The 60,948-nt window shown below is 39.1% G+C and overlaps 3 protein-coding genes and 3 pseudogenes across 3 annotated transcripts in view; 2 read left to right on the top strand and 4 right to left on the bottom strand.

Annotated features, from left to right (window-relative positions):
- Window positions 1–8,726: 8,726 nt before the first annotated feature.
- On the bottom strand, window positions 8,727–16,011 carry LOC140922667 (monoglyceride lipase-like). Its single transcript, XM_073372659.1, has 7 exons — window positions 14,826–16,011; window positions 13,826–13,932; window positions 13,347–13,483; window positions 12,520–12,621; window positions 10,504–10,596; window positions 9,350–9,565; window positions 8,727–8,882 (listed from the first exon to the last, which is right to left on the bottom strand). Exons 1-7 carry the CDS (start codon window positions 14,915–14,917, stop codon window positions 8,781–8,783), a joined length of 849 nt encoding a protein of 282 aa, XP_073228760.1. The 5' UTR covers window positions 14,918–16,011; the 3' UTR covers window positions 8,727–8,780.
- Window positions 16,012–16,157: 146 nt separating this feature from the next.
- On the bottom strand, window positions 16,158–20,173 carry LOC140922564 (26S proteasome non-ATPase regulatory subunit 6-like; annotated as a pseudogene).
- On the bottom strand, window positions 20,097–27,752 carry LOC140922669 (B-cell receptor-associated protein 31-like). Its single transcript, XM_073372660.1, has 7 exons — window positions 27,594–27,752; window positions 27,401–27,501; window positions 24,081–24,231; window positions 22,834–22,969; window positions 22,148–22,283; window positions 21,174–21,274; window positions 20,097–20,373 (listed from the first exon to the last, which is right to left on the bottom strand). Exons 1-7 carry the CDS (start codon window positions 27,683–27,685, stop codon window positions 20,320–20,322), a joined length of 771 nt encoding a protein of 256 aa, XP_073228761.1. The 5' UTR covers window positions 27,686–27,752; the 3' UTR covers window positions 20,097–20,319.
- Window positions 27,753–27,972: 220 nt separating this feature from the next.
- Window positions 27,973–35,918, top strand: LOC140922563 (uncharacterized; annotated as a pseudogene).
- A 15,217-nt stretch (window positions 35,919–51,135) lies between these two features.
- Window positions 51,136–56,237, bottom strand: LOC140922562 (monoglyceride lipase-like; annotated as a pseudogene).
- Window positions 56,238–59,135: 2,898 nt separating this feature from the next.
- LOC140922561 (uncharacterized) overlaps window positions 59,136–60,948 on the top strand; it is a 48,488-nt gene continuing 46,675 nt past the window's right edge. Inside the window, exon 1 of the mRNA XM_073372537.1 lies at window positions 59,136–59,518. Coding sequence (XP_073228638.1) covers window positions 59,136–59,518 — 383 coding nt within the window. The remainder of the gene's footprint in view (window positions 59,519–60,948) is intronic.

Genomic DNA, 60,948 nt, shown 5'->3' with positions numbered 1-60,948 from the left:
TAACCCAGACCTTAAACCACTGAATTGTGACCCGCGGTTCAGAATCACGATTCAGAATGCACAAAATACTTACAGTGCATACTTAAAATTTTTAAAATTATCTGATTAAAATCTGAATCACCCTACTGAAACCACGGCCACGCTTGTATGTAGGTAATTGGTCCGTCTCCGTCCCGTTAGGAGACTTGGGATTCTTAACCCTCGGACGTACACCCCCCACCCCCCCACCCCCCCGTTATGATGATGGTGATTATTATTGTCATCAATATTTCGATTATTACAATGTAATTTTCCTTTGCCAAACTACAATTTGCCGGTTAAGGCAGGTTACACGTCCAGAAAAGGGGCAATCATCTACACTACTATTCAGTCAGTTTCGCGGTAGTAACGAAATCCTTGTAAACAACTTTAAGTTCTTTCCCCACGAAAATTGTTTGACTTTTTCCTAAGTTAAAATTGATAAGTGTAGCCGTGGCTTATATAGAGCTCCACAGTATACAGTATGCCCTTTGATTTACAACATTTTTTTGATGTTATTAATTAGAGAAATTTAGAGTTTCGTTTACGGCAAACCGTGGATTTGTACCACGTGACTAAGTTTTCCCTTTACTTCTCGAGCTTTCTCGTTTGCTGTTAAATAAATCTACAAAAAATTGTTAGTTTTAAGTTAGTTTTATCCATAAGAATTGCTTTGAGCTGTTTTCATTTTATCTGTATATTTTCTATTTTGAGAAATTCTCAACTTGAATCTATAGACGTTTGCCATTTGCCGTTAGCGTGACTATAAATCTCTCTATTTAATATCTTCTGACAAAAAATGACTAAAATGAAAACACGCTTTTTTACCAAACGCCCCGTTGAGGACAGCTATTAAACAACGCACTTCTTTCTTTGGAGAAATCCAGATATATAAACGCTACTTCAGCAGTTGTGTTGCCATCAAACTTTCAGCGGATCCCTGTAAAGAAAGTAACAGTTGATACATTAATTAATCTTTCATTTGAAAACAAAATAAAGGTTAAAGCGTTAAATTTTAGGATGCTATGGATGATGATATGAAAAATAGGAAAATGAAAAACATTTAACATGTTAGACATATTTGTTCGTTTTGAAACTATGATTTTCTCTACATATAGTGCTAGTCCCGTAGAAAAACGAAGGAAACTTATTCCCTGTGTATATCTTTTATCCACACCTGACCTAAACTATTTAACAATTGAGAACATTAAGCAATGCCTAGTGTTCAATTGATGAAATGTGTTGGTAGCCCGTTAGGAATAGCATTTACTTGAGTGAATCCATAATAATTTAACACTTACCACCCAACCCATCCTTACTTTGTACATATTTCTTTTTATTATCAAGTCTGTCATTTTCCTTTTATCTCAATTTGACAAGAATGGTTCTAGCTTTTCTTCTTAAGCCTTTTGTTACTAGAACAGCAAGAAAAAAAATCTCCACTTACGACTTGCTCAATGACTCTTTTTCCAATTCAATCTTAACGTCATCGCCTATCAGAACAAAAGGAGCCCAGTACTTTGGAGCAGAATAATCGTGGGAGTCTCGAAGACATTTCATGGCCCTCTGAAGAGCAACACTTGCACTTTCTCCACTTCCAAGTTGTTGGTAGAAAGATTTCATAAACATCATTGTGGCTTCGTCATCAATTTCCCAGAGTGATGCCAACACAGAACGAGCACCAGCAAACAAGAAAGCACGTGCCATACCGACCACACCCTCAGATGAGACCTCTCCTTGACCACTGTGGCTGTAACTAAGCACAACAAGCCTCGCTCGCAGCTTAACAGCTTGTATGTCAGACATTTTCATAATACAGTCCTCCTTCGTAGGAGGCTTGGATCCCCATTGGGGGTCTGGAGCCAAAACAATTTCTCCAGTTTCCTTCCTTCCCTGGGCTGCAATGTGTACCAAAGCAACTGACCCGATTCTCTGAAGTACCGCTTCTTTGGTTGCATCTTCACCTGTTAAAGGTTGACTCTTTAGAATTTCTCCAATCATCTCCACTTCCATTCTTGCGTACCTCAGAGGATCATAAATGGGGTTCCCCCGTTTATCTGTAATTTTCTTCAAGCATGGATCTCCAACAAGTAGGGCTCCACTTTTACTGTGGTATTCAATTGGAGAATCTGTGATGACTTTCAGACTTGTCAGTGAGGGAACAGTCCGGATCCTTAAAGTTTCACTCAGGGCTGCCCAAGGAGCTTTAGACAGAGCGCCGTCAGGAACTACAATTAGTTCATCACCATCAAGCAAGTCTTCAATGGGACCAATAAGTACATCATATAATGGCTTTAAAAGGTCGGTGGTCCCCTGTATTGGCTCGGATGTTTGATCATCGTCTCGAGTAGTTGAAGTTTGGTCATCACTCATCTTATCCATTGACCGATTTTCGCACCTGATACCGACGCCAGCCCCAATGTATTCCAAAACAAAGTCTAAAAGGAAAGTAATGGAATCTTCGTGTTCAGGACCAATTTCTATCTTCGCTTGCCGAAAAATAGGGTTGCCCTCTTTTCCCAACACCCAGATATTGAGTGTTTTCAATTCCAGGGCAAGAAAAACCGTTAAAACAGTTGTCTTCGTTGAAATATTCCTGACTTCTTCTTCTTCAGATTCAATTGACCTGGGAGAAAGTGATGTAAGGCCATAAGTTACTTTTAAGGCATCAACCAAAGCCTGTGCTCGTCCTCCCTCAGCAGCGTATAAAGCCTCATCATTCCTCTGAAGCTCGACTAAAGTTTTCCATAAATAAGTATAGAAACATTGATGAGTCGTATGAAAACTTATTTTCATTCCGTCTTCGGAAATAAATCTGGCTCTTATTGTGTCATAGATTTTTAAACCGAGTCTTAACTGATCTAAACCTTCATTCAAAAAACCTGATTCTAAAAGACATCTACCCAGGTTGCAATGGGCACATCCTTCTCCTGCCCTGTCACCGATTTCCTCGGCAATGGTAAGGTGTTGCTTATGGCACTGTATTGATTCTTTGAAGTTCTTTAGAGCTGCATAAGCTGTTCCGAGAGAGCAATAGGCGTTTCCTTCTTTTTCCCTGTCACTGATTTCCTTGGCAATGCTCAGTTTCTTCTTGTGCTGCTCTATTGCTCGTGGGAAGTCGCAGAGGGATTGATCAATTTTGCCGAGAAGACCATAGGCATTTCCTTCTCCTGCCCTGTCACCTGTTTCCTTGGCAATGCTCAGGTGTTTCTTCTGGTTCTCAGCTGCTCTTGGGAATTCGCTGAGGGAATGATAAGCAACGCCGAGATTAAAATAGGCACTTCCTTCTAATACCCTGTCGCCGATTTTCTTGGCAATCCTCAGGCCTTGCTTGTGGTACTCTATTGCTCGTTGGAATTCGCTGAGGAAATGATAAACAACGCCGAGATTACAATAGGCACGTCCTTCTCCTTCCCTGTCGCCGATTTTCTTGGCAATCCTCAGGCCTTGCTTGTGGTACTCTATTGCTCGTTGGATTTCGCTGAGGGATTGATAAGCAACGCCGAGATTACGATAGGCACATCCTTCTCCTGCCCTGTCGCCGATTTCCTGGGCAATCCTCAGGTGTTTCTCGTGGTACTCTATTGCTTGTTGGAATTTGCTGAGGGATTGAAAAGCAACGCCGAGATTACGATAGGTACATCCTTCTCCTGCCCTGTCGCCGATTTCCTGGGCAATCCTCAGGTTTTTCTCGTGGTACTCTATTGCTTGTTGGAATTTGCTGAGGGATTGATAAGCAACACCGAGATTACCATAGGCACGTCCTTCTCCTTTCCTGTCGCCGATTTCCTGGGCAATCCTCAGGTTTTTCTCGTGGTACTCTATTGCTTGCTGGAATTTGCTGAGGGATTGATAAGCAACACCGAGATTACCATAGGCACGTCCTTCTCCTTTCCTGTCGCCGATTTCCTGGGCAATCCTCAGGTGTTTCTTGTGGTACTCTATTGCTTGTTGGAATTTGCTGAGGGAGTTATAAGCAACGCCGAGATTACGATAGGCACATCCTTCTCCTGCCCTGTCGCCGATTTCCTGGGCAATCCTCAGGTTTTTCTCGTGGTACTCTATTGCTTGTTGGAATTTGCTGAGGGATTGAAAAGCAACGCCGAGATTACGATAGGCACATCCTTCTCCTGCCCTGTCGCCGATTTCCTGGGCAATCCTCAGGTTTTTCTCGTGGTACTCTATTGCTTGTTGGAATTTGCTGAGGGATTGATAAGCAACACCGAGATTACCATAGGCACGTCCTTCTCCTTTCCTGTCGCCGATTTCCTGGGCAATCCTCAGGTGTTTCTCGTGGTACTCTATTGCTTGTTGGAATTTGCTGAGGGAGTTATAAGCAACGCCGAGATTACAATAGGCACTTCCTTCTTCTCTCCTGTCACTGATTTCCTTGGCAATCCTCAGGTGTTTCTCGTGGTACTCTATTGCTCGTTGGAATTCTCTCAGGGATCGATAAGCAACGCCGAGATTACCATAGGCAAGTCCTTCTCCTGCCCTGTCACCGATTTCCTTGGCAATGCTCAGGTGTTTCTTGTGGTACTCTATTGCTCGTTGGAAGTAACTGAGGGACTTATAAGTACGGCCGAGATTGCCATAGGCACATCCTTCTCCTGCCCTGTCACCAACTTCCTTGGTAATGCTCAGGTGTTGCTTCTGGTACTCTATTGCTTGATGGAAGTCACCGAGGGAGTAATAAGCTTCGCCTAGATTGTAGTAGGCATCTGCTTTCTCTGCCGTGTTTTTGTTGATTTGCGCTATTGCAAGACGCTTTTTTTGTTCAGCTATAATATCTTGTAGTATACTTTCTGCCATTTCGAAATTTAAGTATTCAAAGTGGACTGTTTCTTTGCAGTAAGGTTTCTTTAATGGAGCGTGGAGGAGGAGAAAAAACAAAAATAATTCTCATTAATACATTTGAAGTCTTAGAATATGTCCCCATTAGACAGATAAGACATGATAGAACTTTCAACTCCTTTCTCCCTAGATTTAATCTAACTGACGCATCTACGGAATTATTCTGTCTGTTATAACACAATATTTCAAGTAGAATCCGTTAAAACTTTTTTCTATAAATTAAGATGAAAATACTCAAAAAATCATCTTTGTGTACCCTACCTAATTATTCAGAAAACAAAGAAAGGTTACATTAAGTACAAGAACTAATCATTTTTGAAACCTGTAATACCAAATGAAAATGTAGTTTAATAAGAGGTTCTGCCTGAGAGAGTGTGTTAGGGTTTCACAGTAATTTTTAGGGAGTTATTATAACTCCAAAAATGGGTGAAAGTGGAGTAATAATTTTAGGTGCCTGATAACTCCTTTTTTGGGGTTATTTTAGCTCCTCAATATCTGGGGTCATTTTTACTCCTGAAAAAGAGTTCTTTAAACTCCTTTTTGTTCAAGGTTTTTATAGCAGAACATGTAGCTCAAAGAAATATTTCTATTGTTTGTGACTTTATTGTACAGTTTGAGAATACCCGTGCACGGATGGTAGGAGAAACCGCAAAAGGCCCAAAGTTAAGTCCAATTAACTTCTGTTCTCACTCTTGAAATTATAGAATTCTTACATGAGTACGCTTTTTGTCAAAAAAACATTAAAAGGACAACACTAAGGTTATACGGCTTTCCTACTGTGCAAGCGTGCATTGATGATTCTATTATAGTCACAACACTCTCCCCATCTAGTTTGCATAAATTGTTTCCGCCCAAATAGCCTGTTTACAGGTGTCCTCCCGTCAGAAAAAAAGATTTTCTAGGGGGTGGGTGTGGCTGTACACAGGTTAAGTCCAGAGAAATAGGGCTAGGTCTAATCCTCAAAAATGAGTCCACTGCCCGGCGACAATTACATTACATGCAAATTTCAGGGAGACCACAAACTAGAAAACCACAACAAATTTTAAATTGTTTGCGTTACAAAGAGCAGAAATACAAGCCATTAAATCAATAAAAAGTAATTTTCCTGAAATACTTTGTGGCATTATAATTTACAGAGTCCCAATCCACAACGAATAAATTTTAAAGGCAGCTGTTTGAGGAAAGATTTCTTGACTTACTAAATTCATGACCTCAATTTCCTATTGATCGATGCAAGACTTAGTTTCACAAATTTATGTACAAAGCAGGTCTGTCTTCGTTAGCTATTATAATAAAAATGAAAATTATTATAAATCTGTGACGTCTACAACATGAGAGATCCACATTTAACACAAATTATCCTGAATATCTGGCATTGCTTGTGTGAGGAGGGGTAGGGGTGGGGTTTTTTTGAGGGGCGGGTGGAAAGAAAGTGGAAGAGAGAAGCGGACAAGGGAGACAACGAAGGGAGAGAAACACAAATCGGTAAAAAACAATATTCTAGTCGAACGTTTTGCTTAACATGGAACAAACATACTTTGCTTCGCGGTCGCAAACCGGTCTAAACTTATTATTAATTATTTCTAAGTAAAAAAGAGAGGGAAAAAAACTACAGCAGGAAATCAAAATAAACCTTGCAGAAATATCTGCTTAGGAAAATTCCAAGTTAGAGGAGATTATTTCTTACCTGAACGGTTTGATATCTGTGAAGAAATTTTCGACGGAGTTTTGAAGTGTTCTCCAGTGGTTGGATTTAAATGCAGAGGTCTATCAAATATATAGGGTGGCCGATAGAAACAAAAAAACCACAAGACAACAACAACAACAACAAAAATAGGAGAGAACAAACCCAAAACAGAAACACATAAGACAAAACGGAAACCCAAAACAGAAAAACACTACCAGAAAACAGAAACACAAATCCCAATACGGAAATAAGCATCCCCAACCGGAAAGGCACACAAAAAAGTACAGAATTAAATCGCAAAACTGAAACAGAATCCAAAAATACTAATAAACCATAGCCACAAAAGACGAAAACAGAAACAAGCAAATAGTGTAAAGCTATACTTTCTCATGTTTCGTCGTCTTTTTTGTTTTGAACAGGCGTTTTACGTTTTTTTTAGGGAGAGCATGATCGCAGGCTATTATTATCTAGGAACATCAAACTGGAAATCAATCTCGTTCCCAGCCTATCTCTTCTCCCCATCGCCTTTCGCACCAGGTGACCGGTATTTTCGGTCTCCGGTCAATTTTAGCCCGCCGGAGTCAAAACCACGTGGGGTACGTTTCTCGAACGTCCTGGTACCTCTTCTAGTCCAAAGCAGACAACCTAACGTGAGACCTAACTACTAACATATGGCGTTAAAATACAGAGATTGACCCTCACTGAACGTCAGTTGCTCGAGATCATTAGAGAGGCGACGGTAGCGAAAACGTCATTTAAAAAGCTATTTGGCATACTTTTAAAATTTGTAACGGTTATCTTAACTGGCTAAATTGGTCAAATGCAGGCGATTTTTCGGTAGAAATGAATTTTTAGGGAGCACTGACATCAAAGTGCAAATAGAGAAAAAGAAATTTGTCTTCGGGTGCCTATGTTCTCTCATAACGTAGAGACGGCGAATAAATTTATAAAAACGTATAATGAACATGCAGAGTTATTATTTTGTTGATTGAACCTATATGAAGAAAACATGCGAATGAGGCCCTGTTTATATAGACAAAAATTTTCCAGGGGTCACCCTCCCAGCCCTAGTCAACTTAAGGAAGTGTTTGTATATGAAAAACGGTTGAGCCCTTTGCGCAAGCCTAGAGCTGAAAACAGCGCTCGCCATGGTCTGATTCTCTCGCCCTGACCGAGTTGACCCGGCTTAGTTAGAAAGGTGACCTTACCATCGAAAAAGCGCTCTAGCCCACTATTTGTCTCTAGTGTATTTAAACGCCAAGTTTCGGTAAGGAAATGTAGGAAATTTTGGCTCGCCCAGGGTAGCGACTCTTCTACTCGGGACGACTTTTCGTCATATAAGGGGCGACCTTGCAGTTCTTGGAAGACCTCACGGTATTGGCGGGGAGAAAAAAGAACAAACAAAGTTTGGAACCTAGCTCGAAAACAAAAGAACTGCGACCCATAGGGGTCTCTTCTGAACTGCTGCAAGGCTACCGGGGCCACGGGGCCTAATTGGCTATTTACGCGATGACATGTTTTTGCTACTAAAGGAATTCATTTCATTTTTTCTTTTATATTTAAATCTGGTAATCCCACTGAGGTTTAAATAACAAAGGCCCTAACTTGCACAAGAAAGCAAAACCCTGAAGGAATCTGGTATAGTAAAATGACGTCATCGTGCAAACGGCCTTTTTTAGAATCCCACAGAATTTGTCTTTCTCACGCAAATTAAGGTTTCTGAATTTACTGAATTAAATATGAAAGAAATTAAAAAAAAAAAGAAATGATTCTGGTCATATTTGTAGATTGACACTATCGTGAAAAGCCTCGTCCACACAAATCCGGATATTTTTAAAAGCGCATTTAGATATATTTTTCACATGAATCGGCTTTCCGTCTGCTACTCCGTCCACGCGCGAAACCAGTGAATCCTCTCACCGAAACATTAGGCTGATTTAGCAACAGAACGGGAACATCAGTTGACGACGGGAAAGCGCGCGGAAAGGACTGAACGCGACTTCCGGTGCTCAACTTGCTGCTCTGTGATTGGTCAAGTCAGCTGTTTGATTTGCGCGCGTCGTCCTCAACTGACGTTCCCGTTCTATTGCTAAATCAGCCTAATATCTTTTTGAAACCGCTTTCCGGAGTGGTTTAAGGCCTCGTCTACACGAATCCGGGTACGAACTTATGCAGTTTCAAAAATTAGTTTGGATTCGTGTGTACGTGGCCCTAAAACAGTTCAAGGTAGCTTTTGCTGAATCCAGTCAAGAATGTCCTTGTAAACCACGCTCGCAGTTTCTTCCACCTCATTCAACAGTTCATGGCGTCCATTTTTGTACACCTGCAAAGCAAGTTTTACTCGCAGTTGAGTTTATAATGAAATAATAATAGGTGGATTTAAAAATGACAAAGGAACGGAAAATTGGCCGAAGAGGGAAAACTCTATATTATTCTCTAGACACCCGTTTGGAGACAAGAATTTCCTCTTTGGTGATTATTTTATAAATTCTCATAACCTTTTCCCTTGAAAATGTGGTGAAATTGTTAGGTGAAAATAGATATTGGTCACTCTTGGGATTAAAAGGGTTTAGACAAATCACGACTTTTGTTCGGATAAGTTCACAATAATTACGCTTGGAACAAAGCAGCCGAAACTCCCACCCCAGGCAGGGACAAACGCCGATCAGTAAGACCGCCTCTTTCTGCTCTTATGATATACCGTCAAGCGCCCTAACTATTCGTCGGAAATACCCATGGAGAGGCTATTAGCTCGCTCAGTGCTGTCAGTAAAGCAGCTCATTCGTGTACCTTAAATGTCTTGTCGTTACTTAGGGAATTCTCATGTAAGTAACGTGAACCGTCAATCTTCACTAATTGATCTCCATCACCATGGACAAGTAGATAAGGTGTTGTAAGCTTTGACAAGTTCCTCTGGATTTCATTCATTGCGTCTAATATAGCTCCGACCCATCTCACTTTCATTCCCTCATGCCAGTTTAGGCTATCATTGGCATACTTTTCAACCTAAAACAATAGTAATAAACAAGGTGCATTTTGTTATTGCCAAGTCCTAGACTTCCCACCATGCAAATCGACCGCTAGAGCAAGAAGGCGCGAGGAACACCGGTACTCAAGGAAATTCGACTTTCTGTAAGACTTATGTTTATTAGATGGGTCCTGCAAAGAATTGGGTGACAATGAATTTTATACGGGGAGGCTCCAACCCTAAACAAACACGACGAGCTCCTTCAACGATAAATGTGTAAGGAGTTAGGTCTCGAGGTGGTGCCTTACCACTTAAACGTTGTTGAGTAGCTCCCCCGCCCCCTCCCCCACCGGGCGTATAATCTTAGGGCTTATTAACTGAACATGACAGAATGACTGTTGACGAACCCGCTGTCCACCAACGTTACTAGTTCATTGCACAATCATGAAAGATGGAAAACGTCAATTCCTGACTCAAAATTCCGAACGACTTGTCATAAACCATTAAACTGAAAAACTTGTATTCAATCTCCACCCAAAATATTCCAGTCAGTGGTACGAAATGTCGAGTGTCGCGATCGGCTTGAGGGAATGGACACTGCGGCATTCGGCAACCTCTAGAAATCACCTGAACATTTTCGGCATTGCTCGAAAGTCGCGGAAATTTTTTTTGGAAACGCGGATAAAATGCATACAAAAGTCCCTCTCCTTTTACTCACGAAAAGAGAGCAGTTTTCAGTTGTGTTATTCGCCCTTTCCCTTAAAAAATGGGTGGGTCGGGCATTTTTTAGGGGAAAAGCCCTGGGGACGAGGTTGAATTTTATTGGAGAAGAAATTTGACCCGCGATTGTTTCTGGGATTGTTACTGGGGTCACGCCGGTCAACTATTGGCCAATCCTTTTCTCTGTCCTTAGTAACAATCCCAGAACTCTTTTCGAAAGTAAACTCGGCTGAGTTTCCCTCTAGTTTTGTATCACCTGTGTAGGATCCTGGCTTAAGAGTGATGGATCAATCGGTGGCCTGATCTGGTACGAGGGCATTATCCACGATACTATTCTTCCTACACAAACCTGTAAGATACATGCATTATATACGTTTAATATTTGAGACCTTTAGTTTTTAAGACGAGGACGACTACGAGTACAAGATTTTCTTAATGCTAAGTAGTGCGCGCGCATGAACCAGCGTCATTTTGGCGGGAAAACGTGATAGCCGTCGTCATTCTACTACGAGTTTGGCCGAGAACGTCGTTGTGACGAAAACAAGTTATCAAATGTTAGAAGCTAAGTTTTATTATTTTCGGTCGGGAGAGGGCTTAAACTCCTTCAATAAGTAACAGTGCTAACTTTTCTAGTGAATCAAAAGTACAATGGAGCTTTCCTGGTGTCTATTTTTCTTTTTGAGGAGAGCGAAAGTCGTACTCCTGGTAGTTCTCGTCCTCGAACCTAAAGGTCTCTTTTAACCCAGCGTGAGGTCCAGATAGCTGAATATTGGCCAAGTTCGTTTAGTTTTTTTTTTTTGTGTGTGTTTTTATTTATGGAACAATCACTACTCTATTAATTTCGCACCTCCCCCTAGAAGACAAGGTTAAAAACTTGACTCGTGATAAAATAATCTCCTACTAAATTAACCATCATATTCCTTTCCCTCCACCAGTAGAACTTTGTAAAAAGTTCGTTTCTTTTCGTGATTAATGAGTTATTTATGTTTAAATAACATGTGAATTGAGAGGCAACAGACTATAAAAAATTGCTTCCCCTGCAAATATTTCACATCTAAAATCTGTTTTATCTCACTCTGCATTAGATTTTCTTTTGACCTTGACAAATGGTTTCGGTAAGTGTTTCGCCAATGGATGAAAAGATCAAAACATGGCCTCTTCGTTTACCCGCCAAAGAAAACCCTAATATGGAGAAAGCACTGTACGATTGGCCAATCGTGTTGTTGTATGACTTCAAAGCGGAGTATCATTTGATTTCTAGAAAATTCTCGGGCGTTCGCTTAACCAACCAAAACCCACGCCCGTTTGTATTCGTTCGATAAACCAATCAAATCGCTCTATTTCCGTTCGTTTGATGTTTCTTTTCTGTTCGCGCGTTTTCATTTCATGGTTATACGAAAATCGCTCTGAAGCTATGGTAAAACGGACAACAAAAACGTGAAACCTGTTTTACAAAATTGTTGGGAAACTAGTTAAAAAGTGATGTTGCGCATTTTACTACCCATGAATGAAGTCTCCCTTGCAGCAAATCAGGTTTAAACAAGTTGCGAAAAAAATGTTGCAGAAACTAGAGAGAAGTTCTACTTTTTGCATCAAAATCTGTCAATGTTGCGCGTTTTAATTACCGACCCAAGGCAAACTCGTTTTGCAGCAAGTGACGTAACTCCTGTGTATGGCGTGACTCCCGCGTAATTTTATCCAATCAGGAATCAGTATTTACGCAGCTTGCAACACTGAATCTTATTTGCTACAAGACAGGTTTGATATTATGGGCAATAAGACGCTCAGCATCGCTTCTGGGCTCGTGCTGCAGCAATTTGTTGCCCGTTTTACTGTACCTTTAGCCTCGTTATTAAAGCGAGAGTTTTTGGAACTCGGAAATGGGCTATTATAGCCTGTGATCGTGCCCTCCCTATAAAAAAAACCCCGCCTGATCGCGGGTTAAGATAATTAAAAGACGATGAATCATTAGAAACTATTGTTTTACATTATTTCCTTGTTTCTGTTTTAGGGTTTTTGATCATGGTTTGTATTTTTAAATTCTCTTTCAGTTTTGTGATTCAATTTTGTATTTTTGTTTTGTATGTGTTTCCGCTTTGGGGTGTTTATTTCTGTTTTGGGATTTGTATTTCTGTTTCCTTAGGTACGTAGTATTTTTCGGTTTTGGGTTTGTTGCATCCTGTTTTTGCATTGACGGTGCCCTAAGAAAAGAGAAACAGTCTGTACATTGTGTTTTCGTTCACTATTTGTAGCAAGTGGAACAATACATTACCGTGCAAGGATTGGCTTCCACTTTTATGCTTGGTGCACTAAAAATCGCACCCGCAAAGAAATAAGGTCTTTCCATAACACTGAGAACAGCTATTGTACCACCCTAAAAAGAATAATGCATAATATTAATAATATCATAACATGAAATTTTCAAGATGCAGTCAAACCACTGTAAAGGCTAAGACTTTGTGGTCACTTACAGAAAGTGGTCGCTTACGTCACTTCCTTGGAGTAGATTTCCGGGCACATCTACTTTAAAGCAGATAATTTACTGCACCGATTTCTTTCTCAGTTACATGTTGTTACTTAAGTTCTTCGTATACTCCTAGTAGCATACAGCGAACATAAGAGTTCAGACAAATCTTTAAGGGGTCGCTTTTTAGGAGGTTAAAAACAATGGGAAATCTCTCTAACGCTGTCGCTTAAGGATGATGATCTTTAACGAGAGGCAGTTGTTTACGAGAGGTGGTCGCATATGGAGGTTCGACTGTATCAGTGTTTACGTAATATGTGATTTAACTGCATTGAAGCCAGACTTGAAAAGAGTTAATAATAAGAAAACCTGCAATTCTCAGGCTATCTATGTTATCAAAACAAACCGGCAAGAGCGCGACATTGCGAAACAACCGCAAAGCATGATGGTCTTGGGGTCTTTATCGTAATTAACATATGCTGTATTCCCGTTATCGACTCGGTTAGAGGACCCGAGAACCTAAAAAATATACAAAATATAAAAAAAAACAAACGAACAAACAAACAAACAAAAACAAAAAAAAAAACGAAAAAAAAGGGGCAGAGTTCCAATAACGTTTTTATAACAGTACATACCATTGAGTGGCCAAACATAAATATTGGTATGCCTGTGTTGTCTGCTGTGACTTGGTCAATATGTTTAAAAACATCTCTGACGTAAATGGAAAAATCTGATATTTGGACTCTTTCTCCTTCACTCTGACCATGACCAGCTAATAGAAAGATTTATTGTCAAAAATTAGCTCTTGAAGGGTTATATCACACTATTTCCTGTCTTTCTTTGTATTCGCCAGGTGCCCATAACATCATAAATTGAATTCCAAAAGTAATGGTCCAGTTTTCTACTCTATCTTTATCCCTCCCTCCCATCCCTAACATTTTACGGACCACCTCCCCTAGCTCACAAGGTTCTGCAATACACGTATTTTTAGTTTTAGATTACCACCCCCACAATCCCCCCCTCCCCCCGCCTCTCCGACTCTTCCCGAGAAAGTATGATTAGATGCAGTTACTGTACCACGGAAGAGATTGAACAAGGCCGGGGTGGGACGTACCGTGATCTTGACTGAAGGCGAGGTAGCCTTGTTCAGCTAAAGCATTTCCAAGCCTCTCGTAGCGTGAACAATGCTCTCCATATCCATGGCAGATAAAGACCATTGCTCTATCGAGAAAATAACCACGAAAATCTATTGTTATTTGTTTTATCAATGATTGAGAGAGTTTCAATTTTGTGCTATACATGCAAATCATTTAGAGTCCTTCCGAGCACAGCAAATGATTAATTAACTGCATGATGTATTACAATTAATTTCTTTTAATACGAAGGTTTAGTTTAGCCTGAAATTCATCCGATTGCTTCGAGTCGTTTTCTCCTCTCTACTGAGGGAGTAATAACGACTCGAAGTTATCGGATGAAATTCAGGCTTGGTTTAATTTATTTTCTTCAATTTTTGTATTCTTCGGTTGGCCATATTTTTGCTCACCACCTACCTACTAACTGATTTCGCTATTGTAATAATAGATGGCTACTATCATTCAGTTCGCTGAATTTTTGTCAGCGATTGTACCGATCCTCAGATCATATGGAAACCACACAAAGTCAACAGGCTTACTCTCCAACCTTAACTCGCCGCGAGATTGTTCGAGCTAATGCGAGTTTAGGCGGGTTAAGGAAAAATTGAACTTGCCTATCAGTTGCAAGTTTGTGCGAGTTAAGGCGAGTTAACATTGGACATCTCGTGCGTGCTTGGAATTTAATTTTCACTCTTTTAAATGACTTTTTTCAAGTTGACTTTACTTTGCTCGTTTGATTTCATTCCCTCGCTCTGACTCTGCATTAGCATAAACCTTTCTATTATAATGCTTATAACAAAAATAACTTGATTAATCATTTAGCCAGGTCGATGCACTTTTGACTGCAGCAAAGCAAAATACACTTCTTTTGGCGACAAAAAGAGTTGTAAAGGTCGATTTTGCGCTAATTCAACTGTGTTAGCAGTCATTTTTGAAGAGCGTGATTTGAACTTCAAGAAATAAACTGCTGATAATGCTCACCTGGGTTTCTTGTTGCTTGGTTTCCAATATTTGGTAAAAATTTTCCTTCCATCTGCGTTCTTGAACGATCCTTCTTCTGAAACGATTTGCATACTAATGCTTGAGAGTATTCTCAATAAATACACAACCAAAGAACGCGTTTAATTTAGAAGCAGCAGCAAAACATGGCGATATGCGCTCGATGAAGCGTATAAAAAATATTGTGCTCAACAAAAACAAAGCATGTTATTGAAATGCAAACTGTAAATTTCGATGTTTGATCAACTTGTTTGATCACCGCGAAACGTGTCGCGAACCTGCTGCTACGCTCGGATACGGAGCATTTGGCGGGAAAATCATTTACAGCCTTAGATGGTGGGGAGAGGAAACTATTTTATTTTAAGGAACTTGCGTATTTTTCAAACTAACTTATCGCGAAAAAACATAGTTTGAACTTTAAATGCGTGGCACTCTAAAGCTTTTAGAAATTATTATCCATAATATTTATCTTATAGTTGGCACGATTATGTTGTGGTTCAATTCTATTTTCGGTCTAAATGTTATTTTCCTTTGTTTTCAAACACATTAACTGTCACTTGTAACTAGGCGTCAGAATTTGACGAGGAAAGAATTTAAACGTATCCTAGAATCTGAAGCACATCCTTGCAAACGCTTTTTAGACAAGCCAGTGGATCATGGCCATAATCTAAGATCTTGTAAGACCCAGCGCACCTCAGAATACCTGTCTCACGCACTGTTAGGCACAAACATTCGTTTATTCCTAGAGGTGCTAAACTGAACTTAATTTGATATGTATATATAATATGTAGTGTTTTGAATTTTTATTGTAATATTACCGTAATTCTTATCGCCAAAGGTAATAAATAAAGGTATTATTATTATTAGTAATCCCAAAAACAAAGGAAAATGAAATTTAAACCAAAATTATAATTGAACCCAAACATCTACATTAAACAATTTTCTTGAAAGCTCTCTTAATGTGGAGGTTATTTAGTCGTCAGCGTTTTCCGGCTATCCAAACCACACCACATAGCCGGTGATGTTTTCCACTAAAAGCATTTTTACTTCCGTTTTAAATATATTTCAACGGAGATAAAGCCTTTGTTCCTTGGCTATAGTGGTTAATAAATCCCGGGAGATCTAGGGACGAGAATGCAGATGACGTCAAGTTTAAATGCCGCGTTTGGAAGCACTAGATGATCCCTTGGAGAGTTCGAAGAGCGGGGGATTATAAAGTAGATTGGCATGTCGCTTCAGTCCCTATGACTCTTCTCGCCCATCAACAAAAAAGGAAAAAAAAAAAACCTAAAATTAACTTCAAACAAAACACCATCCCATAAAAAATGTTTCATTTTTTGAAAGGAAAATGTCTACGTTTGAGATATGCACTGTTTACAAAAGCATAAATAACTTGGAACGGTAGTAGCCATTCTTTCATCTCGCAGACAAGAGAAGGTTGAAAAAGCAGTTCGTCTTGGCTACATGTTTATCACTCGGCTGAGCTTCTGGATTCTATTCAATAGCAGATCACCCTGTTTTATAGTAGCCTACAGCAAAAAAACAAACAAACAAAATAAAACAAAAAGACAGTTTCAAAATTAATGACAAAAGAAGGTGATAAAATACTTAATTCACTGCTCGATACTAATTTTGTGATCAGCATGTAATTTCTCCTTGTTATATCTTTGTTTTACAAAACAGAGTGAGCATGAGAATTAAAAACGTGATCACACAAGGTAAATCATAATTGATGCACCACAGTAGGTCTACAGAAAAAGTATAGTAACAGCAGATGAGAATTTATATTTTGATATAAAAAATCAAAGGGTAAAAAAGAATGGTCATACCTGGTATTGCCAGTTCTTGTGATCGGGCCTGAGAAGAAACAAAGTCACCTTGTTAATGCTTAAGTAATAAGTAAATAAATGAATGAATGAATGAATGAATGAATGAATGAATAACACTACATTAAAATGCCAACAATGCGGGAGTTTTCTACAGTTTTCTACACATACACATTTCAGTTGCATATCTCATATACAAACAAGAAAACAACAATAGTTTGTGTAAAAATTTGTCCCAAGACATAATAAATTCTTTAAATGACAGACCTGTACCATCCTCCTACAAGGAAACTCTATAATAGTACTGGGAGCATGTAAGAGTGGTGACAGTGTTGTAAAGCATTAGAAGTACATTCTTGTACATGTAAACAAACTTACCTGTTAGTTTCAACAACACCTCCAACTTTGTCAATTTTGCAGTTCAATCTTCCAGCGGCAATAAATCTTGAAAGCTCTCTAAAAATAAAAATATATATATTAATTTAATACACGTAATAACTATGTAACAACCAAAGGTTGCAGAGTGCGGGCCACAATGATTGAAGGTCAAAATGCTTATGCTGAAAGGCTGTGCTTTGGTTACATTAAGTTTCATGTGATACATGTATTGGTCAAAAAAACGCTTGATTAAATTATGAATTAATGAATTACGAACCAAACATGCATGATCAAATTGTGTTCGGTGCATTTCATTCATTTTTTTAGGATTGGAGGCTCCTCTTACCGCACGCAATGTTTGACACACATATTTAAAGATTATTACAGTACTAAAGGTACTCAGAGTGCACGTGATGTGCATGCATACAGTAAGAACTGCACATAATATATTTAAAAAGGAATTTCTCTTGCAATATTTATTTTCATTGTGTGATAAGCTACTCAGTAAGGGGAGAGGGGCGGGGAAATCAACGAAACCACTAATGAATCACATCGAATTTCCAGCAGGTTCAAAACAATGGCAATTTCAAAGTGAAAAAAATTACCACATACACTATACATGTAAACACAAAAATTGCTGGCACAGAAAGTTCCTGTGTAAATAAGCTTTAAGCAAGGTTAGAAGTGAGCTGACAACAAGCAATTCAGCAATTGAATTCAGGTTAAATCTGTTTTAAATAAATGGTGCTTCGCTTACTTATCAATAAACTCCTCACTAACTCCAAATGCATTAGCCATGTACTGCAATGTGAGACTGCGGTATGACTCCAACAGCTGGGTGTAAGCGTGTATTCTCATCTCCCTGATATAGTATCTACAGTGTGGATAGAGCAAGCGATCTTGTTTGAGAAAATCTTCTACTTGTGCTGTGGAGAGAGAAAATACATCATCATCATTATTGATCTTTATCTGTACACCATAAGATTTACCTGTAAGTATGTAAGCTATTGTGACACCAGCAAAATACTATTTGGCTGAATACAATTTAGGTGAGATTAAACACCAAGCAATGTTTGCTGGTGGTCTTCATCACCATTCATACTATAAGTAGGGTGGTCTTAGGCTTTAACAACTTTACAGTGCTTTCTCTGGGGTCAATCACTTCGCTCACGTTGCTTTCAGGTGCAGTACAAGTAGCTTTAGCCTCCTTTGCTCCCAGCCCTTCCTTCCCTTTGGATGTTTTTTGGTAAGTATCTGTACATTTTTCTCAACTGATGTTCTCAGTGTGAGGGTGCCTGGTGGGTGCCTCTCAAATGGTTGTCATGGTTACTGTCCTGGCTCGCTTGTGGCTCCCTTCAGGTTTACAAGGCACCTTCCCAATGGGTTTAATTTAATTTTTATAGACTCAGGGAATTAAAAAAAAGGCAGAGCTTTCCTACCCAAGGCTACAAAGAAGTCAGCATAGTGGCAGTTGTATAGGGATGTCAGGAATTGGTTTACAACTGGCAACTGATGAAGAACTTCTAGGATCTCAGCACCATTCACAACCTAAACATGAAAATATCTTTGTCATTTGCAAAGTAGAAAGTGGTTTTACAGTAATACCACAAATCAACAACTAACTTCATTAAACTATTAAAATACATATTTTTGTAAAAAAACTGGTACAGATGAGAAACAACATTATTATTGTACATGTATCTATTCTTTGTACAGCAAAGTAAGTTGTAATATGTTAAGTTCCATGTTGTTCCTAATAGCTCTTCTCTTTCTCTAAATAAAAGTAGCATAGCTACAGTTGTAGTACACACATTGAACAGAAAGATCAGATCCTGTGTCAAGTGGTTGCTTACAAGAGGTTTAAAAGAATTGAAAATTATTTAAACTGTCAGCCAAAAATGGGGTCACAGTTGCATACAGAAGTCAATTATTTATGAGAGGTTCCAACTGTAAGGTGTTGACTTGGAAATCTTTGGTGTTTTGGATAGGTGGTTGCTTTAAGAGACTGTATTATGATAATACTGGAAATAAAGATTAAATTTCATAACTTCAGGATTGAGAAGTAAATATATTAAGATGCTGACTGGTAACCAACCTTTTGTCTTAGGTCAACCCTCTCTAGCGCAATCATACTTGCAAGTACAGTATACGTAACAAATGTCTTGTAATCCATCAGCTCATATGATGTGAAAGTAGATAATTATACTGTCTAGGAAGTTATTAGCAGCAGATTTGAAGTCACGGATGGATAAAAAGTAGATTCCCTGGTACACTTTGAGTCTGTTACGGCGATCCCAGTCACCACCTTCCTCTATAAGGCTGATAGAAAACAAGTTACAGTATACAGTATACAGTATACCTAAATAATTATAACTATTTTTCAATCATTTTTAACAACTATATTAGCTAATCTAAGACACTGGTACAAGTGACAAATATGGTGATCTTATCATCTTGTAACTTATAATGTGCAAATAAATTTGCATTAACTACAATTTTATAATCATTATAATTATGCACTTCAGTTATGTAAAAAAATGTTATTATTCAGCAGTTTGAAACAGAAGGATTAAAGTTAAAATTGTCCATACATTTGATACTAGCAGCCTCTGAGTAAAGGTGATATCACTTAGTTAAGTAAGAAACCGTACAGCAGTCTGTACGTATGTTTTGGCTTTATCTATGTTCCGTGTGATAAGGTCATTGTCAAGGTAAAACAAGCCGATGCGAATTTGATAAAATATGATATCCAGCTTGTAACCGAGGGCTACTGCTTTCTCATATGTGAGGCGGAACACAGTCAGGGCTTTTTCCTGAAAATGGAAAAAAAATACATTTTTAAAATATATTAAAATAATCATCACAACAGAGCAATAAAACCCTCAAGGCATCAACTCATCTCATCAATGATGACAAGTAGTAATCATAAGGGGTTTTTATCCTGCTAACAGAAACAAAATCAAAGCTATTATCGGTACAAACCTTATCCCCAATCTGACAGAGATATTCTGCCTTAGCATACAACGCATCTCTGATTTCTGTCTCTCCTAAATTTTCCTCAGCATCTTTGAGGGTTTCGTCAAGCTTCTTGAAGAAATTTAAATCCTTTTGAATACTGTTTTTAATTTACACAGGTCGATAACACAAGGATTATTGCTCACTGATCTTCAAACATAAAAATTCCCTAATATGTTACAAGACTAGATCTTGTTAACTATATTAGAATCGGCAGTTTGTTGGTTTAGTGATCTCTGGCCATACACCCAACCATCTCAGTTGTCTTTCTTGTCTTCTTTAGTTTGGGTCTCGTCTTTTTCCAGCTGTGCCTTTAGAAAAAAAAAAAGAAGATAAAAACACAAAGAGGTCACAAGTCAATAAAAAGTGATGGTCAAATCATCGCAACAAACTTTACCAAAGAGAGAATTAAGCTATTTTCATTGAAGGAATTGTGCCCTCAAATAATATTAAAATGTTGGCTTTATAGCATCCCCCCTCAAAACATTTTGTATACTACTTTCCCCTTTCCTCCTATTAGCGTGTTATAACAACTGTCCCCTCCCTCCCTCCTTCCCTCCCTACCCATCTTTGCTTTAGAGTGTCCATCCCAAAGCCTGCTACATTCTCTTGTTAGCCCAGAAGTTTGCTCCATCAAGGCAGACTGACCCTCCCCTTCCCTCCTACAAGTGTGTTATCATGTCCCCTCCCTCCCTCCCTACCCACCTGTGCTTTATTTAGCGTACTCGTCCAAAAGCTGTCAAACTCACCAGCAGCCTTCAGCTTCAAGGCAGACCCTCCCCTCCCCTCCCCTCCTCTAAGTGTGTTATCATGTCCATACCCTCCCTCCCTCCCTACCCACCTGTGCTTTGTTTAGAGTACTCGTCCAAAAGCTGTCAAACTCACTAGCAGCCTTCAGCTTCAAGGCAGACCCTCCCCTCCCCTCCTCTAAGTGTGTTATCACGTCCATACCCTCCCTCCCTCCCTCCCTACCCACCTGTACTTTATTTAGAGTACTCGTCCAAAAGCTGTTGAACTCACTAGCAGTCTTCAGCTTCAAGACAGGCTGAGCAGACCCTCCCCTACTGACAGCGTGTTATTGTGTCTCCCCTCCCTACTATACATCACCTACCTGTGCTTTAGAGTGCTCATCCAAAAGCCTGTCATACTCTCTCGTTAGTCCTGCAGCTTGCTCTTTTAATGCTGCCAAATCTTTCTTTGTCTTCTCAAGCTCTGTATTTAAAGGTGGAATAGCAAATATTCTTTTAAAAACCTAAATGGAGATCACTCTTCAGTACATGATCAGAAGTGTTGCATTCTGACACATTGTTCTCGGGTTTACTAGTACCTAACATGCAAAACAGACCATCATTTTCACTATCTTTGTCCATCTCTCGGTCACACTCATACACATGTATAGCTATACATTACCTACAAACTTGGAAACTGAGACACTGAAAAGAAAAGCACTATAATAGTAAACCACTGAATGCAAGTAACAGGTCTTTGATTTATTATGTACATGTCATGGGGAAGACCTTGTTCAGTAGATAATCTTGATCAGTAAACTGATGCTAACAGAAAAAGTTAAGACTGACAAGTTTTTATGGTATCAACAGTCTCATCTTTGGTTAAAATAAATGTACATCACTTCTCACATATACAGTGACAGATTACATCTATTTTCATATTATGAAAAAGTTTACATATACCGTGTGCCAACAATTGTTGCTGGAGTTTGTTTTTGCGGATTTGCGATTTTTTGTGTTTTACGGGAACTAATCTTTGCCATTAGGTTTATCTTGACGGGAATTAATTATTGCAATTTTCAGAAAGTACCCAGTACCCAGCTTTGATCATATTTTCGTTTTGGTCAGTACGTGCCATAGAAATACATATTTTCAAACAATACCCTATCTATTTTAACCAGTAATTCATGGTATACCGTTTTGTTACTGAATGAAAGAGGCAACTAACTTTTAATTGAACAGACATGATCACCGGGAAAATTGCAAGAATTAGAAACTGCAAAAATTTCGAGCAACACAGTATGTGTTCCACATTTGAATTTGACCCAGAAGCTAAAACCATCATACTTAGCTGCACCTTCAGTCCTCTCTGTCAGCTTTTTGGATTTTTCTGCAAGAGAATCTCTCATGTCCTTCAACTCTTGGTTGAGTTTGTCCACTTCATCTTCGCCTATACCACCTTCTCCAGATTCCCCTCTGGCGCTTTCCAAGGACTGCTCAGACAAAAAAAGAGGCACTTTATCTGAGTGTCATTGTATTTAATGGTCACTTTATCTGATGGTACTGCTATTTTACAAGGTCATCTGTGCCACCCGACAGTCTAGCTGCTTGCAGTACTAGAGCAAAGGAAGAACATTCATTTCTCAGTTATTTTAAGACCCTAAGTATTGGTCCGGCCTGGAAATTTAAGCTGCGACTTCCCGCTTGTGCTATACTTACTGAGCTAATCCTGCTTCAGTTAAAGTAACAGAGTAGCCGAAATCAATTTTATCCTCATGATAACAACACATGATCAAGAGAAAAGACTTAATGAATTACCGGTAATAAAATGATCATCAAAGGCAATCATCTTTAGCCACACTCGTAAATAGCCAACTGGTTTATCTCTGGCCAGTAGTGGGGTTCTTTTTAACCATGTTCATTTCAAATAATGTTTGTTTCTGTTGTCATTTGTGGGCCAAGGTGAACACTGCTGGGTAACCAATACTTGTGCTATCCTTATAAAGTCATTTTTTTCCCTTGAGATTTTAATTTACAAATTACCTTTTTTAGTTCTTCATTCTCATCCATAAGCCGCTTGCACTGATCAGAAGCACTCTGAGCCTGCCTCAGACTGGCCTCATTAGAAGCTTCAAGAACTGAGCAATGAGAAAGAAGCCTCACAACACGGCGCAACACTCTGCAAAGAAAAAACCATAATTTGAAGTTTAAACAAAATTCAGTAATGAAGGGCTCCATGCAAAAACATCTCCTCCAGAAATGAAATGAAAGTTAGCCTAACCATCCATTTGAAAGCTACTGATCAGTACTTTCCTACAGAACTGTTTATTATCCCGTTTAAATAGTATTTCATTTGAAGCAGTATTGTAAAACCTATAAATTATGGGGACACTCATTGGACCCTCATTTCAGTCGGCTGAAAAGAGAGGTTTTCATGTATTACATGTATGGGAAGAAAAGCTGTGGAATCAATCACCCTCATTGAAGAAATTCATTAGGCTAGAACTGTGTCAAAACTGTGTTAAAATTTTTAAGAGTTCTTCAAGCAAAGCCAAAAAAGTTCAGTCAGGGTGTTTATTAGGCATTGGAGATTGGAGAATTCTTTGTGTACTACGCACAAATCTCGGGCTAATGTTCGGTAGCCTATGACTACTTTTTATACCGACAAGGAACATCTTTCAAAATATTCTCCTATAACATTACACCTTTTTCCCGCTAATAGAATCAATTCTTAACCCTTTAAGCCCTAGAAGTGAGCAGCATCAAATTTCTCCTTGTAATATCAATGCTTTGTAAAACAGAGTGGTCATGAGAATTACAGATATGGTCACAAAAAAAGAATTTGCATGATATTTTATCAACTTCTCCTCATTACTTCTGTAGGAAATGAATAGAAGCAACAAGTGAGAATTCAAATTTTGATCTTAGGGTTTAAAGGGGTAATGAAAACCCTGTTCAGTATTGTAGTTGACAGTTTGGAGAAAGTGACTTTGCATTATGTGCATAATGAACGACACCTCTGGTTCTTTTTTCAGATGGCTGACAGGCATCGAAACTGTCAACTACAATACTGAACTTTTTGTGGCTATGTTTGGAGAAAAACAAATTAAAATTTTATTTTACCCTCGTCTGTGCAGTGCATTGCAAATGGTTTGTACTCTATATGGTTAAAGCAGGTTTCATCACATTACAAAGTAACTTTTGACACTCCATTTATTTTCAAGTTATTGTACATGTACATGTATGAAGTCACAGAAAGGGAGATTCATTTAGACCACAAGCAAACTTACATGAGAAGGAAAAGAGAAAATCCAGAAATGTAGAGATTGCGCTGAGCACGAAAGAGCTTCATATGAGCCAACATTTCAGCTTGGGGATTATTTTGTAGGTCAGTGGGTGTTGTTTCAATTTTGCTATATTTTCTTGTCTCTCTAATAGAATCTGCAAAGGTAGACATTAAATAATTCAAAATAAAAACTAATTATCAATAATAAATTTAAATTCATTTAAATAATAAACTGGTTAAAACCCTGGGCCAGACCAACACTTACAGCTGTAGGGTTTTTAAGGAACTGAGGAGAAGGTGCTGGCTTTGTAAAGGCTTAACTTAAGGTGGCTGAACACAGTTTTACTGGCAGTCAGCAGTAACTCGCATGACGGCGCGTGTTTTAAATTAGACAAACAAACATGGCGGTGAAGAAAGCAATGGTACACAGAAGGACATGGACAAGTGGACTTTGTAATGCACTTTATTTAGTTCCTTCTTTTTTTTGAAAAACACTTGTAAAATAATAGCATAGCTTTAAATAGGCTGATCATGTGTAGTAATTGTATAATTGCATGTGTGCTTCGGAGTGTAGTCAGTGTGTGCATGTATGCTATGTGATAATTTGAGCAGTTGGGATAAGCGCCAGTCTGCTGAGCGGGAGGCTGTAGGTTCAAACCCTGGCCGGACCAACACTCAGGGTCTTTAAGTAACTGAGGAGAAAGTACTGCCTTTGGAACAACATCTGCAAACGGTTAGAATTTCTAGTCTTCTCAGATAAGGACGATAAACCGTAGGCCCCGTCTCATGAGCCCTTGCACATGTAATAAAAAATCTGTGGGACATTAAAGAACCCACTCACTCTTCGTAAAGAGTAGGGCACGTAGTGCCCGGTATAGTGGTTTATCTCACTTTCACACTCATGTATGGGGGCATCATTACTCATTCCTTCATTACTTGTAAACTGCACCTTAAGCAGTGACATGATATTTACATTTACATAATTACTGTAACTGTTGTAACTGTTGTACTTTGAAATAAATGAAATTAAATGAAATAAAAACAAAACAAAACAAAACAAAAAAAAATGGTACACAGAGGACGATTTCTCAAAATCTACTTAATATTAAAATTTTGTGATATTTGGCAGAATTTTTACTTCTATCGTATTTTATATAATGAGTAATTTAAAATGGTAGTTAAACAGACCACTTTTGTGACACATTTAATAATTACAGTACAATTATATTATTGATCATCTAAAAATCCCTCTGTTTTAATTTTGCTTAAATAAGTTTCAAATTGTAATGATTAATTATAGTAAGCTATGTGCAAGTTTATAGGAAAACCTAGTGAGTGAATTTTATGTAAACTGAGCAAAAGCAAAATTTTAAGGTTGTATTCAATCATTCATGTTGCCATGGAAACTAAAAAACATCACATTTTACCTGTCAATCAAAATCTTTCATCAGTATATTTTTCAATTGCCAAGTTTCAGCTTGTAATGTATCTGTCAAATCGAAGCTTCAACATGCCCCCCCTGGGCAACCCCCCGGGCATTTGACTTTTTTGAAAATTACTGTTCAAATTCCTCCCTACCCGGGCCAAAATGCCGTTAAAATGCCCCACACTAGGGTCCATTCAGGTGATCAAATGCCCCCACCCCGGGGACATTTCACAGGCACAAAAATGACAGAAGGACGGCGTAAACACCTTCAGTTGTTGAACAAAATCTTTTAATATAAATATAACAAAAACTGAGAAACACTGTTTAACGTATTTAATACGAACAAAAGTCTTGTGCAAAGCGGCGGAAATCGCTGCTACAAGGTCACTGAATGCTCAGCTTTTCTTCGTCATGCAACATACAAAGCGTTCTATAAAAAAGATCCCACCTATTGAGATTACTACATCATGACCATTTCACTGACATGCATCATCGTTCACCTTATTAATTAACATACTTGCAGCAGGCAGGAGCCAAAGTAGTTGACCTGAGCTTTTTATCTTATTTTATTTTATGTTGTTGTATTGAATCACCGATATAGGTATTGTCTTTCATTGTAAACACAACAATAAAATACATTCATACATTCAAAGCCTGAATCCAATATTAAAAATTTTAAAATTTAAATACTTCAAATATGGCACAAAGCTTGGTTAAGCCCTTTCCTCGCAACCAATTGGCCACAAAGGCACAATCTTTTCCACGAAAATCCTCTAACACCGCGTCCCCCATGATAGCTCGCCACACCAAAGATTTTACATGAAATCGAAGGTGCAGTTCAAATTCCCCACCCCTAAAGCATGGGGATCAAATTCCCCACCCCCTGGAAGACTCTGATAATCAAATTCCCTCCTTCCCGGGACAGCAAAGGTGTCAAATGCCCGGGGTATGCCCAGGGGGGGCATGTTGAAGCTTCGATTTGACCGATACATAAGCTGCAACCTTTCTCTTGTCATGATTTGGCAAATAACATACACTCACAAACTGCCAAAACTGTGTTCAATCACCTTAAATAATAATTAGTTAAGTTAAGTCTTTACAAGTAAGTAATTAATAATAATTAGTAATTACTTGTTTAGATATTTGCCCGGCTCATAAGTATTATTTTAGTAAATAAATATTCCCAAGCATTTCTAGAATGTTTTTTGTAATGGCCATATAAAATTTCAGAGAGTAAAACACCAAAAAAATGTTTGCATAATTGTGAATTGTTTTGATCCTCCACTGGGATGGCACTATAAACTTATTAAGGCCAGAATAATGGGAAACAATTCAATTCCATTCCAAAGCATGAAAATACCGTAATATGCATTTGAAAATTTAATACATTTACTCTCATTTGTTATGTTGCATCACCTCAAAAAACAATGTTATCACCTCAAACATTCTTAACAAAGTACATCCTTGCCAAATATAGAACACGATGACTCGCCCTTAACTTCCAAAGTAGAAAGTGAAAGAGACTTTCTTACCCACAGTTCCCGGAAGCAAAGTTCTACAAAAAATACGTAACACCACCCTGTATTCGCGACTTTTTTCCCTTTTTATTAAGTTTTCACTAGCTTACATCGATGCGTACTCAATATGGATATCTTGCATTCATGCATCAAGGGGTTATAAACAGTTTACTTGAAAAGCAGAAAAACAAAAAATGTGACCTATTGCAGAATCAAAAAACTTGACAAAGACTTAAAAAATTAAAATACGAAGAAGGGATTCTCGACAATCAGAATCAATTTATAAATTAATCTCCATTTGACGATCTTCAACCAGGCTTGGCTACACCAAAGCTCATTCCAAACTCGCATTTTACTATTGAATGTATAAACAAAATTTACCAGCAAGTAACAGGGCCATTACTATCACAACCACGTTGAAATAGAAATTTCCATATTCAAATAACGTTGATACAATCCTGGAGTTGAAAATTTGGTTCCATCTGAAAGGTGGAAGATAAAAACAAAGCCATTTCAGTGCAAACGAATACAGCTGATGCAGCTGTGTGAGGAAATCGTGAAAGCAAAATCTTACCGTTTAGGAGAAATAAAAGGCAAACAGAATAAAAGGAGAACGCCTATCTCAGCGTAAAGAAAACCAGCTGCGAATGTCCACTGAAGTGTCATATTTGTGAAGAAAATACAACTATAAACGCTCCTCTAGTAAAGGTTGAGTCACCTTTTAACTGCATTGTAACCACGCTTTTAACTTGGTATCCAGGCACTAAGCGGGTACGGACAAGCCTCGGACGTGCCGAATGAAAGCCGAATAGAACCGAGCGAGCATTGGGCATGCCGATTGTTCAATTTCCGGTCGGCTGCTTGCCTGCTGCCTGCCTCATCCTGCATCGTTACTATTTTTTATCGTGGTAGTTTGGACTTTTGCCTGTGTAGTTTCAAAAGGGAATCCAAACATGAGTGTGTTAAACGCCGTCGTGATTTTGTCATTGTTTAGCGTTTCTCTCTTTGTGAATTCAAATGCATCAGTTTGGCCTTTACCGACCTCCATCTATCTCTCCGGACCGCCTGTTCCGATTTCGCCAGTTTTTACCTTCAAAACCTCATCAACATCGGGTGTCCTCAAACGTGGAATCACTCGCTACTTGGAAATAATTCTGCAGCAAATTGTTGGGGAAAACGTGGATCACCATCTCAGAGCTAACCAAACCTTGAGTGAACTTGTCCTGAGTGTTCGCAGTGACAATGAAAGTTTGCAAGTTGATACTTCCTACTGGTACATTTTAAAAGTAAGCAATGGAAAGGCTAGTATTGAAGTGAAAACTCCTTATGGTGCACTGTAAGTGACCTAAAATATACTTAACTAATATAGTCATACCCTGGGGGGGGCACTTTAGGAATTTCTGGGTGGGGATGTGCCGCTGGGACCCTGGAACCCTTAACCTATACCAGAGCTAGTTCAGCTGAATTTTGCTACCCTATACTAGAGTAAACTCCCCAAATCCCCCTATCCTAGAGTAGCTGTTTACCTAGTCAAGATAAAATCTTCAACCAACTGATCAGTTTCCTGAAAAATGATACCCTATTCTAGACCCAAACGCTCTGATTTATATACCTGATCCTAGAGTAAACTGCTTGAAAATCATACCCTTCACAGCGGCACATACCTATATAGCCCATATATGGCAGTACCCCCCCCCCCTAGGAGTCATACCAGCTCCCCTCGCCTCACCTTTCCCCACCCCACCCAAAAACATTTTTGACATGCCGTTCTCCTCAGGTATTACATTCAAACCGAGAGGGGCTGGGTACGAACCCTTTATTATGGGATAAACAACATGAGACCCACATAGTCAGAAAGAGCATATTGAGGTTAGCAACATTCTCAACCTTAATGTTTATTGGGCCTATATCGAACAAGATACAGCCATTCAAAAACTCCAAATTTTACTAGAAAAATATATAGACGTCCAGAGTGTGTGTCCGGCAATCTATACATCTCTTATTGATTTTCAAGTTTTTAAATAGCTCTATCTTGTTCAATATTGGCCCGATCAACACCAGACTTGAGATCTTACCTACATGTGTAATCTCAATGGGCTCTTCCTGACTACTTGGCAGTAGGTCTCCTGTTGTTTATCCCATAACAAACCAACCCATACCCATCCCTCCTTGGTTTGAAATTTGGCAAGACACTAGGCAATAGACTCTGATATGATAACTCTCTTGTAAAGAAAAATTGAGATTTGAAGGAAGATAGTGATTCCAAGTTCATTTTACTACAACCTGGCAGGGGATATACTGTAGCCAGGATCCATGGTGAGTTGAACCTGCACTGGCCTCATCGAAGATGGATCCCACCCAATCTAAGTGCACTTCATTTTAGCAGATCATTAAAAGACTAGTGTGAATTTGCCTCCTCTTGCAGGTATGGAATGGAAACTTTTTCTCAATTGATTGTAGATGGAAATTTGCTAAATAGTACAGTCAATATTGATGACCAACCGGAATATGTGCACAGGGGCCTTATGTTAGACACTGGGTAAGCATCATGCATTCATCTCTCAATAATTTATAATTCAGTGGTGGTTAAAAGGTTTTGGTGCTATTGATTGTATATTTTTTTTACAGGCGAAGGTATTTTCCCTTTGAGCTTGTGAAGAACATTTTGGACGGCATGAGCTTTGTGAAGTTAAATGTGCTTCACTTGCATATATTGGACTGGTGAAGATTCAGTGTACAGAGCAAACTGTGAGTATTCAAAGTACAGTTGAAGCTCTCATAAGCAACCAAGCAAAATGGCAAGAACTCACTGATTTCTAATGAAAAATTACCCTATCCCTGAGACTTAATTGCTTGAAAACCATTCCCTTCACAGCGGCACATGTCGAATAGTTTATATCCCATGTATTTAAGTACCCCCTGGTACCACCTGGTTGAGTAGGTGTTTATCATTATGGGGAGGGATGAAATACGAGCTCCGCTAAATAAGCCTGCATGAAAGGCTACCTGAAACTGTTCCTTGCGTTAGTAATTCATTCTTTGGATTGTAGGAATGTTATGTTTTACATTTGAAATACATTTTATGTGTTTCATCTTTTCACTTAATCTTTTCAGTTACCCAGAACTACAAGAAAACACAACTCAGTTTTATACCCAGAAGCAAATCAAAGATTTGGTATCTTATGCTGGTGACAGAGGAATAAGAGTTATTCCAGAGGTTGAATCAGCGTAAGTTTGCAATTAAAAATCAAGAAGGGTAGCATAGACCCTAAAAAGCTTTGTTTATGCATGGCTAGTCTCGTTCTCTCTACGAGGCTAGCCATGCATAAACAAAGCTTTTTAAATCTCCTGCGACAAAATGGCCGCCACTTGGCAAAGGTCTATTAAGGCATTTTATGGCTGTGGAGGGGTGAGGAAGGGGAGGGGGGCAAGAGGCTTGCACCAAACACTAGATTCGCTTGCACGTTCTGTCTGTGATAGAACAGTCATGCAGCTACCTAATCAGTTGATAATAATGCCCTACTTCAACAAAGAAACATTTATTTCAGTAATGGAGGGTAGAAAGGCTCTCAGACATCAAGTTTTTATGTACATCGACTGTAAGTGTCAGCATTTCTGTGATCCATCTGTAATATTATTTCTATGTTTTACAAGTCTTGTAAGGTTAATTTGTTCCTATTTCCCCCCCTCTGGAAGCAAACAAAACACACTTTCTTGTTTGTCAGTTGGTTTATTTCACGTTGTTATGTTATATTTGTTATTATGCAGTTCCCATGTTGCTGGAATGATTGGTCTGATCAACAAAACAAAAGGACTGAGATTCTGCAATGTTTCAGGATTTCTTGAACTCTATAATGACCCACAGGTAAGATTAACTGCAATCAACTCTCAGAGTTGTCATTCAAAATATCCATGACTACTGATAGATTATTGCTGATTATAATTATCTGTTTGGCTATCATAAAAAAAAATTTAACCACAGAAGGCAAACCTTGAGATTTCTATTGACATGCAGTTGACAAAACTGATTAAGACGCTGAATGAAGTACCATAGCAAGTAGAACAAGATGTTACAGAGCATACACTTCGGCGTCGTGGTTGTGGAACTGATTAATTGTAAATGCGGAGGAATAGTAAGAAATGAAATTTGGTAAGAGTAAGGTGTTAATTTTTGAAATTATGGGATTTGTCAGGATATTCCGAAAAGAGCAACATCCAAGAGGCCTACTTGCCAAAAACTAGCAACAAATTGTCTCTGAGATATTAGCCCAGTTATGCTGTGACGACTCCATACAAATCCTTCTAAATTTGACTTGGGTCTATTAAAGTGTTATTGGGTGATCTGGTTTCCCCTCAAGACTTGGCAAAAGTCCTCAAGTTGAAGTGTCCTCTATTAAATTATTACAAAACACCAATTAGTCAATGATGTAGCAGATATGACACTAAGATCCTCTTTTCATAAGGCTTGATTAGTTTGAAAAATATAATTTATCATTATGAGAAGGTTTTGCTGTAGTTTGAGTCCTTTAGCTAATACATATTAGTAGTGTTTGTTTACTTAGACATGTATCCAATTATTATTATTATTATTATTATTATTATTATTATAGGCTGACAGTTTTTTTTATTGAAATGAAATGTTTTTAATTTGAATAATTTTTCTTATATAATTAGTTAAATTAACTCTTTCTAAGCTAAATTAAGTGCTTTTTAAATCCACAGGAATTGTAAATAGTGTTTTGAATGAATAGTTTTTTCTTTTTTTTCAAGCGAATTTATTGTAAATAGGATTTTAATAGTTAGCATTGTTGTCAATAAATTTTTTTCATTAATTATTATTATCAATTATTATTATGATGATGATTATTGTTACCATTACTTTTATTAATGAGTCTTATGGTGTACTTGCTTCGACAAGGGAGTAACTCTTACCACAATGAAAAATATCCTTGAAGAAATGATGACATTGTTTCCAGACCAGTTCTTTCACCTGGGTTTAGATGAAGTTACAACATCCACTTTGTGCAGCATACAAAGTAGGTTAATTTAATTACAGAAAGTTGATTGTGGCATAATGAAAACTTTGAAACATCATCACTCTTTTAACTTAATTTACATGTATATGTTTGTACTTAGTTTTTTATCTCAGGTAATAATTCTTTTTCTTTTGTTTTTAGATATGGTAATTATGTATGCTAATGAAGTTGAAACAAAAGAAAAATAAAATTACCTTAGATTAAAAAAATACCTACAACAAGTGATTTTAGGTTGACGTTTGTTACTAATGAATATAGAATTAAATAATAGCTTCTCATTTTGAAATAATTGAAGATAGTGTGGTTTTTCATTAATAGCTAAGGACAGTTTTGGGAGGAGGCATTTATTTGAAAGTTGGTCAAATGCGACAAGAGGATTTTTTAACTATGACATTTTTGTTTTTCGTATTAAACTACAGAATTAGTATCTTTTGATTTCAATTATTATTTAAATCAGTCTTATCGTGTATCATAAAGACTGGCTGATTGTAGCCCTCATTTGGGGACTGCACTTATTACCTCTTTGTCCAAAATGTGGCAGTTAATTGAGTGAATACTGGATGCAAGCTTTCATCACGTGGTAGTGATTTCTTTAAGTTTGACATGGTATGTTGTCAAGCATTACTGCAGGTAAAAGCAAATCTCTGTAAATGCAATAACTTGGCTGGTTATTTTCTACACAGATACCAAAAGCCTCGAGCAAGAACTAATGAAGTTTCTAGTACAGAAAGGAAAAATTCCATATGCCTGGCAAGAGGCTTTGATATCAACTTCCGCTGTAAGCATATTGTATTATATAACATGCATCTTTTTTGCCTCATGGATGAAGAGCTGTTTTGTGAAAATGTCCATGTGCTTTTACTGGGTGTTATTAAATCTTATTTATTAATTTATTTATGACTTAATCTCATTTATTGATTATGATTTCATCATAGGCAATAAAAGGAACAGTGCTCCAGGCATGGAAAGGCTCTGTAGTAAAAACCCTTATAGATGGCGGATTTCAAGTGTAAGCAAGAAAGAAAGCTGTTTTTTTTATAAATGATATCAAGTTTGACAAATTAACAATATTTTTGATTGAGTAAGACTTGTAAAGTTGAACTTCTGAAGTAATAAGTTGTTTTCCCCTAACAAAACATTAATTAGAAAGCAAAAAAAAAAAGCATATTTGGCATTTTACCGATCCTTATTTGATCAGTTTGCATAGGAGAGGTTCGTCTATATTATTATTCATCTCCATCTTGTTTTTCAATTTGACAGGATCAACTCTCTGAGCGGCAATTTTTACCTAAGTAGCCTTGTGGATTTTAGTGCACTATGGACTAATATTTCGGCCGGGGTAACTATCATTTATAATAAGTCTGTCTTTATTTTAGTTTGATCTCGTCCCTAGGGGCTTGTCCGTTTTGAAAATTAGAAGACCCTTGGGACAAGTTTGCAAATTTTTAGACAAATGGCCTCTATGAACAGCATTAAGTCTCCACCAGATTTCTGGATTTTACCATCTAATGAAAACTAAAACAAGAAATTTGAAGAGTCAATCCCATGTATTATTAGACAGTAGTAACAGACAAAAGGAAAAATAGTCGGTGAATAGTAAATTACAAAACCAGACCATTAATTGTTGGAATTCAATTAGTACAAAGACACGTTTTAGCTTGAAGGATAGCAAATATCACGAAACAATCCCTAAATATATCTTTTGTTGTGTCTGTTTGCATTATTTTAAAGTTAAATCCAGACGAGATGACACTTGTTCTGGGTGGTGAGATGGCCATGTGGACTGATGATTACTGCTTTGTAGATCAGTGCTTTCTGTACAAACGAGGAAAACCTGACGCATGGTGGATGTTTGGACCCGAGAGCGATTCACAGTTTACTGAGTCAGTGAGTGGAATTGTAAGTATCTCTGGTCGTAAATAAAGTAAATGTCCTCTTATGAGTGCTCCCCCTCCCCACTGAAAAGCGTCCCCGCTGAGTTACAGGCCCATGTACCTGTAAACAAAACAATACATCCGCGGTTATAAGACCCCCTCCCCCCCACTTATAATTTCCCCCAGTTACAGGCCCATTTACCTGTAAACAACAAAAAAATACATCCAGAAAATTAGCCCCCCCCCCCCACGGATATAAGCCCCCCTCCCTCCACTTATAAGTTCCCCCAGTTACAGACCCATTTTACTTATAAACAAAAAATAATAAAACGGATAAAAGCTCCCACTTATAAGTTCCAGGCAGTAAAATGCTATAAAGGGCCTTTTGGAACAACCTATCTCAACTAATTTTGTCAGCCAATTGTCGATAAAATGAACAGAAAACGGTGCACAATGCTGTTTGCAATGTGCATGCAATTAAGTGTCCACCAGATTTCTGGATTTTACCACCTAATGAAAACTAAAACAAGAGATTTAAAGAGTTAATTCCATGTATTATTATTCCGGAATGCAGTTAATCGAGCTTGCTATTAAGAGAGCCAGCGCGGCAAACCTGGTGCGCCCGTCCCTTAGAATCAGGCCCTGATACAGAATAGGTTTTCTCGTGATGCGGGATTTCTCTTATTTGAAGACCGGGACTCGCGATTTTGAAGCGAAAAGGGGGCGAGATTCGGGATTGAAAATATGCTCGGGACGCGAGATAACCATCGGGATTACGGGATTGCAGGAAAATATAGGTCGGGATGACCTCATGGAGGTATTATACTGGGACACTCCGATATACACTAATGAGACAACAAACTTTCAGATTTGGCCCAGTGCCATTGTTGGAGCTGGTTCATTTTGGAATTATCAGTCAAAACTAACTCCTGATAGCAAAGAGTTCGCGGTGATGATAGATACTCAGCACAAGGTGAGCCGTTATGTTAGATTTTTCGAGTAACTTATAATTGTCCTGACCTGATCGGTCAAACGTATCGTCTACTACTGGTAAGGTCACAGAGCCAAGTTAAAAGCAATTGAGCGAACTTTCTGCTCACACTTCAACCGCCAGAGGGCTGGGAAAAGCGGATGAATAAAGGAGGAAAAAGTTGACTGCCCATGCCTTAACTTGGCATCAGGATCAAAAACAAGCTTGATCGAATGGCCCTTGGCATAGACCAATAATTGATTTGCTCGTAACTGACGAAACACATATTAACTTTTCTCTCCCTCCTCCAATAATTGTTAATTATTTATTCTTGTAGAGAATGGTGCAGCGTGGCATCCTTACTTGTCCTTCCGGATGTAAATGTGACGTCCTCACTAGATGTGGTCAAAAGTATCCACAGCCCTATTGACTAATTGTTAGAATAAGTTAGCTTAGGAAGAGTGATTTTATGCGGCATATCTTATTTATCTTATCGACAACTCCACGTACTGAAAGGTTTAGAGCACAAAACTTGGCTTAAGTTCACAAGTTTTGCGACAAAATACTTGTTAGAATAGTTCTTGATGTGCTCTTTCGTGTGTTCAGGTTTTCTAAAGCGTCTTTAAATGCCCTGCCCTGACATCTTCTTTCATAATTTTCTATGCCATTTTGGCACTGAGACGTAAACTAACGCTGAAATTTCGCGCCAAAATTAAGGAGTAATCTATCACTCATGATATCATATGATACGACCCGCTCACCGGAATGTCATGGTTACCGTACGCGCTGCCTTGCGGCTCCTTCTTTTGACTAGAGTCCTTCCCCACCAGGGGCGTAGCTAGGGGGGTCCTGGGGTGCCCGTGACCCCCCCTTGTAGGCCTTCTTTTAAGCAAACAACCTACAATATTCAGGTGGCGAAAACGCCATGACAATATCTTGGCCGTAATAGCCATTGTCGAAAAGCCCACTTTTTTAAAATTTGCTTTTATGTAAAGTATTTTCGTCAACGGCTCTTGTCTTTAGTTAATATGGGCCGTCATGCCGCGATAAGACGACTGAGCCCGCTGATACACGAGGGAGAGAAGCGACGCACGGCGTGGAGGTCGACATGACAATCTGGTGAGAAGCCTCTGTGAACCCCCCCCCCCCCCCCCCTTTGAAAAATCCTGGCTACGCCCCTGCCCACACCCATAATGGCGAGGGGTTTGATCAAGGACTAGCTAAGTCATGTTTTCTTGCTTTTGAAATTTTTTGCTAAATTTTTCAAGTTTGTCTTTCCCATCCATGCTTATATTCTCAACCATCTTTAATTTAATAACTCTAGGCATGAATATTTTGTTTTCCTTGCAAGTACGTTTGTAAGATATCCTTTTTGAAATAAATTTATATACATAAAAATAAAATTATTATACATTGCACTCATTACATGTCTTCTCATTGGCTAAGAACGTACAGCTAATTTTGAAAATCAGCGCAACCTACAGATTAGTTAATTATCTGCTTGCAGGTAGCTGATTTGTCTGCAGTTTCCGCGCTCAATGTATGATTTCCAAGAGCAATATCAAATTATATTCCGTGCAAAGGTGTTGTTATTTTCTTTAAAACAATGCCTGATTAGATTAGCTTTTTGTAGTATCCCGAATAATCAAGGTCTCGGTAAGTGTTATTAGCCTCAGCCTTCGACTCGACTGGTAACACTTCGACCTTTGATTATTCCGAATATCACAAAATTTCTTTCAATAGGTGTTCAATATAGCAACTGATAAACATGACCATATATGGAAATATGATTAAAACTTGAATGAGTGCATGCTTTACGATTGACCAGGTGTGTACTTAAACTTGACTTTGCCCATGCCTAGAGAGGAAAATCTATGAATGTCTACATGATGCCGAATAGCTTTTCATGTCTACGTGAAAAGCTATCCGTTTATCCGTTGTAGTAGGAACAAAAAGAACAGGAACAAGTCGTTCACAAGGAGCAGTTGAAGACTCGTACCCATTCACTATTTATGTGTTTTGGGGGTGAGTGAAGATTGGGGTTTGGTTGATGAGCATGGGGATAATTAAATAGCGACTGGATACGAGTCTGGAGTAGTTGGCAGAGAGGGTTTGGCGACTAAATCCCAATCCTCACTTCCGCTTATATTTACTTCCGTCTTTCTGGGTTCCAGTTCTCCCTCCTACTCTTTTATTTTCGCCACGGTTCGAATACCCGTTACCCGTTCACACTGCGACGAAGAGTTACACAGAAACCTATCCGATGTGAGACGATCCACTTTCTAGATCGGTGCTGCTTCAATTGAAAGTGGCAAGATTGCTTGGATTAACGATGAAATTCTGGTTTTGATAAATATGGACAAAAGTTTCCTTTGCTGTTTCAAAGGTACATCCCTGAATGGGGAAAATTGGTTTGAACACGTTTTTGTTTTACTGAGTCATTTGGCTGCTAAGAGACCCGTTGCACGGTTGTGGGTCACTACCATGGTACTCTTTGAAAATATAATGAAATGAGTTTTTGGTGCCTTTATGCTTCTTATGACGTTGTATGACGAAACGAGGTCAAATGGTTTCATCAAACTTCTGCTTAAAAGTTGGGTTTTCTTGCTTGAAAACCGATTTACCTAGCGGGATAATGATATAACCAGAAACTTGCCTTAAAATATGTAAAAAAACTTCCTAGAATCGAAAAATGTATAGCGCCTCTGAGGTGGGAGTGGTTTGTTAATCAAATATTGATTATTCCAATTCAAGGAGAAGTTGTTTTAGAATAGTTTAAGGGATCGAAGAGATCAACAATCACAGTAAACATCTCGTTTTCTTCAGGTTTAATACATTACTTATCTTAAGGTAACATCAGAAACTAAACATTGTATCGTGCTACGTGTTAGGATCATGCAGAAGCAGTTCAACAAGCGCTAGCCGACCTATAAGTCACCCCATGTAAGAGAATCCACGATAGTCAGGGATTTGGGATTCCACGTCACGGATCCCGGATTACAGGTACTCGATTCCAGTCTTTGTCAGTGGAACTTGGATTCTCAATTCCAATTGCTAGTGGCATTCTGGATTCTTTGAGCTGTACTCCGGACTCCAAAGCCCAGGATTCCGGATTCCACATGCAAATTTTTCCCAGATTCCGGATTCCGTTACATGGGGCGATATAACGGATGAACCATTAGGAAAGTAAAGGGGCTGGGTTGAATTTTTGGCAGGTCTATGAAAGGTTTCTCTTTACTCCTGAGGTGGAAATCTATTTTTCCTCCTTGAACAGCGTTTTTGATCATGGTGCGTGTGGAGATTTTTTTCTTACTAATGCGTTTCCCTTTCCCCAACCTCCTATCCTTTTTTCTAATGGTGACATCCCTAAATTAAAGCAGCTCCTTTAAATAATATAACTGAGGGATAGCTAAAAGTCAACAGCCTCGAGAAAAGCAACCTAGAGGCAGAAAATAGGTCAGATTTTCGATAGAATGATGATAGCTTTAACGATTGCTGTAATTTCCAAACGCCAAACCTCAGAACGTTGCTGTGTACGTGTTCTGATCTGGAACTGATCTACTTGATAAAAAGCCCAACTTTTACAACCTAGCACAATTACAACAAAACATCATTAAGTTATTGTAGCGTCCAAATTCTTAATCTAATATCTTCCACTGTTTGGATACTTCAAAGTCGACATCAATTAAAGCTGTTGGACCACTAACGCAATATTACACGAAAACGTTTTTTATGATTGAAATGACTCGCAGTAATTAAGAAACAACATTAAGAGTTAAACCTAGTTTAATAGCAGAACAAATAGTCTACGGGTGCAGAGACAGAGGCGGACTCAGCTCTACAAGGAAGTGGTGGTGGAAAAATAGAGAGAGAAAATAAATCTTGTTTTCGGATGAAAATTAGATTTCGGGCCCTTTTTCCTTTGTTTGCAGGCATGGAAGGACTATCTGGCAACGCTTTTCCTAAAAAAGGGTTATTAAAATAAGGCAAAAGTCACTCTAATGATTCTCAGACGGTCCAATTCGCCAGCGGCCACTTGCTCCTGTCTCTGCGCAGGCTATTCAGTGTATCGTCCAAAACTTACAGTTAAAACTACGAGCATATTCATTCCCAAACGTGGAAGGCAAAATGTTTACTCTTGTATGAAACGCTAATAATTTATCCATATAAGTTAAACTCGTCTCTGAAATCCCATTTTACTTAAATTTAAAAACAGTTTTAATTAAGTGACACAATGTTTGTCCCAATTCATAACATAAGTACAAAATGAAGACTGGAGACTGCTCTCAGTGCAAAACATTGTTTTCACCATGCAAATGGGAACGTGACAACAATAGTGCCATTGACAAATGCATATGAAATAAATCATATATGAGAACTGCGGGAATAAAATCAAATGAAGAATGATACTCGCAGTTGTGAACGCAATTTATGCAATTACGTAAGAAGCCTGAAAAAAGAAATCAAGACTTCAACGGGATTTGAACCCGTGACTTTGCGATACCGGTGCGCCGCTCTAACCAACTAAGCTGTGAAGCCACTGATAGTCCCATTGTTTTCTAACCCTGAAAACAATGGTCTGCATTCAGTCTGCAGTCTGCATTTTTTACTGTCCACCAATTTGTACATTAAGGATCAACAAGACATGAGCATACTAATTTTTAAAAAAAATATATATAACAAGTTCAGCTGGGAAACCGGGGATCAATCATACAAAACGTAATACACCCTTTTAACCCAGACCTTAAACCACTGAATTGTGACCCGCGGTTCAGAATCACGGTTCAGAATGCACAAAATACTTTACAGTGCATACTTAAAATTTTTAAAATTATCTGATTAAAATCTGAATCTTAAAACACCAGCACCCGACGTTTACAGTAGTCGTTCGTTTATCCCTCGCGCGCATTTTGAGACAATTTTAGTGATGGTCAGTTACTGTGGTTACGACATATGATGTCTTAAGTAGCAGGTGGTCAAGGCATTTTTGAGTGAAAATGCCTGTTCTTATAATTACCCCTTTTTGCAACAATAAAAGTAAAAACTGTCAATAAAATGATGCAAAGGGCTTATTTAAATGTTATTTTGCATGTGAAGCACGAAAAATTATCATTTATCGCGATTTTAACCTGATTTCTAATTCTTGGTGAAATCCAAGATGGCGACCATTGGTGACGTCACAGGCCTCCAGCAGCACCACCTAGATCAAAGGCTTTCCACTGAAGGCAAAATCGTTTCGAAATACTGCAAATTATCAAAAACTCTGGCGAGGGGTTCCATCCACCCCTCCCCCTTATACCACGCTGAGGTATGAATTTGCGTGTACGTCCGAGGGTTAACCCTGTTAAATTCATTTGAATTATTTGTTTCAGTCATTTGCTTTAAAGCCGAGGGGGAAAAACTGAAAAGGAATTATTAAGATTATGATGATAAGAATGATTATTATCATCAATATTACAGTTATTTCAATGCAATTTGCCTTTGCCAAATTACAATTTGCATGTTAAGGTAGGTTACACGAGAAAAATGGCAATCATGTGTACTACTATTCAGTAAGTTTCGCGGGAGTAACGAAATACTTGTAAACAACGTTAAGTTCTTTCCCCACGAAAATTGTTTGTCTTTTTCCAAAGTTATAATTGATAAGTGTAGCCGGCGTGGCTAATATAGAGCTCCACAGTATACAGTATACCCTTTGATTTACAACGTTTTTTTTTTTTTTTTGATGTTATTAATTAGAGAGATTTAGAGTTTCGTTTACGGCAAACCGTGGATTTGTACCACGTGACTAAGTGTTCCCTTTACTTCTCGAGCTTTCTCGTTTTCTGTTAATTAGATCTACAAAAAATTGTTAGTTTCAAGTTAGTTTTATCCATAAGAATTGCTTTGAGCTGTTTTCATTTTATCTGTATATTTTCTATTTTGAGAAATTCTCAACTTGAATCTGTAGACGTTTGCCATTTGCCGTTAGCGTGACTATAAATCTCTCTATTTAATATCTTCTGACAAAAAATGCCTAAAATGAAAATACGCTTTTTTTACCAAACGCCCCATTGAGGACAGCTATTAAATAACGCACTTCTTTCTTTGGGGAAATCCAGATATATACACGCTACTTCAGCAGTTGTGTTGACATCAAACTTTCAGCGCATCCCTGTAAAGAAAGTAACAATTGATACATTAATTAATCTTTCATTTCAAAACAAAATAAAGGTCAAAGCGTTAAATTTTAGGATGCCATGGATGATGATATGAAAAATAGCAAAATGAAGAACATTTAACATCTTTGACATATTTGTTCGTTTTGAAGCTATGAATTTCTCTACATATAGTGCTAGTCCTGTAGAAAAACGAAGGAAACTTATTCCCTATGTTTATCTTTTATCCACACCTGACCTAAACTATTTAACAATTGAGAACATTAAGCAATGCCTAGTGTTGAATTGACTTTTGAAATGTGTTGGTAGCCCGTTAGGAATAACATTTACTTGAGTGAATCCATAATAATTTAACACTTACCACCCAACCCATCCTTACTTTATACATATTTTTATTCTTTTTATTATCAAGTCTGTCATTTTCCTCTTATCTGAATTTGACAAGAATGATTCTAGCTTTTCTTCTTAAGCCTTTTGTCACTAGAACAGCAAGAAAAAAAAATCTCCACTTACGACTTGCTCAATGTCAATCTTAACGTCATCGCCCATCAGAACAAAAGGAGCCCAGTACTTTGGAGCAGAATAATCCTTGGAGTCTCGAAGACATTTCATGGCCCTCTGAAGAGCAACACTTGCCCTTTCTCCACTTGCAAGTTGTTGGTAGAAAGATTTCATAAACATCATTGTGGCTTCGTCATCAATTGCCCAGAGTGTCGCGAGCACGGAACGAGCACCAGCAAACAAGAAAGCACGTGCCATACCGACCACACCCTCAGACGAGACCGGTCCTTGACCACTGTGGCAGCAACTAAGCACAACTAGCCTTGCTCTCAGCTTCACAGCTTGTATGTCAGACATTTTCATAATGCAGTCCTCCTCCTTAGGACGCTTGGATTTACATCGGGGATCTGGAGCCAAAAGAATTTCTCCTTTTTCCTTTTTTCCGTGGGCTGCGATGTGAACCAAAGCAACTGACCCGATTCTCTGAAGTACCGCTTCTTTGGTTGCATCTTCACCTGTTAAGGGTTGACTCTTTAGAATTTCTCCAATCATCTCCACTTCCTCTTTTGCGTGCTTCAGTGGATCATAAATGGGGTTCCCCCGTCTATCTGTAATTTTCTTCAAGCATGGATCTCCAACAAGTAAGGCTCCACTTTTACTGTGGTATTCACTTGGAGAATCTGTGATGACTCTCAAACTTGTCAGTGAGGGAACAGTGCGGATCCTTAAAGTTTCACTCAGGGCTGTCCAAGGAGCTTTAGACAAAGGGCCATCAGGAACTACAATTAGTTCATCACCTTCAAGCAAGTTTTCAATGGGACCAATAAGTACATCATATAATTGCTGCAAACAGTCGGTGGTCTCCTGTGATGCCTCCGATGCTTGATGTTTGTCTCGAGTAGTTGAAGTTGTTGTACTCAGCTTATCCATTGACCGATTTTCGCACCTGATACCTCTGCCAGCCCCAATGTTCTTCAAAACAGTGTCTAAAAGGAGACAAAAGGAATCTTCGTGCTCTTTTCCAATTGCTTGTAACTTCAATTCCCTAAAGATAGGGTTGCCTTCTTTTCGCAATACCCACATGCTGAGTAGGTTCTCTACCAGGGCAAAAAAAACTGTTAACACAGTTGTTTTCTTTGAAATATTTATGACTTCTTCTTCAGATTCAATTGACCTGGGAGAAAGTGATGTAAGGCCATAAGTTTCTTTCAAGGCATCGACCAAAGCCTGTGCTCGTCCCCTCTCAGCAATGTATAAAGCCTCATCAATCCTCCCAAGCTCGACTAAAGTTTTCCATAAATAAGTATAGGTACATTGATGACTCGTATGAAAACTTATTTTCAGTCTGTCTTCAGAAATAAAGCTGGCTCTTATTGTGTCATAGATTTTTAAACCGAGTCTTAAATGATCTAAACCTTCATTCAAAAAACCTGATTGTAAAAGACATGCACCCAGGTTGCAATGGGCACATCCTGCTGCCTGCCTGTCACCGACTTCCTCGGCAATAATCAGGTGTTGCCTATAGCACTCTATTGATTCATTGATGTTCTTTAGAGCTGCGTAATCCGATCCGAGAGAGCAATAGGCTTTTCCTTCTGATTTCCTGTTACTGATTTCCTTGGCAATGCTCAGTGTCTTCTTGTGGTGCTCTATTGCTCGTGGGAAGTCGCAGAGGGAATGATGAATACTGCCGAGAAGACTATAGGCCATTGCTTCTATTGCCCTGTCACCTATTTCCTTGGCAATGCTCAGGTTTTTCTTGTGGTTCTCAGCTGCTCTTGGGTATTCGCTGAGGGAATTATAAACAAAGCCGAGATTCAAATAGGCACTTCCTTCTAATAACCTGTCACCGATTTCCTCGGCAATCCTCAGGCATTGCTCGTTGTACTCTATTGCTCGTTGGAATTCGCTGATGGAATGATAAACAACGCCGAGATTAGAATAGGCACGTCCTTCTCCTGCCCTGTTGCCGATTTCCTTGTCAATCCTCAGGCCTTGCTTGTGGTACTCTATTGCTTGTTGGAATTCGCTGAGGGATTGATAAGCAGTGCCGAGACTACAATAGGCAGGTCCTTCTCCACCCCTGTCGCCGATTTCCTGGAGAATGCTCAGGCTTTTCTTGAGGTACTCTATTGCTCGCTGGAATTCGCTGAGGGAGTTATAAGCAGTGCCGAGATTACCATAGGCACGTCCTTCTACTTCCCTGTCACCGATTTCCTGGGCAATGCTCAGGCTTTTCTCGAGGTACTGTATTGCTTGTTGGAATTCGTTGAGGGATTGATAAGCAGCTCCGAGATCATTATAGGCAGCTCCTTCTCTTTTCCTGTCGCCGATTTCCTGGGCAATCCTCAGGTGTTTCTTGAGGTACTCTATTGCTCGTTGGAATTTGCTGACGGAGTTATAAGCAGCGCCGAGATTACCATAGGCAGTTCCTTCTTCTTCCCTGTCACCGATTTCCTGGGCAATGCTCAGGCTTTTCTCGAGGTACTGTATTGCTTGTTGGAATTTGCTGAGGGATCTATAAGCAACGCCGAGATTACCATAGGCACGTCCTTCCCCTGCCCTGTCGCCGATTTCCTGGGCAATCCTCAGGTGTTTCTCGTGGTACTCTATTGCTTGTTGGAATTTTCTGAGGGATTGATAAGCACAGCCGAGATTACAATAGGCACGTCCTTCCCATGCCCTGTCGCCGATTTCCTGGAAAATCCTCAGTTGTTTCTCGTGGTACTCTATTGCTCGTTGGAATTCTCTCAGGGATTGATAAGCAACGCCGAGATTACCATAGGCAACTCCTTCTTGTGCCCTGTCACCGATTTCCTTGGCAATGCTCAGGTGTTTCTTGGTGTACTCTATTGCTCGTTGGAATTCTCTGCGGCAGTGATAAGTACGGCCGAGATTGCAATAGGGACCTCCTTCTCCTGCCCTGTCACCGATTTTCTTGGCAATGCGCAGGTGTTGCTTGTGGTACTCTATTGCTCGTTGGAATTTGCTGAGGGAGTTATAAGTATCGCCGAGATTGCTATAGGCTGTTCCTTCGCATGCCCTGTTACCAACTTCCCTGGCAATGCTGAGGTGTTTATTGTGGTACTCTATTGCTCGTTGGAAGTAACTGAGGGACTTATAAGTACGGCCGAGATTGCCATAGGCACATCCTTCTCCTGCCCTGTCACCAACTTCCTTGGTAATGCTCAGGTGTTGCTTCTGGTACTCTATTGCTTGATGGAAGTCACTGAGGAAGTAATAAGCTTCGCCTAGATTCCAGTAGGCACGTGCTTTCTCTGCCGTGTTTTTATTGATTTGCGCTTGTGTAAGACGCTTTTTTTGTTCAGCTATTACTTGTAGTATTCTTTCTGCCATTTCAAAGTTGTAGTACTCAAAGTGGAACTGTTTCTTGGCAGTAAGGTTTCCTTAGAGGTACGTGGAGGTGGAGAAAAAGGAAAATAATTGTCATTAGTATATTTGAAGTCTTTTATAATATTTTGTCTCCCTTACACAGATAATACACGATAGAACTTTCCACTCCTTCCTTGCTATAGATTTAATCTAACTGACGCATCTCCGGAATTATTCTGTCTGTTATAACACAATATTTCATTTAGAATCCCTTAAAACGTTTTTCTATAAATTGAGATGAAAATACTAAAAAAATCATCTCGGTGTACCCTACCTAAGTATTCATAAAACTAGGGTATCTAAAAGATAGTAACGCTGCGGCACATTCTGTTGATACTGGCATTAGTTAGGCAGTGGGACTTAAAAGAATCGAAAATGACATTGAATGTTGGAAAGTACTAGAATAATTACTATCAGTCTATAGAAAGAACTCGTGGGAACGTTGTTTAGAAAATGATCAAGTGGTTATCAACTCTGGTTTTCCCACAGTAAATTGTAGGAAATGATAGGAATTCAGATTGTTTATCCATATATTTAATATACGGTGTACTATCCTTTCTCTGGAAACACGATACTTTTCTTACTGTTAATTCCACTTTATTAAGTAACAGTTATTTAGCTATATATTTATAGAAAACAACAACACAAAAAACGGAAAAAGAAAAAAAAAAGGAAGGAAGGAAAAAAAGAGTTCACTAGGACTCGAACGCGGCACCATCGGCTCGACGCGACTACACCCAACCACTACACCACTAGCCTGTTCCAGTCTCCGAGATGGTGGTGGAAACGCCCCCTTTCCCAAGTCGTGCGCGTCTTATTTTTGCTTTGCTCGTTTTAATACGTTCCTACTATACTATCTGAGAGCCTGGCACAGGCTACTACACCACAGACACTGCTCACGTAATCTTGCGAAAAGTCTTTTATTTAATTCCTTTTCCATGAAACTTCCGCCGGCAAGATGATCGCCAGCCGTATTAATCGAGCTATTAACAGTAAAAAATCAATGTAAACGCATATTCCATGGCAATGAATGAATGAAAGAACATAATTATGCTTTTCAAAACGCCGATACACGTCCTCGTCTGCAGCGTAGGACATAAAACATATGTTTTGTTATCTCGATTTCCGCTGTTATTTTGAAGCGAATGGTCAAAATCACATCCATTCTCGACTCATACAGGTTCTTAAGAACAGCATGGCATGACATTCTCTCACTTTCACATCACCTTATAGCAAGCTGGAATTTGTATATCCCCCTGTGTTGCGGAGTCGAAGAGCAAATGCTCATCTCAGTCATCTTCTCGTCAGGTTTAACACCTGGACGAGTCAAAGGCTCTTGAATTGAAATCCAATCCCCAAGTTAACCATCGTACTCATCTGAAAGACTCCTACGTGTCTTAAATTTGGTAAGACCTCTAACCGTGCCGTAGAAAATTTGCTACAAAGAAAACTCTGAGTCTGGGCAGCGAACGATGCGAACTTCCCCGTGTTTTTATTTGAGTTGTTCGTGGCGCAATGCACTCTGGTTGAATGCAATGCATTGTGGTAAAAAAGTGTGGTCAAATGCAATGCATTGTGGTAAAAAGTGATGAATTCGAGAATTCGTCGCCCCTTATATATTTCCCTTAAATCCTGATTATGTTGCTGCTCGCTCCCTACGGTCGCTCCGCAGCAACAAAGAAAGGTTACATTAAATACAAAAACTAATCATTTTTGAAACTCTTGTGATACCAAATGGAAATATGGTTGAGAGCTTCCGCCTGAGACAGTGTGGTAGGCTTGGAAATAGGTGTCGGTCGATTTTGTTTATTATGGCAATGTTTTAGCACGATTCTTCCCGTTTTGGTGTGAGATATAGGTCAGCCTTTTGAAGCCGAGTTCTCTGAGGTCGATTTTTAGGTTAATTTTGACGGTTTTGAATGATTCACTTTTAATGTATGGATCGGGACATTTTGAGGCAAATCAAGAGTCATTTCTTATTAGCTCTATCCTTAAGGTTTTTATAGCAGAACATGTAGCTCAAAAAAATATTTCTGTCGTTTGTGACTTTATTCTTTAGTTCCATGCTCGTGCACGGAGGACAAGAGAAACCGTAAAATGCTCAAAGTTAAGTCCAACTAACTTCGGTTTCCACTTTTGAAATTATAAAATTCTTTCATGAGTAGAAAGTGTAGACCTTTTCATCCAAACACCAAAAGGAAAATACTAAAGTTATACGGATTGCCCATTGTGCAGCCATGCTTAGATGATTCTATTATAGCCACAACACTCTCCCCATCTAGTTTACACAAATTGTTTCAGTCCAAATGGCCAATGTACAGGCACCCTCCCGTCAGAAAAAAAAGGTTTTTCTGAGCGGAGGGGGCAGTTGTACACAAGTTTAGTCCAGAGAAATGGGGCTAGCTCTAATCCTCAAAACTAAGTCCGCTCCCGGCGACAATAACATTACATGCAAATTTCAGAGAAGCCAGAAACTAGTAAACCACAATGCTACATAGAGCAGAAATAAAAGCGATTTAATTTATAAACAGTAATTTTCCTGAAAGCCCTTCTGACAGGACAATTTACATAGTCCCAATGCACATTGAAAAATTTAAAAGACAGCTGCGATGTCTTCACAGGAGCCCTAGTCTTGACTAAGTTCCTGACCTCAATTTCTTATTAATCGACGCAAGACTTTGTTTCATAAATTTATGTTCAAAGCAGGTCTTTCTTCGTCAGCTATTGTAATAAAAATGAAAATTATTATAAATCTGTGACGTCTACAACATGAGAGATTCACATTTAACACAAATTATCCTGGCTATCCGGCGTTGCTTGTGTGAGGAGGGGTAGGAGTGGGGGTATTTTTTTTGGGGGGGGGCGGGGGAAAGGAATTCGAAGAGAGAAGCGGACACAAGGGAGACAGCGAAGGGAGACAAACACAAATCAGCGAAAACAATATTCTAGTCGGACGTTTTGCTTAACATCGAACAAACACACCTTACTTCGCGGTCGCAAACAGGTCTAAACTTATTATTAATTATTTCTAAGTAAAAAAGAGTTTGAGTAATTGCCGAGAGTCGAGAGTCGAGAGTACTAAGTCGAGAGTCGAGAACCATGTGTCGAGAGTCCGATAAAGGCAAGTCGGAAGTCCGACATCAGACATACTCAACGTTTACTACATTTATCTAAAATAACATTAGAGAAATAAATAGTTACGTTGAGTCGTTGTTTATTTTCAGTTGTGATCTCAGCTGATGTTTTTTAATCCTTATATTTCGGTGGTTGTCATTTATTTACTGTCTTCTTCGGTTCAACATTTCCCAGGAAATTAAAAAATTGATAACAACAACCTGAAATTTCAACATTGAACGGAAGTCAAAGGAAGTCTGCACGGACAAAGTGGTTCTTGTGGTTGCGCCGCGTTATCCGGCAACTGCCTAAGTTACATTTTTGTTCTTACACTGCATGTCTTTTTAGAGATTTACCTCTTTTGTAGGATATGATCGGAGGTCTCTAAAAATTGTTTTCAGAAGAGGCTGATTTTCTAATCGACTCCAATTGCCATCAATGCCTTTTTAAGATCTTGTACCGCTGGGTGATATGTTGTAACGACAGGAAATAGACTCTATACTATTTTGCTTTTGTTTTAGCGCCTATTGTCTTATAATAAGTCAAAGTTGACCTCTGACAACGACCTTTCTATATCTTGTTTAGGACTGTTTAGTATACCCGCGTGCTTCGAGGCGTTGTTAAAGTTCGCGAAGCACTTTTTAAATGTTTTTGAAGAATTTTCTCTAAGCAATCTTATTGCTTCGCCTTTAATGAAACCTCTTTTTACCCCCCGGAGGGTGGCAAGAGTTAAAATGTGTATATTGCAGGGTTTCAGTCGGCTTATAGTGGGTTTTGATGTCCAAGATGTATTTCTCTGTGAATCGCTCTCTTTTGAAAACTATTGTTTCAAGGAAAGATTTATTTCGTTGTCTGACTGATTTCGGCAGTGAACTTTATTGTGGGGTGGAACTTGTGTTACCTTCTTTAATAAATCGTGTTGGGACTTGTGAAATTTTTTGCTTTATACTTTAGGAGTAAAAAAATGCATCTCACTGCTATTATTTAGGGAACATGGCGAAATAAACTATTTTTTATCAATTATACATAAATTATTATTATTATTAAATATCACGATTATAATTACTTATTATTTCAGACTCTCGACATATGACTCTCGACTCTCGACTTGTTACCCTCGACTCTCGACAATTTTCCCTGCTAGCAGACGTCTCTCACGACGAGGCAAAAATGAGAGAAAGGATCATTTTTGCCTCGTCGTGAGAGACCTCTGCTAGCAGGGAATCGACAATTACTCAGACTCAGTAAAAAACTACAGCAGGAGATCAAGATAAACCTTGCAGAAATATCTGATTAGACAAATTCCAAGTTAAAGGAGATGATTTCTTACCTGGACGATTTGATCTCTGTGAAGAAATTTTCAGCGGAGTTCTGAAGTGTTCTGCAGTGGTTGGATTTACATGCAGAGGACTATCAAATATATAGGGTGGCCGATGGAAACAAAAAAACCACAAGACAACAACAACAACAAAAATAGAAAACAACAAACCCAAAACAGAAAAACACTACCAGAAAACAGAAACACAAATCCCAAAACGGAAGTAAGCATCCCCAACCGAAAACACTCGCCAAAAAATACAAAGTTAAACTGCAAAACTGAAACAAAAGCCAAAAATACAAACCATAGCCACAAAAGACGAAAACGGAAACAAGGCGAATAGGGTAAAGCTATGGTTTCTTATGTTTCATCGTCTTTTTTTGAACAGGCGTTTTACGTTTTTTTTAGGGAGAGCATGATCGCAGCCTATTATTATCTAGGAACATCAAACAGTAAATCAATCTCGTTTCCAGGCTACCTCTTCTCTTTGTCGCCTCTCGCTCCAGGTGACCGGTATTTTCGTCTCTGAGGTCTCTGGTCAATTTTAGCCCGGCCGGGGTCTTCACGCGAGGACCGAAAGGCAAAACCACGTGGGGTCCGTTTCTCGATCGTCCCGGTACGTTTTCTAGTCCAAAGCAGACAACCTAACGTGACACATAACTACTTCCGTAAGGCGTTAAAATACAGAGATTGACTGTGACTGAACGTCAGTTGCTCGAGATTTAATACGCCCGACATTAGGGAGACGACGGTAGCGAAAACGTCATTTAGAAAGCTATTAGGCGTACTTTTAAAATTTGTGGGGGTTATCTTAATTGGCTAAGTTGGTCAAATGTAGCTGATTTTTCCGTGGAAATGAATTTTTAGGGAGCACTGACATCAAAGTGTAAATAGAGAAAAAGAAATTTGTCTTCGGGTGCTTACGTACTCTATATAACGTAGTGACGGCGAATGAATTTACAAAAACGTGTGATGCATGTGCAGAGTTATTGTTTTGTTTATTGAACCTATATCAAGGGTCACCCTCCCAGCCCGAATAATGCAGCACTTCAGAATAGACTGGGGCTACGGGGCCTAATTGGCTATTTATGTGATGACTTGTTTTTGCTACTAAAGGAATTCATTTCATTTTTTCTTTCATATTTAAATTTGGTAATCCCACTGAGGTTTAAAAAACAAAAGCCCTAACTTGCACAAGAAAGCAAAACCCTGAAGGAATCTGGTATAGTAAAATGACGTCATCGTGTAAACGGCCTTTTTCAGAATCCTTCAGAATTTGGCTTTCTCATGCAAATTAAGGCTTCTGAATTTACCGAATTAAACATGAAAGAATTGAAAAAAACGAAATGATTCTGGTTATATTTGTAGATTGACACTATCGTGAAAAGCCCCGTCCACACAAATCCGGATATTTTTAAAAGCGCATTTATATATATTTTTCACATGAATCGGCCTTCCGTCTGGTATTCCGTCCACGCGTGAAACCAGTGAATCCTCTCACCGAAACATTAGGCTGATTTAGCAACAGAAAGGGAACATTAGTTGACGACTGGAAAGCGCGTGGAAAGGATTGAACGCGACTTCCGGTGCTCAGTTTGCTGCTCTGCCATTGGTCAAGCCAGTTGTTTGATTTGCGCGCGTCGTCGTCAACTGGCGTTCCCGTTCTCTTACTAAATCAACCTAATATCTTTTTGAAACCGCTCTCCGGAGTGGTTTAAGGCCTCAGTCTACACGAGTCGGTGTAAACAGTTATGCACGTGGCCCTAAAACAATTCAAGGTAGCTTTTGCTGAATCCAGTCTAGAACGTCCTTGTAAACCACGCTCGCAGTTTCTTCCACCTCATTCAAAAGTTCATGGTGTCCATTTTTGTACACCTGCAAAGCAAGTTTTACAAGCAGTTGTGTTAATAGTGAAATAATAATAGGTAGATTTAAAATGACAACGGGAAGGAAAATTGGCCGAAGAGGGAAAACTCTATGTTATTCTTTAGACATCCAGTTTGGAGACGAGAATTTCCTCTTTGGTGATTATTTTATAAATTCTCATAACCTTTTCCCTTGAAAATGTGGTGACATTGTTAGGAGAAAATAGACATTGGTCACTCTTGGGGTTAAAAGGGTTTAGACAAATCACGACTGTTGTTGGGATAAGTTCACAATAATTACGCTTGGAACAAAGCGGCCGAAACTCCTTCCCCGGGCAGGACAATATCACCACATGAACAAACGCCGTTTTAAGACCGCATCTTCCTGCCATCATGATATACCGTCAAGCGCCCTAACTATTCGTCGGAAATACCCATAGAGAGGCTATTAGTTCGCTCAGTGCTGTTAGTAAAGCAGCTCATTCGTGTACCTTAAATGTCTTGTCGTTACTTGGGGAATTCTCATGTAAGTAACGTGAACCGTCAATCTTCACTAATTGATCTCCATCACCATGGACAAGTAGATAAGGTGTTGTAAGCCTTGACAAGTTCCCCTGGATTTCATTCATTGCGTCTAATATATAGCTCCGACCCATCTCACTTTCATTCCCTCATGCCAGTTTAGGCTATCATTGGCATACTTTTCAACCTAAAACAATAGTAATAAACAAGACGCATTGTGTTATGCAAGTCCTAGACTTGCCACAAGTCGACCGCGAAAGCAAGAAGGCGCGAGGGACACCTGGTTCTCAAGGAAATTCGGCTTTCTGTAAGAGTTATGGTTACTAAATGGATCGTGCGAAGAATTGAATGAGGCTCCACCCCTAAAAAAGCACGACGAGCTCCTTTAACGATAAATGTGTAAGGCGTTAGGCCGATTGGCGGAACCTCCCTATATGTATAAAACGTTGTTGAGAGGCCAACCACCCCCCCCCCTACCTGGGGTATAATTGTAAGGCTAATTAATTGGACAGGACAGAATGACCCTTGACGAACCCGCCGTCCACCAGCGTTACTATTTCATTGCACAATCATGAAGGATAGAAAACATCAATTCCTGACTCACAATTCCGAACGACTTGTCATTAACCATTAAACTGAAAAACTTTTACTCAATCTCTACCCAAAATATTCCAGTCAGTGGTACGAAATGTCAAGTTTCGCGATCGGTTTGAGGGACTGGACACCGCCTCATTCAGCAACCTCCAGAAATCACCGGAACATGTTCGGCATTGTCTTCGGAAATGCGGATAAAATGCACACTAAAGTTTCCCTCCTTTGACTCAGGAAAAGAGAGTAGTTTTCAGTTGTGTTATTCGCCTTTTTAGAAACGAGAAGGGAATTTTATTGGAGAAGAAATTTGACCCGCGATTGTTTTCTGGGATCGTTACTGGGTTCACGCTGGTCAACTATTGGCCAATCTTTTTCTCTGTCCTTAGTAACAATCCCAGAACTCTATGCGAAAGTAAACTCGGCTGAGTTTCCCTCTAGTTTTGCATCACCTGTGTAGGATCCTGGCTTAAGAGTGATGGATCGATCGGTGGCCTGATCTGGTACGACGGCATTATCCATGATACTATTCTTCCCACACAAACCTGTAAGATACATGCGTTATATACGTTATTTGAGACCTTCAGTTTTTAAGACCAGGACCACTACGAGTATGAGAGTTTCTTAATGCTAAGCAGTGCGCGCGCATGAACCAGCGTCATTTTGGCGGGAAAACGTGATAGCCGTCGTCATTCTACTACGAGTTTTGCCGAGAATGACGTTGTTACGAAAACAAGTTATCAAATGTTAGAAGCTAAGTTTTATTATTTTCGGTCAGGAGAGGGCTTAAACTCCTTCAATAAGTAACAGTACTAACTTTTCTGGTGAATCAAAAGTACAATGAAGCTTTCCGGGTGTCTATTTTTCTTTTTGAGAAGAGCGAAAGTCGTACTCCTAGTAGTTCTCGTCCTCGAATCTAAAGGTCTCTTTTAACCAAGCGTGAGGTCCAGATAGCTGAATATTGGCCAAGTTCGTTTTGTTTTGTTTTTTTGCGTTTTTATTTATGGAACAATCACTACTGTATTATTTTCGCACCTCCCCTAGAAGACAAGGTTAAAAACTTGACTCGTGATAAAATAATCTCCTATTAAAATAATCATCATATTCTCTTCCCCCAGCCACTAGGACTTCGTAAAAAGTTCGTTTCGACTAGTGATTAATCAGATATTTATGATTAAACAACATGTGAATTGACTATAAAAAACTTCTGCCCCTGCAATTATTTCACACCTAAAAACTGTTTTATCTCACTCTGCATTAAAGCTATGGTAAAACGGACAACAAAAACGTGAAACCTAATATGCAAAATTGTTGGGAAACTAGTTGAAAAGTGATGTTGCGCATTTTACTACCCACGAATGAAGCCTCCCTTGCAGCAAATCAGGTTTAAACAAGTTGCGAAAAAGTTGTTGCAGGAACTAGAGAGAAGTTCTTCTTTTTGCATCAAAATCTGTCAATGTTGCGCGTTTTAATTACCGACCCAAGGCAAATTTGTTTTGCAGCAAGTGACGTAACTCTTGTGTATGGCGTGACTCTTGCGTAATTTTATCCAATCAGGAGTCAGTATTTCCGCAACTTGCAACACTGAATCTTATTTGTTACAAGACAGGTTTGATTTATGGGCAATAAAACGCCCAGCATCGCTTTCGGACTCGTTCTACAGCAATTTGTTCCCCGTTTTACTGTACCTTTAGCCTCGTTTGTAAAGCGAGAGTTTTTGGAACTCGGAAATGGGCTATTATAGCTTGTGATCATGCCCTCCCTATAAAAAAACCCCACCTGATCGCGGGTTAGTAATGGTAACAGGACTGAGTGGAGTCCAATTCGGTCTGTAATCATACGAGTGATTAACAAAATCGGACGACCGCGTAGCGGGAGTCCGATTTGTTTAATCACGAGTATGATTACAGACCGAATTGGACGACACGAAGTTCTGTTACCAATTAATCATAACTTTAACAAAATTTGTGATATAATAGGTTATTTTTTAAATCAAAACACAAGAAATTCGAACTTTTGTTCCCTAGCAGTGAAAAAAAAAAGCCATTTAAGCGCGCGCGTGATGGCGCGTACTGTCCAATTACTTAGGCATGACGCGTACTGTCCTATTAAACTGTCCAATTAAGGCTGAAATCAGGGCAGTTGATAGCCAATCAGATTTGACAATTTTGTTATATATATGATTAAGATAATTAAAAGACGATGAATCATGAGAAACTGTTGTTTCACATTATTTCCTTGTTTCTGTTTTGGGGTTTTTGATCATGGTTTGTATTTTTAAATTCTCTTTCAGTTTTGTGGTTCAGTTTTGTATTTTTTTGTACGTGTTTCCGCTTTGGGATGTTTATTTCTGTTTTGGGATTTGTACTTCTGTTTTCTGGTAGTGTTTTTCTGTTTTGGGTTTGCTGTATCCTGTTTTTGCATTGACGGCACCCTAAGAAAAGAGAAACAGTCTTTGCATTGTGTTTTCGTTTATTATTTGTAGCAAGCTTAGCAATAAATTACCGTGCAAGGATTGGCATCCACTTTTATGCTTGGTGCGCTAAAAATAGCATTCGCAAAGAAATAAGGTCTTTCCATAACACTGAGAACAGCTATTGTACCACCCTAAAAAGAATAATGCATAATATTAATAATATCATAACATGAAATTTTTAAGGGAAGTCAAACCTCCCGTAGGCGACCACTGTAAAGGCTAAGACTTTGTGGTCACTTACAGAGGGTAGTCGCTTACGACACTTCTTTGGAGTAGATTTCTTGGCACATCTACTTTAAAGCAGATAATTTACTGCACCGATTTCTTTGTCAGTTACATTTTGTTACTTAAGTTCTTCGTATACTCCTAGTAGCATACAGCGAACATAAGAGTCCAGACAAATCGTTAAGGGGTCGCTTTTTAGGAGGTTAAAAACAATGGGAAATCTCTCTAACGCGGTCGCTTAAGGATGGTGATATTTTACGAGAGGTAGTTGTTTTTTACGAGAGGTGTTCGCATATGGAGGTTCAACTGTATCAGTGTTTTCGTAATATGTGATTTAACTGCATTGAAGCCAGACTTGAAAAGAGTTAAAAATAAGAAAACCTGAAATTCTCAGGCTATCTATGTTATCAAAAACCGGCAAGAGCGCGACATTAGGAAACAACCGCAAAGCATGATGGGCTTGGGGTCTTTATCGTAATTAACATATACTTGTATTCCCGTGATCGACTCGGTTAGGGGGCCCGAGAACCTAAATAAATTTAAAACAAAAAACAAACAAACGAACAAACAAAAAAAAACGAAAAAAAGGGGCAGAGTTCCAATAACGTTTTTATAACAGTACATACCATTGAGTGGCCAAACATAAATATTGGTATGCCTGTGTTGTCTGCTGTGACTTGGTCAATGTGTTTAAAAACATCTCTGACGTAAATGGAAAAATCTGATATTTGGACTCTTTCTCCTTCACTCTGACCATGACCAACTAATAGAAAGATTTATTGTCAAAAAGTAGCTCTTGAAGGGTTATATCACACTATTTCCTGTCTTTCTTTGTATTCGCCAGGTGCCCATAACATCGTAAATTGAATTCCAAAAATAATGGTCCAATTTTCTACTCCATCTTTATCCCTCTCTCCCATCCCTAACATTTTACGGGCCATCTCCCCGAGCTCACAAGGTTCTGCAATACACGTATTTTTAGTTTTAGATTACCACCCCTAGCCCCCTACCCCGACTCTTCCCGAGAAAGTATGATTACATGCAGTTACTGTACCACGGAAGAGATTTAACAAGGCCGGGGTGGGACGTACCGTGATCTTGACTGAAGGCGAGGTAGCCTTGTTCAGCTTAAGCATTTCCAAGCCTCTGGTATCGTGAGCAATGCTCTCCATATCCATGACAGATAAAGACCAATGCCCTATCGAGGAAATAACCACGAAAATCTGTCGTTATTTGTTTTATCAATGATCAAGAGACTTTCAAGTTTGTGCTATAAATCATTTAGAATCCTTCCGAGCACAGTAAATGATTAATTAACTGCATGATGTATTACAACTAATTTCTTTTAATACGAAGGTTTAGTTTATTTTCTTCAATTTTTGTATTCTTCGGATGACGATATTTTTGCCTACCACCTACCGACTGATTTCGCTATCGTAACAATAGATCAGCTACTATCATTCAGTTCCCTGGATTTTTGTCAGCGATTGTACCGATTCTCAGATCATATGGAAACCAGGGCCCTGCTTGGCTGAACGAGTAATTTTCAGCGTTTCGACTTAACGCTGCAGCACAAAGTCAACCCTGGACATCTCGTGCATGCTTGAAATTTAATTTGCACCCGTTTAAATGACGTCCTTTCAAGTTAATTTAACTTTGCTCGTTTGATTTCATTCCTTTGCTCTAACTCCACATTAGCATAAACTTGTCAGGTGTTAGGAAAACTAAGACCCTCGAAAACTAAGACCTACGACCCGTCTTAGTTTTCGAGATTACGAAAACTAAGACCCCCTAAAATCAAATCCGTCGAAATATGAAGTCAAATTGTAATTGAAATAGGTCTAATCTTTCAAATTATCTTTCTTGCTTGAAAACCGATTTACCTAGTGGGATGATGACAGAATCAGAAACTTGCCTTAAAATATGTAAAAAACGTCCTAGAATCGATAATGTTTAACGCCTCTGAGGTGCAAGGAGTCCAAGGAGAAGTTGTTTTAAAATGGTTTAAGACATCAAAGAGATCAGTTATCACAGTAAACATCTCGTTTTCCTCAGGTTTAATACAACATTACTTATCTGGGCCGAGTTGTTCAAAGCCGGGTTAAGATAACCCAGGGTTAGTGCGAGATTTGAATTCAAATTTGAAAGCTCAAAAAGCATTTCAGTTTTAATTCTTTTTGTCTACAAGTTGATGATTGAAAGCTCTAAATACAACAGAGAAAATTATCCGAGAAAATGCTTTTGAACACAAGAAAGAGAAACCCGGGTTAAATTTAACCCCGGGTTAAGCGCTAATCGGCCTTCGAACAACTGGGCCCTGAAGGTTACATCAGAAACCAAACATTGTATCAAGCAACGTGTTGGGATAAAGTAGAAGCAGTTCAACAAGCCGACCTATAAGTCACCCGATGTAAGGTAATCCAAGATAGTCTGGGATTCTGGATTCCACGTCACGGATTCCGGATTCCATGTACTCGATTCCAGTCTTTGTCAGTAGAACTTGGACTCTCAATTCCAATTAATGATAACTAATAACTTTATTTCAATAGCGCTCTTATCCTATGTTCAAGGCGCTAGTGGGAGTCCGGATTCTTTGAGCTGTACTCCAGACTCCAAAACCCAGGATTCCAGATTCCACAGGCAAATTTTTCTCAGATTCTGGATTCTGTTACATGAGGCGATATAAGGGATGAACCATTAGGAAAGTAGAGGGGCTGGGTGGGATGTTTGGGGGGTCTATAAAAGTTTCCTCTCAATCCCTGAGGTGGAAGTCTATTTTTCCTCCTCGAACAGCCTTTTTGATCATGGTGCATGTGGAGACTTTTTTCTTCCTAATGCGTTTGCCTTCCCCCAATCTCCTATCCTTTTTTCTAATGGTGACATCCCTAAATTAAAGCAGCTCCTTTATAAATAATATAACTGAGAGATGGCTAAAAGTCAATGGCCTCGAGAAAAGCTCCCATCTGTTATGTTGCATCACCTCAAAAGACAATGTTGGTCAATGTTATCACCTCAAACATTCTTAACAAAGTACATGCTTGCCAAATATAGAACACGATGTCTCGCCCTTAACTTCCAAAGTAAAAAGTGAAAGAGACTTTCTTACTTTCCCGGAAGCAAAGGTCTATAAAAAATTCATAACACCACCCTGTATTCTCGATAATTTTCCCTTTTTATTAAGTTTCCACTAGCTTAGATCGATGCGTACTCAATATGGATATCTTGCATTCATCAAGAGGTTATAAACAGTTTAATTGAAAAGCGGAAAAACAAAAAAAGTTAGCTCATTAAGCTTATCATGGAGATCAGCGACCTATTGTAAAATCAAAAAACTTGAGAAAGACTTGAAAAATTAAAATACGAACAAGGGGTTCTCGGCAATAAGAATCTATGTATAAAAGTATTAATAATTCTCTATTTGACGATCTTCAACTAGGCTTAGCTACACCAAAGCTCATTCCAAACTCGCATCTTATTATTGAATGTATAAACAAAATTTACCAGCAAGTAACAGGGCCATTACTATCACAACCACGTTGAAATAGAAATTTCCATATTCAAATAACGTTGATACAATCCTGGAGTTGAAAATTTGGTTCCATCTGAAAGGTATAAGATAAAAACAAAGCCATTTCAGTGCAAACGAATACAGCTGATGCAGCTGTGTGAGGAAATCGTGAACGCAAAATCTTACCGTTTAGGAGAAATAAAAGGCAAACAGAATAAAAGGAGAACGCCTATCTCAGCGTAAAGAAAACCAGCTGCGAATGTCCACTGAAGTGTCATATTTGTGAAGAAAATACAACTATTTTTAAAAACGCTCTTCTGGCAAAGGTTGAGTCACCTTTTAACTGCATTGTAACCACGCTTTAACTTGGTATCCAAGCACTAAACGGATACGGAAGCCTCGGACGTGCCGAATAGAAGCCGAATAGAGCCGAGCGAGCATTGGGCATGCCGATTGTTTAATTTCCGGTCTGCTGCTTGCCTGCTGCCTGCCTCAGCCTGCATCGTTACTCTTTTTTATCGTGGTAGTTTGGAGTTTTGCCTGTGTAGTTTCAAAAGGGCTTCCAAACATGAGTGTTTTAAACTCCGTTGTGATTTTGTCATTGTTTAGCGTTTCTCTCTTTGTGAATTCAAATGCATCAGTTTGGCCTTTACCGACCTCCATCTATCTCTCCGGACCGCCTCTTCCGATTTCGCCAGTTTTTACCTTTAAAACCTCATCAACATCGGGCGTCCTCAAGCGTGGAATCACTCGCTACTTGGAAATAATTCTGCAGCAAATTGTTGGGGGAAACGTGGATAACCATCTCAGAGCTAACCAAACCTTGAGTGAACTTGTTCTGAGTGTTCGCAGTGACAACGAAAGTTTGCAAGTTGATACTTCCTACTGGTACATTTTAAAAGTAAGCAATGGAAAGGCTAGTATTGAAGCGAAAACCCCTTATGGTGCACTGTAAGTGACCTAAAATATACTTAACTAATATCGTCATACCAGCTCCCCTCGCCTCACCTTTCCCCACCCCACCCCAAAACATTTTCGACATTCTGTTCTCCTCAGGTATCAGATTCCAACCGAGAGGGGCTGGGTACGAATCCCTTTGTTGATAAACAAGACGAGACCAACATAGTCAGAAAGGGCACATATCGAACAATATACAGCCATTCAAAGACTCCAAAATTTACTAAGAAATATATAGACGTTGAGAGTGTGTGTCCCGCAATCCATACATCTTTTATAATTTTCAAGTTTATAAATAGCTGTATCTTGTCCAATATTGGCCCAATCAACACCAGACTTGGGATTTTACCTACATGTGTAATCTCAATGGGCTCTTCCTGACTACTTGGCAGTAGGTCTCCTGTTGTTTATCCCATAACAAACCAACCCATACCCATCCCTCCTTGGTTTGAAATTTGGCAAGACACTAGGCAATAGACTCTGATATGAAAACTTGCTTGTAAAGAAAAATTGAGATTTGAAGGAAGATAGTGATTCCAAGTTCATTTTAGGGACCGGTCATTATTTATGTGGGGGGGTGGGGGGGATTTTTTTTGTTTTAGCATGAAAGAAAAACCATGACCCACTCCTTTAAGCCCATTAGTTAATTCTTTGCCCACCCCCAAAATAACTTTATATAAGAGGTGACCCACCCCCAACCCCCTTCAATCTATACCTCTATAAGGAGTTCCTGTTCACTGAACGAAATCAGCATATCTTGTGGACCAGTGTCCTACCCTGCGGCCACTTCTTGTTGATGTGCCTTGTTGTATTGTTACAGTATGACTGTCATCATCTGATTCACTTTTGCTTTCTCTTTCATCACACAAAACAAGGTCATTATCACTGTCACTCTCATCACTGTCCTCACCGACACTGACGCTTGAAGGAAATGTAGATTGATTCGCCTGATTTTGTCGATTTTCTTTCCGTTATTGCTAAGTTTATTATGCTCAATGTATTTGTCCAACTCGGGGGCTTTCAGAGTGTCAAGCTCCCCCTTCTCTACAAGTGTTTTCCAGTAATAGCAATGTACATCTTTTAAGGCTTGAACTTGCTTTCTTTTCTTCGCTCTTGCTTACGGATCTCATAGACACTTGGGTTGGATACCTACATGTGACATCCAGTTGTGTCATACTTTATGTCCAGCATTGCATTAGAATTTATTTAGATCTTCCACATGAATTGTAGTGAGTGTGATTCTTTACAAAACACACAATGACCCACCCCCAATCATCGTCAAATTCTCTTTTGGCCCACCCCTTTTCTCTAAAAAAAATAGGCCTGGCCCACCCCATGATTTTTCCCCCCCACCCCCCTGCATAAATAATGACCGGTCCCTTAAGACAACCTGGCAGTAGATATACTGTAGCCAGGATCCATGG

This window comes from Porites lutea, chromosome 13 (genome assembly GCF_958299795.1).
Source record: "Porites lutea chromosome 13, jaPorLute2.1, whole genome shotgun sequence".
Lineage (NCBI taxonomy): Eukaryota > Metazoa > Cnidaria > Anthozoa > Scleractinia > Poritidae > Porites > Porites lutea.
Note: the sequence above shows the minus strand (reverse complement) of the source record. Positions and strands in the feature narration are given on the sequence as shown.

Bases quoted from the DNA above. Each gene is read 5' to 3' on its own strand.
- LOC140922667 (XM_073372659.1), bottom strand. From the start codon at position 14,917: ATGCAAATCGTTTCAGAAGAAGGATCGTTCAAGAACGCAGATGGAAGG. The intron at 12,622-13,346 runs GTATGTACTGTT...TATTCTTTTTAG, and splicing joins TTATGTTTGGCCACTCAATG to GGTGGTACAATAGCTGTTCT. The intron at 8,883-9,349 runs GTACACGAATGA...CTTGCTTTGCAG, and splicing joins GTAACGACAAGACATTTAAG to GTGTACAAAAATGGACGCCA.
- LOC140922669 (XM_073372660.1), bottom strand. From the start codon at position 27,685: ATGACACTTCAGTGGACATTCGCAGCTGGTTTTCTTTACGCTGAGATA. The intron at 27,502-27,593 runs GTAAGATTTTGC...TCCACCTTTCAG, and splicing joins CCTTTTATTTCTCCTAAACG to ATGGAACCAAATTTTCAACT. The intron at 22,284-22,833 runs GTAATTTGTAAA...TTGTCTGAGCAG, and splicing joins AGAATGAAGAACTAAAAAAG to TCCTTGGAAAGCGCCAGAGG.